This window comes from Oryza glaberrima, chromosome 3 (genome assembly GCF_000147395.1).
Source record: "Oryza glaberrima chromosome 3, OglaRS2, whole genome shotgun sequence".
In the NCBI taxonomy this organism is placed as follows: domain Eukaryota; kingdom Viridiplantae; phylum Streptophyta; class Magnoliopsida; order Poales; family Poaceae; genus Oryza; species Oryza glaberrima.
The window spans coordinates 21877589-21944340 of record NC_068328.1 but is presented as its reverse complement, the minus strand read 5'-3'; the positions used below and the strand labels follow the sequence as shown (position 1 = coordinate 21944340).

Below are 66752 nucleotides of genomic sequence, written 5' to 3'. Positions count from 1 at the left end.
GAAATACTGAAATAGGGTATGAGAAAGATGGAAATACCTTATACGAAACAGCACCCAATGTGTTGACAACGCAGCAGAAACAATGTAACCAAGAAGATGCCACGCAAGAAAGATACCCACAGAAGACAAAGGCCTTGACCGAGAAATAGAAGAAAGGGTAGAAAGGGACGGTCACCAATAAAGGTGACTAGAGCTACGCAACAGAAAAAGATTGTTAGCAAACATAAACCTGAAACAGAAGGCACGACAAATACAAGGGATATTTCCATATCGTTTAAAGCATATATACAGTAGAAAGAACCTAACCTGCTTGATTGAACCAGCAGCTCGAACATTCCTTGGCAAAATCAATCAAGAACCCTTGAAGCACCGCTTCAGCCCGTGCAAATCCGGCCCTCTACAAATCAAGCCAGAAATCAAAGAATGATTAGAAGGCCTAAAAACAGGAAAAGCGACATCGAATAGCGCTGACAACCAAACTACAATGTCGCCTACATCTTACCGTGCCATATTCAACGATCAAAAGCAACAACAAATAGATGTATCAAGTAGTACACGTGAGGACGCAAGCAGCAAAAGAGCGATGAAAATTATAGAGCGATGAAAACGATGGTGCAACTTTGAAAGGGTAGCGGAGAAAAGAAGATGGCTCCCGGCATCTGCAAAGGAATATATAGTAGAAAAGAAGGCATAGACCTGTGCAGCACATCTAATAGGACCAACCATACCCACCAATAGGGAAGCAGCATACATGGACCCCATGGCATTCAACCCCACCTGAAAGTGGAATAGCCTAATACATCTCGCGTAACGAAGGAAACACCCTGGACTATACACCATGAGAGGCCTAGCTAATACTACATTGGATAAGGCCCCACAATACAGCCAGGAGGAGTATATAGACCAGGTTCACCAATAGGCACCGATGCAACCGAGAAAAATTAAGCCAATCACAGCAGGCAGCTTGCACCATCCCAAGCTGACAACCGCACTCCCCAAGCTGACAACCGCACTCACGCTCTGAGCAAGCATGCACAGTTGTGCCTCATTACATAGGCATATTCCATGGTAGGTATGAAACCAACCCTAACCATATGGCCTACACGCCAGCGGCACCAAAGCCATAGACCAATTGCATCGATAATGCATTGCCCACCGTCAAACACACCGAAAATTCACAAACGCAACTGGACGACACCGCACAAACTATGACGAACAAAGGCCACACGATCTAGGTCAAACGGATAGGGTGGCAAGCAACCACAAAGCCCCAAACTGACCAGGATTCCAGCCGTGGGGCGTGGCCGATGTGCGAGGACTCAGCAGCATCCACGCTGGCGGCAAACATCAACGCTTTGACCTCCTCCATCGCTGCCGAGCTGCTACTGCCGCCACCACCGAGCTCAGCATACCCGATAGCCCTGGATGTGCCACATCGAACTTCCCCATCAGTTTGGATCTGGATTAAACAGAGAGAGGGAAAGTGTGAAGAAAGAAAGGGTGGGTGAGCTGCCCCTTTCCCTGTGGAACTCATCACTGCGGAAGAACGGCCGGCGTCGACACCATTGATGAGCCTCTGCGCTAGCGCTCGCCCTCCACTCTGAGTGACCGGATCCGCCGGAAAGGAAATCGTGGCTGCCGCATCCAGCACCCACGGCCTCCCCTTCGAGTGGGCGACGGCGGCGGCGTAGCAACGAGACCGCCAGCAGCGAGGGCGCAGCGACGACACCGTGCATCCACAACATCCCCTTGGAGCAGCGAATGGCAGGGCGCATAGGGAGGAGTGCGAGCGGCGGCCACCGCGCTGGCAGATCCAGGCGGCGGGCAGGAGAGAGCGAGAGAGATGAGAGCGGCGTGACGGCGGTGGTTTTTTCTTTTTTTTTTTCCTTTTCACGCGGCTGGTGACTGGGGGTTTCGGGAAGGGGAGGCAGAACGCAAGAAAGAAGGAAATTTTTCACAAAGGCCCCTGAGATTCCAGGATTCAGGGCGTGGTCATTTTTCTCATTTTTTGTCTCCTTCGTATCGGATTTGGTAGGATTCGAAGGGCCTAAACGAAATATTTTAAAGCCGAAAAATGTACAGCAAGTACGTATGACAGAATAGGCATAAAAGAGAGGGCTTTTTTGCAAAATCTACAGAGACAACGCGGCCGCACGAGAGGCCGCGAAATCCAGCCGCCCTCCAGCGCGTGTCCACGCGTCGCGACGCCGCAATGGCCACGGCAGCTCAAAACGCTAAGGGCGCTGCATTTCCCAGTTGGTTTGAAGACTTTAGATTTGTTATTTTGGGGAGGTGGAATGGTTAATATTTTGTTCAAGGGGACACTTCTATAGATGTATACATTACTTTTGTCATTTTCAGCATAACAAAGAGATTTGGTAGATTCAGAATTCAGATGGCAACTACACGTCGAATGATGTATGCGAAGACATGGGGAATTCTGATGCTGATTCCACTGAAGAAAGCTAAACATAATTTTAATTTATTTACCAACTCATTTTTCTGTCAACACATTTGCTAGATAGTTGCTACCCGATAAACGACATCTTGAAATCTGAGTTATACTTCAGTCTATTTTTTTTTCCATACTCTGCCTTAGTTATTCAAACAAAAAAAAATCTCTGTTTTGGTGTTAGTTCTGTCTTGCGAGAGACTGCTGCAGGTGGAAGTCGTCTTGATTTTAGAAGTCAGGGACTAATAATGAACCCTTACATGCAAATTGCACTCCCCAATCATCGAAGTTACCATTTTCAATCATGTGCAACTTCAACTACAAATTTGTGCAATTTTGGATATAAATTTGTGCAACTATTGATTTTATTCTATAATTTTTTTAGTTATAGTCTGGCTTTACATCACTTGGACAATTATATCATGTTCATGTTTTCTGTGGATTTTTTTTTAAAAAAAAGATGTATAGTTCTGTTAGTAATTACTTGGTTACTCCGGCACTTTAGTGCCATTTTTTTTTACTGAGCACATAAATTGATTAGTTAGAACTATGTGCGGCTTAGCTAAAGCTATTAGGATGCTTAGCCCTACTTAGAAAGATCGGTGCATTAATGGGATAACTTATGTTGCACTATCACTTATTGCTGTTCATTTAATGGTAGCTCACGATTGTCAATCGTGATTGTTCAAATAATGAATTTGCCAACTAAAATCTGGTAATAGTGGGTTGTGAGCACATGGTTTTAATGGTCGTGCTCATAGCAATTAAGGATTAGTTCACGAACTACTGTTGTGAAGTATTAATCGTACTAACCACAAGCCAACGTTGGCAATGGCTAAATGCGTTGTATAGCATAGTTCATGGTGGAGTGTCAGACTAAGAAGTGCAGAGATAAGCCCATTGGGGTCGCCGGGGAGTCCATACCCTGGTCTAAAGGGGGTGACTATGACCCGGGAATGGTGCACTACTTTGCATTGTGTTATGCAAGATGTCTTGTCACAGCTCCTTTCCGAGATACCATGGTGGTATTAAGACATATGGCAACGTGTTGTGGGGCTGTGTCTTGTGGGTAAATTTGTACACTTCTTCCCAGAGTAAAACTATTCGAATAGCCATGCCCGTGGTTATGGGCGAGCTTAGCAATGTCTTTCGTGTTTAGTCTTAATTACTCAACAAATAATAATAAGTGATAATTATTTTAAATCCTTGTTTGGAATGGTTAATTCCTGGTTTGGAGATAGGGTCTGTTCAACCGGGCATGGTTGTTCAGATATGGTTGGGCCTATGCAACGGGTATGTTGTATAGCGGTGGATTAAAATTGTTTAATTAAGTACTTTATTATTTTATAAATTTTAAAAAAGTTTATTAAATGTCGTTTATGCAAATGAGCATGTATTATGCCATCCTTTGTACTCTTGTGCACTTCCATATTTGTTGTGTGGCTTGCTGATTATTTCATGTACTCACCTTGCAATAATCATCATCAGAGAAGGAGTACTTCAGCGAAGGTGATGCTCTGGAGGATTAGGCCTTGTCGTAGTCAAGCTTCTTGTGGAGTGGAGTATGCTTCGCTAGTTTTATTTTGTTTTTCGCTGCCTAGAATTTTAATGTCTAAGAAGAACTATCTACCTTTATAATGACTTTATATTTGTTTAATAATTAGTTAAAAGCTTGTACTTTTTTCACCAATTTATTATTGTGTGCCTTGACTGATTCCTGGATGAGGGTTTTACACCCATGAGCGTACGGAATTTTCGATAGAATATCTGAGCGTGACAAATGATAATGTTGTTACCACCTGCCGCCTACCTCACTTTCCGTGGAGCACACAACAAACGAAGGTAATCAGTATCCTAGACACCACGCCTAAGCAATTGGTTACAACTTTAGCCTTATGCAGGAACTTTCTTCTTTATCTAGAGTCATAGTACCAGAGCACTTAATTATAAACTAAGCGACGAACCTGCATTGATGAAAATATATCTCACTTAAGTAAACTAATTAAATAACATAAAAGAATCTCAATCACCTACTTTATAAAAGGAAGCATATGTTGATGTACAAGCAAAAAGAACACTTACAATCCTGGTGCTTCTCCGGAACTCCGTTGGAAGAATGTCGACAAACCCGATACTCCTCCAGAAATTCTCAGAGAAAATTCTGATACTTTGGAACACTCCTTCTGGAGCTTTCCCTCACTCTCTCACTAAACCGACATACTAAAGTAATGCTAACAAGTGAGTTGTACTCTACTTGAGATCAAGTTGTGTTTTCCAAGTGTGAAGGCCTCCTCCTTTTATAGTATGCCAATGACAGTTGGAATGGCGGTTAGGAAGATAGGTGCATCCATAACCGCCATTGACATCCAATGAGATGTTGCCACGTGCAAGGGGGAGCTGGGGGTGGCAAGTTTGCTTCGGCCGAACCAGGTCAGTCTCCCCTGCCCACCAACCTTCTACAGTCTTTGACAGGTGGGTCTTTATGGTGGTTAAGGATGGTTTAGCCCCACTTTATGTCAGTTTTGACTATTTAAGTGGGCCCTCTTATCCTTGTACTCACTTGTGATTGGTCGGAGATTCATTTTGTCGCATGGCGGGTGTGTTTTCATCCATAAATGACCTGCGTACATATATTTACCAAAGCTAGTGGAAATGGTTAGTAATAAATCCCCACCACTAAGTTTTGATATAATATTTTAGTTCTTTTATATAGGAGTTGACGGTTAAAGTTTGTACTTAACGACCATCAACAACCCACTTAGAGATAACAAGTCCCCAAGAAGTCCTTGTTTTTCCAATCAACGAGCATTACATCATCTTCCTCGTCAGACGATGCATTGCCCTCTGGTTGCTTGTTATACGAATATTCCCTCTCCATTTCATCAATGATTATTCCAACTCTCTCCCCCTCATCTGCCACGCCCATGGCTTGTACCACCTCTGTTTGATTTCCCTTATTTTCCATCAATGCTGCAACAGAATCCCCCACATGGCTTGGACCCTCAACATCTTATGTTTCCATTGCAATAGTGTTATCCTTTTCATGCACAAACACAAAAATAATAAGGGGCAATGACTATTCAAAAGTCGTCTCCACATATCATCTCTAGGCGATAGTGCTATTTATCAGCATTAGTTCTTAGAAATAACCTTCTGTTGCACGACTAACTACAATAGATACGTACATTGTGTTGATTTCTGGGTCAACTCTAATCTTCACAACAACCAACTATAAATTGACTAATAAGTTCTCTTAGTCGGTCTATAGATGCCCTTTGATGTCATTGCTAAAATCCGACAGTCAACACCATCTGGACCAAATCTAAGATTGCCTTCACTGTGAACTAACTGAAATATGACCATACTTAACATTTTGCCTGATAAAAAATGTAGGTTAACTAAGTTCAAATCATACTAACTAGATCTAATGCCGCATTCATCAATTTCTACTATGCCCTAACTTTCAAATTATATAAACATGTTGCATGCCTAGGTCTCAAATTCTACAAATATGTTGTATGATCTATATCTTCGATCTAACTAAAATATATGCTACTAATACTAAAATGCCACATAAATTGAAAATGACAGGAAGATAAATATATTAACCAGCGGTGGAGGCAGCAAACTGGCAGGTCTTCGTCGCTGCCTTTATCCCCTCTCACCCCTCCCTCCTTCGTCCTTTCTTTTTTTTCCTGAATTTTGAGTGATTATATTGAAAATTCGGGGGAGAGTGAAGGGGTTTTATATCCAAGGGTAAAAAAAAACATCCTCCTTGAGGGTGGCAAGGGGGTCGCTAGCAAAATGTCAGCCCCCTTGGCTGGGGTTTGCAGGAGGCCGCCTTACTGCCAAGGGTGCCATCTGCAAAATAGCCAGACAACTCTCGCCGCCCTTTTGTAGGTGGCCCCCTCTCGCATAAAAAACGTCCTCTGGTCGGGCGGCAAGGGGACCGCTACAAAATGTACCCCTATCGGCGGGGGCCAACGACCGTATGACACATCACAAAAAAAAAGGCTCTTTCCTAGGGTGTGAGGCTACTAGTACAGTAGAACTTTCAAACGGAGAATTATTTTTGTAAATAATTTAATAAATAAATTTTTTTAAAAAAAATTTCAACATGGTAGTATCTCATTGCATTTGTCGTTGGGCCTGAAGGGTTTAGGGTTCCCATGATATACCCGCAGGAAGGAATAAGTTCACTTGAAGTCTCTTAACTTGTCGACGAACCTCATTTTCGTCCTTCAACCCAAAAACCAGATACAACGGGTCCCTCAACTATCAAAACCGGTGCAAGCAAGGTCCCTTAGCGGTTTAGATGGTGGTTTTGGCTGACGTGGAACATACGTGGCTGGTTTGACTTAGTCATCATCCTACATAGCGATGAGGTGGCACTAGAAGCAAAATATAAAAATTTAAAACTAAAACAAAAATATAGGGCCCACATTTCAGTTAGAAAAAAGAAAAAAATAGTAGGACCCACGTGCCCTCTTCTCTATCCACAGACGACGGCGCGTCGGCGGCTCGGCACCTCCTTCTCTCTCCCTGCTATCCTTCCTTCCTTCCTCGTCGAGCTCCCTCGCCAGCTGGCAAGCGTGCGCGGAGAGGGAGTAGGGTGGCGGCCAGCGAGGGGGGCGGAGACGGATGCGAAGAGAGTGAAGGCTGGCGGCCGGCGATGGGGATGAAGACAGGCGCAAAGAGGGAAAAGGGCGGCGGTCGGCGAGGGGCAGCGCCTGCCTCCTCCTTCCCCGCACGCTCGCGGCTTCCCCCATGTCCTTCCTCTCCACTGCCGCGCCTCCTCCTCAAAGCGGCGGATATGGAGAGGTCGCACCCACGCAGCTCGGGCATGCGCAGGAGCACGAACGGCAGGAGCGAGAGCGGCCCCGGGTCCTGCCCCGGCCCAGCGGCCACGACCTTGAGTGACGTGAGCAGGCGCAAGATCCGCCGGAGTTGCTTGAGCGCGTGGTGGTCGCCGAGGTCGACGACGTAGGCATGGAGGTAGTCGATGGGCGCGCCGGCGTCGACCAACCTCCAGCTCCCTCAGTCGCCATGGCCATCGTCGGGATCGAGCTAGGGTTTGGGGAGCTGCCTCATTGGCGAATAGGGGCGGAGCGGACGCCGGGGAGGGGAGAGGTGGTGGTGATGGTGATGGGGAGAGCGACACACCCGCCTCCTCCTCCCTCGGCCGCCGCGCTGCCTCCTCTCCCGCCGTTCCCGTCGCTACCGCTGCTTCCTTAAGCCCCATCACCATGGACTTCCCACCACCACCGCCGCTTCCTACGGACGCGACGGTGACCGCCGCCACCAACCACCTGCTCCAAATCGCGTGAGCACCGTGGCCGAAGAGCTCTGCGTGGCAGCGGTAGCTCGTCGGTGAGGGAGCTCAAGGAGGTAGGAGGGATTGCCGGGATGGAGAGTTATGAAGCGTCACCATCCGTGGAGATAGAGAGGAGGGTGTGACCCACTAGCATGTGGGCCTCACCATTTTTTATGTTTTGTTTGACTGACATGTGGGATCCACTAATTTTATGTTTTGTATGACTGACATGTGAGACCCATATTTTTTAAAAATTTACATTTTTACTTCTAGTCCACGTCACTGCCACGTAGGACAAAGACAAAGTCGAACTAGCCACATGGGTGCCACATTAGCGAAAACCGTCATCTAAACCACCTTAGGACCTTATGTGCACTGGTTTGTAAGTTGAGGAATGCGTTGTATCTGGTTTTGCGGTTCAGGGACGAAAATCGGACTGGCGACACATTGAGAGACCTAAAGTGAACTTATTCCCCGCAGGAATCGAGCGGCAAGGCCCAAGGCCCACCTGCATCGCGTGAACGTGTGAAACCACCCAACCAGCTAAATCATCCCCGACCACGAATCCCCCTGCGCGCAGGCGCAAGGCGCAGGCCGGACTCGTCCGTCCGTGTCGACTCGCGTGACCTCTGGAAACCCTAGCAGCCTATCTCCTCCGTCCCGTCCGAGTCCGACCGACCGACTAGCAGCAGCAACAAACCGCGGCTGTGAGTCGAGTAGTCGACTCACCCACGCGACCGACCGCGACCACCGAACCGAACCACCCTCCCGGGTTAAAAACTTCCACCCAAAAAAAAAAAAACAAAAACAAGTAAAAATAAATATCCCGAAATAATTCTCCCTCTCTCTCTCTCTCTCTCTCTCTCGCAGTCACCGCAGGTGGAGAGGGTAGAGGAGACGGGTAGGGGGGGAGGAAGCCGAGGAGGCGACGCGACTAGCTGCTGCTGCTGCTGCTGCTGCTCCTGCTCCACTCCGCCCTAGGTCAGGTGAGGAAGCCAGCCAGCCACCACCCGAGTCTCATCTCGCGCTCCGGGGCGGCTCGGGATTCGCTTCGCTCCTGCGCGGAAGCTGCGTCCGGGGCTTTCTAGGGTTTGGCCGCTGCGAGGGTTTTGGGTGTTGCGCTTTGCTTTGCTCCTGGGTTCCGGGTGGAGCTCCAAGGGGGGGGGGGGTGCTTCTTGAGTTGCAGGAGGCGTCAAGGCTGCCGTCTTTTGGTACCCTAGCTGCTCAATTGCGCTCCCGCTGGGTTCGATTTGGGGGTACGTGGCCTCGCGCCGGCCTCCGCTCAAGGTTATGCTTGTTCCGGGGGATGGGGTTGGAATTTTGTGGTTATGACCGCAAGCGCAGGTTTTAGGGTTCTGTGTGAGTGTGTCAGTATAGTGGTGTATGAAAGCTCGTGGAGCGGAAATGGCCTAGGGGCCATAATTTGGTCTCCTCTTCTGCTGTCCTTGTTTGCCATGGCTATCTTTTACTAGCATCTCTCTAGTTACCTCGAGACCACTTTGGTACTTGTTCATTTACTACTTGTTCTGGATGATGGTAGTACACATTTTAAGTATGACATGCTGTGTGTGTGCCCTTGTTCTGCCATTTATGTTATTTCGGTTCCCAAAATTAAGTATGTGTCTTTACTTCGGTAACTGGTTGTCTGCAGGTAGTGCAATAAGGGTCTCTCGGGATGCCTGAGGAAGACCCAGCATCGGCAATGGAGGAGACCGCTGTAGCGAATGGAGGAGCAGCTGATGATGTTGCTGCTCCTGATAAGGACAATGACATTAAAGAAAAAGCTGGCAAGGGCAACGAGGTAGCAGTAGAGAATAAGAATGCTGAAGAGCAGAATAAAGGAGGCTCAGAGAATGGTACCAAGAGTCCATCTGATGGAGATGTTGAGATGGCGGAGGCTGAGACTGCAAAGGAGAGTGATGTGAAGCAGTTGGACACTGAGGATGCGAAAAAGGATGGTGCGCAGGATGCAGATGCAAATGAAGAAAAGAATACCAAGGACACAGAAGGTGAAGATGTCAAGATGGCTGAGGCTGAGGCCGAGGCAGGAAATGCCGATGTCAAGGATACAGCAGAGAAGGAAGATAAAGATGAGAACACCAATACGGAGAAGCAGGAATTGGAAGATGCAAAAGAAAGTGGTTCTGAGAAGCAGGAGGAATTGAAGGAGCAAGATAAAAGTGGTTCTGAAAAGCAGGAGGAATTGAAGGAGCAAGATAAAAGTGGTTTAGCTGAGCATGAGGAAAAGAAAGCAGAAGAAGAGAGTGGTGCTGAGAAGCAAGGGGAAGAGGAAGCAGAGGAAAAGGGCTCTGCTGATAATGACAACGAGGAAGGAGACAAACATGCAAATATCAGTGATGAACATCTGAAAAAAGATGGTGGAAAGGAGGGAAACAAAGATGAAGCAGAAGAAGAGGAGGTCAGTGAAGCAGACAAGAAGGTAGAAGAGAATAAGGAGGAAACACCGAAGAACAAGAAGGCAAGAAGTGCAAGGGATAGAAGCCAAGGTAAGGATAAGAAACAGGATGGGTCCAAATCCAGGGAAGCGAAGAGCTTACTGAACACCGCCAGCCCTTATGGTACTGATCGCCCTCAGCGTGAGAGGAAAACAGTGGAGAGGTTGGTTGAAGTGATTGAAAAGGAGCCCAACAGGAACTTCGTAGTTGAGAAGGTCTGTTGTTTGCATTCATTTTGTAACACTATTTTAGTTTGACAGGTCAATAAACATTGTCAAATGTTTTCATTGCAGGGTCGTGGTACTCCGTTGAAGGATATACCAAGTGGTATAACCCTCTCTTATCGTTTGGTTTACCATTTTAAATTTCCTTTTTCGTTTGTTCTTCATCATCTGGATTGGTAATTTGTTATGAAGAATGATTGAGAATCTTTAAGACCTGTTTTAGGAACCTCCTGTTCCCGCTAAAATGCTGCCCCTTACACACGCTGGACTTATGTGGCCTCTCGAAACTTGCTTAAGTCTAACTGGACAAATGAAATTTCTTGATCAACTTAGTCTCAATCTATAAGTTGAACTAATAAGTGCTTATTTCCTGCATGATGAAATAGCCATGTTTTTATATTGGTGGAATTTGATTGATTGATTTATTTTATCGATACAATACATGCTATGTATCAGATATTGAGAGCTGAACTGAACACTTGCTCAGATTTCCCAGTTTCGGTAGTTGCTAGTTCAAAGAACTATTTATCTACATTTTAAGTAACTCAGTGGATGTTTTTCTTTCTAGGAATAAGTTTTGTGAACAAAATCAGCATTGACATCTATGTTAAAACTTTAGATTAGGATGGTAAAAATATTGCAGCTTTTTTGTACTGAATGTGATCCAAAAAGGAGTTGTTCCTAAGGCAATAAAATCGCAAGAATGCACAAAGCCATTAATGAAGCTCAATTATAAGGGAACTAAATTGGATTCCAGTGTTCTAAAAAAGGTTGACAAGTCTGCATACAAAGAATGGTTGCCTCAATCTTGTACTGCTTAGGCCACATAAGCAATTGGTTATGCCTTATAAGTGCTACAAGGTGGGTGACTACGAATACCACATACCTTTTTCTTTTTTTAATCTTGTTAGATGCACAACTCACCGGTAAGAGGAGGCCAAAAGACTCTGGTGATCCTTTCAAGTTTCAAAACTCTAATCTGATCTCTTTGGCAGAATTTTGATGAACCCAAACATTTTGATCATTGATGGGGCAGATTTGATTTATATTTTGATGAATTACTGCGTTAATTAATTATATTCCATTTGCATTGCATCTAACAAAGACAACATGTCTGGTGCGACTTAAATCTTTTGAGTATATGAAAGTGATATTTGACAGGCAATGTTGTTTTCTTGTTTCCCTTCTTGTTGGTGCCCTCATCTTCATTTTATGAGTGCAAATTTATCTTCATCTTTGTGGATGAGTGTTAATGCCCTTTGTAAACTTTTTCGGCAGCCATCAGTCACTACAAATGAGTTCTGTAATGGTGTTCCTTTCTTTGCTCGCTGAGGTCAAATTGCATTATCATCTAACTGCTCAAGAATGGTCTGCTTTGATCACAATCTGGTTGACAAAACTGACTGCATTTAATATTCATAGCTTGTTGATATAAACAAATATTTGTGCTTATATCTATTTTTATGGTTTGGATTCATCCTGCAGTCTATTAAACATCTTTCTTTTTCTGTGGCATTTTGAATGCTTTTTTTTGGACTGATTTTTTTTTGCAACTTGCTTGCAGTGGCGCACAGAATATCAAGGAAAAAACCTGCTGATCTTAAGTTTCTTCACAATGTTCTTTTTGGCAGGAAAGGCAAGGTAAAATATGGCATATGAGAATGTTTCTTTTGACATAGCTGATGCAGGATGTCTATACTAGCTTTTAGCACCTAAACAGTGTCCATTCCAGTTGAATTAAAAGTGTTCAAGCAAACTTATGTACTCAACTTCATTAGAAGTATGTGATTCCCTTAATAGGTTTTAATATAACTTAACCAGCACTGAAGAATGAATTTAAAATGGCATGGTGTATATGCAATACTGGTACACCACTATGTTTTGACTCCAGTGCATATGCTGTTTTGTATCAAAAGAAGTGAACCAGAAGCCCTAAAATAACACAACCCTAACTTTTTAGCATGCTGTTTCAACTTTCAAGTTACAAATGGTAGTAAAAGGAAAAAAAAATAAGAAGAGGAATTTCTCAGTGTGTAAAGCCTTGCAGCCAATATTGGGTTATCAAAATACCATAGAAGCTGCGTAGGCAGGATACTATTCAACTATAAATTCATTTTCCATTTGTGATGGACATCTTAAGTTTTTGACCTTTTAGGTGACCATAAGATTGCCAGTTATTGGTTTGGATTGCTTAAGCAAAACTGTTGTGTATGATACTGACAAATACTGTTTGTGTAATGTACCAGACTGTTGATTTTAAAGGTCATATACTCCAGTTCTCTGGTTTCGTGTGGCATGAAAGTGATGTAAGCTTCTTCAATACATCCAAATTTTTAATGAATTTAACTCAATTATATTTAGCTGACAGTAATTGTTTAATACTTAAAGAGCCCTATTATTATCTATTTGTAGGAAAAGCAGAGGGCGAAGGCTAAGGAGAAGCTTGACAAATGTGTGAAAGACATGTTGTTGGACCTCTGTTGGATCCTTGCTATTCCGACTCCAAAAGCAAACATCAGAAAGGTATATAATGTCTTGTTCCCCCTTCCCAAAGGTGTTTTTTTTGTTAGAACAGAGATGGAATTCAAGACCTTATTGAATAGTGATTTGCTAGTCGCTAATATAGTTCATAACTCATGTAGGAAGATATTGTGGCAAAGCTGTTGGATTTCATTGCTGAACCTCATGCTATGGCTGATTCCGGGCATTCGGATGATCAGGCAAGATCAAAATGTGATAACTTGTTTTGTTAATATTCCTGTCTGGGTGTTTATATTCACCGCCACTTACAGTTGCTATTAGTTCTTGAATGATTGGGAATTTACCATACTTTTCTCTGTGCTCTACTTTCTTCTGCTTTCTAGGGGTCGAATTCTCGGAAACGCAAGAGAGGAAGCACACCCAAGAGTTCTAGCAAGGTATGGTGCCAAGTTTGTCAGATCCAACCTGTTGACAGTATTTTTTAATTGGAATTTTTTAATGTGACTTATTAATATATGCAATCTTTATCAGCATGTGTCTTTTTGCTGATTATATAACTGAACTACTGAAGTTTTGCTAGTCTCTTCCAAGATGTACATGTGATGATCTATTGTGTTGACACATTAATGATTGTGGTTATTTATTCTTGTAACCTTGTTTGCATTGTCGGTGTTTCAGAAATTTGATGATGATGACGACATAACTCCAAGTAAAAAGCGGAATAAAGCTCTGGAATATGATACTGATGAAGATGAGGATGATGCGGATCCCATGAAGTCAGATAGTGAGGAAGATGACTATGATTCTGAGAAAGACAAGGCAAAGAAGAAGTCCTCAGATGCAAAAGATACCGCTAGTAAAAAGAAGGCTGCAACAGTGAGCAGCCACAAGACAGGTACTCCAAGGACAGTGAGCAAGAGTTCAAGCAAAACACCATCTTCAAAAGTTTCCAAGGAAAAGGAGAGCCCTGAGGACAGTGCAAAAGTCTTCTCTAGGAAGAAGAAATCTGTCACACCAAAGCGTCCTTCAAGCTCTGAAAAGGAGATAAAAGACAAGAAGTCATCAGGTAATTTTTGTCCTTAAACTGTAGTAGCATCATACTATATTAGTTTACATGCAGCACTGTATAATACTCGAAATCTTCCCATTTCTTTGATGTTTGGTAATTATTATCAACATATTTCTATTTCCCCCATGGAGATTAGACTATTTTCCTAGTTGTAACATGCTAGTAGAATTCCATTTTCTCTGTTGTTTTGTTTTGTTCTCAGGTGTCTCAAATCTAGCTGAATGAAACTTGCGCTGCAGCTTATATTTGGGGTTCATATTTATAATTTGCAGTTTATTTTGCTTTTCTGCTTGTGCTAAATTCTCACAGCATTTGTTGATTTGGAATTTACATTATTATGATAAATTTCTGTCTACTAAAGCATATACTTGATGGACAAGTGCAGTGATGAATCATTTGCTGTGTCATTACTTGTTCTTTCTGTGGATATTAAGTTATTCCTATCGCATAGTTACATGATACCTTCCATTTTTATTATTTAAATGTCATTGGGAGTGTGGTCTCAACTCAGTCAACTAATCATATCATTCTGATTCCTGAAGGTAAAAAGGTGACAAAGGGTAAAGGAGAATCAGCAGAAGTAGGTCTACCCAGTAAGGACGAGCTGAGGAAAACCATAACTGAAATCCTTAAAAAAGTTGATTTCAACACGGTGAGTTACGTGTGTTTTATTTAGTGTACTGAAAATACCACTACATTGTTTAACATCACCATTCTGTTTGCTATCAATTTATTTGAATTTTGACCTTTACAGTACTGAAAAGTATCTTGAATGGCTTGCGTTAAAAAAAAGCATCGAATTTGTAGTCAGTATCTTTTTTTTTTTCAAGGGAAAACAGGAGAGGAGGTCCATTTTAATTTATAAAGGAATTGTGTGCAAATGTTGTAGAGAGAATATTTAAGTCCATTAGGGACACAGATTAAGCATTTATTGAGGCAGCAAGTTGAAATAATCATATACTGCTGGCTTTGCTTGATGGATAACCAGCGCAATATTGTTTTCTAAATTGATCTATTCCTTCCTAGAAGATGCCAAAGATAGCTGTCTCTATCAAAGATGCTCCTATGGTGACGATTCTAGATAATGCAGCATGCGAGGATCATGACCGCTTGTCCTCGAAACACTTCTGTTTGTGACTGATATCTTGGATAGAGCCACCACCTCAGAATGGATATTCCATATTGTACAAAATTACAGATGTCCAATGTCATTGGCTAAAACATTCGAGGCTGCTCTGAGTAAGCCTGGGAAACTATAGTAGCGCACTTGCCCTTGGCTTGCTGATGCTTATTGAAGAAGAGAGAGACTCAAAACCTTTGTTTAACAACCTGTCCAAGCTGCAGATGCCCTTTTGAAATAGGACTAGTACCAAGGATGGTAACTAACTATGAAAGGTGCATCTAATCAAAGTACAATATGTGTACAACTGCCATATTTTGAGATATGCAAACACATGAAATGCTGCTGCTGAAATGTAACCAACGCTCAGCACTACCCAAATCCTCATGAGCAGTTAATGCTGCTCGAAGCCTCTGCAGTTGCCATGGGCGTACTGCTTATCCACATCGTATGGTTCCATGCCATAACATTCTGGATGACTGTAAACATATTTGCGTTCAAGATCTAGTAAAATACAAAAGCTAAAGCTTAGCTATGACGGGTAATCTGAAAGAGTGGGAGCTAGTACTAGTTATCTTGACTCAATGTGACAGGCATTTCTACATTTGTTCCGTGTTGTAGCTTGAGCTTACAGTTTACAGTTTATACCCCCTTTTGTTTTGACTGCTTTGGTGTCTAGTTGCTCGCTTCTCTTGTTTTTTTTTTTACATTGTACACTTTACAGAAGAGCTGACATGTTTGGCAATCTGATTTTGCAGGCTACTTTCAGTGACATTCTTAAAAAGCTTGGTAAGCCTTTCAAGCATGCCTCTCAATGTCAACCATGCTTGTCTTTTTTTTTCTTTTTCTGGTGAAGTGAAGCATTTTTGTCATAACTTCCATCAACAATCTTCATCTTGTAGAGGATCGCTACAAGATTGACCTGACACCACGAAAGTCAGCTATCAAAATCATGATCCAAGAGGAGCTAACCAGGCTGTCGAAAGAAGAAGACGATGAGGATGAGGACGAGGATGGAAATGAAGACGCTGAGAAGAAAAAACCACAACATCAAGCCAAGGAGGTGGTGGCCTGAGCTGAGCATTGGTCAAACCTCGTAGGTTTAGCACCCGCTGTTAATTATTATCCGCTGTTAATTATTATTTTGTACCTGCATGTATGCCGAACCTTGTGCCTGCATCATGGGCAGCCCCCATGTTAATTATTGTTAATCCGTGTCCACAGATCGCCAAAAACCATATCCCTGTTTGGTAATGTCAAAAACAAGGTTCGCTTAGGCAGCCCTACACCTGTAGCTGACTTGGGAGGCAATTTCTTAGGTAACTGTTGATGTCCAAAAACTCTGCAATGGGATGTGTCAGAGCATCATGTAATGAATCATGTTCGTCATAGGTTTGAATAACAAGTGGACGTATTAGGCTGTAATTTTGTCTCTGCGTGTTGCTTCATTGCTTGCCCTTCTGTGTATTCTGGCATCTCGCTTCCGTGCAACATGCCGTTTGTGCCTGATGTAATGCGTCTACAGCTGTATACTTCCTCCGTTTTATATTATAAGACTTTCTAGTATTGTTCATATATATATATATATATATATATATATACATATACATACATACACATATATACATACATACACATATACATATACACATACATACCACATACATATATATATATATACATATATATATATATATATATACATATACATATATATATATATGTATGTATGTATGTATGTGTGTGTTAATGAATCTAGATATATATGTGTTTAGATTCATTAATATCTATATAAATGTGAGCAATGCTAGAAAGTCTTATAACCTGAAATAGAGATAGTAATTCCTCTTTTTCACAATGCAAGTCATTTTAGTATTTTCTATCTTCATATTGATGTTAATAAATCTAGACAGATATAACATCAATATGAATATTGGAAATACTAGAATGACTTACAAACAGAGGGAGTATTTTTTTTTTCTTGGATGCAGTTATGTTGATTGTGCCGCCCAAATATAGTCTTGAACTCATTGTGAGCTACAGTCTACAGGTGCCGGGTCGTTTTAGGCTTTTAGCCTATATGGGAATTAGCAGCACGTTCCTTGTGGTGTGGGGCACCCCTGTTTATATAACACTTTACACTAGACTTTGCAATTATCCTTAGCGAAGTTATAAAAATGAACCATGGTAAGGTCTTGCTGGGATGTACCGAAATCCTGGCCCATCTACGTTCGTCCCCCTGGCGGGTTAATTGGATATATATGTCATTGTAAGTTTGTAACTCTACCAGTTTGAAAAATACTATTATTATTCAGCTAATAACAAGAATAACATTGTAATTTTACAGGTATTAAACATATTTCACCTACGTATCTCTTCGCTGCACTTTCTATTTTTTATACCAAAATGCCCTTATCCCTCGTATCTCTCTTTAGCCGGCTGCTGCTGCTGCTCTCTCCCTTGCGTGCTCTCTTGGTGGAGGCAGGCGAAGTTCACAGCGTTAGCCAAGCTCGAGTGACAAAATCCTAGCCCATCTACGCTCGTGGGCTGGCGTTTAGTTATACTGCTTGGCCTACCACTATGACCCAGAAAGTTACATTGAAAGTCACCGCACACATTCATTCCATAAAGGAAAAAAGTACACCGAAGGTCCCTTAACTATACAAAATCGGTCACCCGAGGTCTTTTGGTGGTTTTCACCCTGATTTCGGTCTACGTGGCGGCTGAGTCAGCGTGGGACCTATGTGAGACCCACGTGTCAGTGTGCCACGTCAACACCCGTTATTTCCCATCTTCTCTCCCTCTCTCCTCTCTCTCTCTCAATCTTGTCTCTGCAGGGCGCCGGCGGGTGGGGAGGAGGCCGGCGGGGAGCTCCTCCTGCGTGGCCGCGAGCTCCGCGTCAAAGGGTGGTGGGTGCTGCCGGTCAAGGCGTACCACGCCGCGGGGCGGCTGACGGGCGCCGCGTCCGCCATGCTTGCCGTCGCAACAGTAAGACATCCCTCCTCGGCGAGACTTCCCCTGTGTCCATGTTCGCTGCTGCTTCTTGATTCGTCAGGTCCCGCGAGAAACTTGCTCTTCCTGATTTAATTTGTCCGGTGCAGTGCGGGAAGCCTCTGCAGCATGGTGCCGTTGCGCGGGGCCAAGCGCCGGAGGAGAAGGCTGCAATGGCGGCGGCCGCTGTGGCGGGTGGCGCGCCCGGAGCAGATCGCGAGGCGGACCGACGCCGATGCCGCGCCGGGGGAGAGCACAGCGCTGCGGGCGCGCTCCTACGGCTGCATCCGGGTGTTCCTCGTCCTATCCCTGCTGCTGCTCGCCGTCGAGATCGCCGCCTACCTCTAGGGGCCTTGCTCCCCCCGCCGCCGCCTACCTCGGCCAGGAGGACAGGGGAGCGCCGTTTTCGTACCCAGCCACCAATACCCCATCTTGAATATTGATATATACTCTGAATTTTGAGAGCTTTTGGTGTGTGTTCTTGTTTCATGGTTGCCCTCTCGATCTTCATGGTCATGGGGCGACTTTGTCCTCCAGCGGAATCGATCGATCCACCCGTCCGTGGCCATAGCCGCCGTCGCCGGTCAATACATCATCCACGCAATTGTCCTGCTCCTCTCCCAAGAAAACCACGCAAGCGAGCTCCGCGGAAACCGATCTCCGCTGCCGACGACAAAATAGGCGATTTAGATGCAAGATTGGGGAACGGCGGGGAGGATTCCTGCTCCATGTTGATCTTCCGCAGCAGCCGTGACCGCGTCCATGTCCCCGTCAGCCGCCATCTCGCCATCCGGCGGGGACGAGGGTCGCCCTCCTCCTCCCACCACCGCGCTCGCCTCCCGCCCTGTGCCGCGTCGCGTCGTTCCTCATCGTCGACAGCCTCTCCCGCAACCACGACGGCGCGCCGCGGCGGCGTCGGGGCAGACGGGCAGTTGGGCCTCCCCATGCTCCCCCTTCGCCTCTCCCCGTGCTCCCACCGCCGCCGCCATCGGCTGCCGCACCTCCTCTCCTGCCTCGCCCCGCCGGCCTCCTCCCCACCTGCCGCTGCCCTGCCCGAATGAGGTGAAGAGTGAGAGAGAGGAGGAGGTGAGAAAACAGTGAAAAGAGATTGGTGATGACGTGGACAGTCTGACAGATGGGCCCCACGTGGGTCCCACGCTGACTCAGCCGCCACGTCAGACAAAACCAGGGACAAAATCACCGAAGGACCTAAAATGAACGGTTTTGTAAGTTGAGGGATGTCCTATATCTGATTTTGCGGTTGGAGGATGATTTTGAAATTTGATGACAAGTTGAGGGACCTTTGGTGTACTTTTTCCTTCCATAAATAGATTTCCACTATTAGTGCCACTGCCATATGCATCTTAGATTCTTAGTATGTTTCTAGTTTTAGTTTCATAAACAAAACAAGCTACTCCCTCCGTTTCATATTATAAGTCGTTTAATTTTTTTCTAATCTAAATTTATAGAAAAATACAGTATTATTTTCAATACAAAACAGAGATATTATCAAAATATATTTAATGGTAGATTTTATGAAACTAATTTAATATTTAGATGATGTTAATTTTTTTATAAACTTGATCAAACTTGCTGAAGTTTGACTAGGAAAAATGTTAAACAACTTATAATATAAAATGGAGGGAGTAGTAATTAGTCACCTATGTTCAATGTACACGGCTAATAGTTTCGTTAGACTGGATTATTTAGCAACTGCAAATGCACCGGCTGCTTTTGTTGAATATCTGGGTGTAAAATGTCCAGTGTCGTAGTTGAAGGGATAATTTGGACAAAAGCAATAATTGAGGGGGTAATTCGAACTTTACCCTTTTAACAACATGTTGATACCCTGTGCTTTGTTGCGGGATATGTGGATGAATACATGTTATACATTATAGAAATGGTATATGTATATGTTTAAATAATACTACCTCCGTCCCAAAATAAGTGCAGCTGTGGATATCTGTGTCCAACGTTTGACCGTCCGTCTTATTTGAAAAATTTGTGAAAAATTTAAAAATATTTAGCCACACATAAAATACTATTTATGTTTTATCATCTAATAGCAGTAAAAATACTAATCATAAAAAATTTTCAAATAAGACGAACGGTCAAACGTTGAACGTGAATAGTGCAAAACTGCACTTATTTTGAGGCAGAGGGAGTACAAAAATAATAATTTGATATTGCTTACAATTGAGTTCTAAAAATAAAACAAATTATAATGATATGTCATGTTTGCATGATATTGACAATTCTCTGCATAATAATTTTTAGTGGCTGATGATATGTCATACTTGCATACGATTTAAAATACTTATGATAATAATTGCTAGCGGGTGATGATGTGGCACTTGCATGTTGGGCAAGTGGTAGATGTATATGTTTAAATAATGTGAAAATGATGTGGAGAAAATGATTTGATATTGCTTGCAATTGAGTTCTAGAAATATAACAAAATTGTAAATGATATGTCATATTTGCATGATATTAAAAATAAATAATAATTTCTAGTGGATGATGATGTGGCACACTTGCATGTGATTTGAAATACTCTAAATAAAAATTGCTAGTAAGTGCTAATATGGTACACTTGAAGTTAGTGAGCACTTCATAGTAAGATCTTAACTTCCTGGCATGGCTTTTTGACGATCAAAGTATAACTTCCGACCTCAGCATACTGACTAACAGGTAATATTCTGTTTTTACTTGCCTGTTTCGGTTGTGCTTCACATAGGCATAATGTTACACCTGTGATCATCTATAGTTAGAGAAATTTTGTATGGTTTCATACAGACTGTTTGCAGTTCTTTTCACGAGTTCTTTTTTTTTTTGGGTCAATTTTTTTAATATAATTGTGGAGGAAGTGCAAGCCAGTATGCTGACCTCATATCCAGTGGTGCCTGGCTGACTAACGGCACTGCTTATATCAAGGTGCTTCTATAAACTCCATAAAATGCAAATTTGAAGCTTGCGAGGATGTACAGGTCATGATTATGTTGTGAAATGAGCTTATCATTCTTCACTGGATACAAAAACATGACACGATCACACCACAAACAACCTCTAGTAGTAGCGTTGCTGGGCCAATGCTAAAATACTTACAAGAAAAAAAAAAGGGAAAAAAAAGCGAAACAAAAACTCAACTCAATCAGTAGTGTTTCCATTTGTTGCCAGTTTGCCACTAACTCAATGAAGCCTCCTCCTTCTCCCATTTAGTTCTTCTGCTCTTGATGAATTCTTCAAACTTTTTGTTCAGCTCATCGATCCCTAACTTGTCAAGCTCCTGACCTGTTGTTCCACACGATGGTTCCTTGACGACAGCACTCTCCAAGATGACGTCATCTTCATCGAGCCTGAAGAACTCCGGTTGCGACGGCATTGCTATATCTCCATGAGCCTTCTGTTCCCCTGATGGCATTTCATCATCAGGTGTTCTCACAATATTTCTCCTGCTTCCTTCACCATCCATTCTTTCACCGTGAGAGCAATCCTCCGATGCGTCATCGTTGTCGCGGTAAGGAGCTTCTGAATGATCAGGGGCACAAGATTCAGTGGCAGAAGATGGCTCTACCCCAACCTGATGATGATGCTGTTCTTGTTTGTCTCCTACACCAGTGTGTCCACAGGCTGTGAAATCACTTGTGGATGGGGATAAGCTGAAGAAGCAGCGGTAGTAATCGGCGGCGAGGAAGAGGAAGATGGCGTTGGAGAGTACGAACAGCGCCTTCTTGCTCATGACAAAGCTGCCCAGTGCACGAAGGGGAGCAGGCAGAGTGGAGGAGAACACGGTGTACTCCACGGAGGAAGGCGAAACCAAGGAGATCAGAGCAATGGCGGCGAGGACGAACGCGACCTGCGAGACGCCGCTGCTCCTTGTGATCCTTGCATCACTGCCTGGGTTGCAGTGCTTCAGGTCATGGAATTGTATCTGCATCGTGTGGTGATGATCCATCATCCTCTTTGGTTTCTTGCAGGAGATACAAACCAGAGAGAAGAAAGATGGGAGAGAAGGGGTTTTTGGTCTCTGAAGACAGGTTAGCTATGAGCTACTACTATTTATACTGACTTGAAAACTTGAAAACCCTGCAATTCTACACGCAATCATGGATGGCTGGTTCCTAGGGCACAAAAAAGGAGCAGTTACATATGCTTGTAGTTGTACTTTCCTTGCTATATACTACCTCCGTTTTTTAATAGATGACGCCGTTGACTTTTTCTTACATGTTTGACCATTCGTCTTATTTAAAAAATTTACGTAATTATAATTTATTTTGTTATGAGTTGTTTTATCACTCATAGTACTTTAAGCGTGATTTATATCTTATACATTTGCATAAAATTTTTGAATAAGACGAATGGTCAAACATGTGAGAAAAAGTCAACGGCGTCATCTATTAAAAAACGGAGGTAGTATTTTTTTTTCAACAGGAAGTGTCATGGAACCTGCTGATGCCTTAGCCTGGAATTAAACATTGCAGACAATGAAGGACATGAGATGCTACACTTTGCACACAAAATCTTCAGCCTTGACAGCGACTGTTATGAAACTTAATTACTCTGTAAGGTAAAAATGACGCCGTCACGGAGACAGGTTATATTTTCTTTTCTTAGCAATTGGCAGCACATTCAGAATTTCAGTGACATTGACAATGTTCTTGTGTTCACATAATCATGTCTGAACAATTCACTCGGGGAAAAAAAACAAGGTTCAGCCGTCTGAAGTCTGAACAACAGAAGGACCATGAAACTGCAGAGAACATTCAGATCAACAACCAGCAGCACAAAACAAACGACTGTCCGATTAAATCCGAGTGCCAGACAGGCTCTGCAGACAAACCCACATGTGATGTTTGCAGTGTGCTAAATGATGCAGCTAAGTGTCAGTTTAGGGAAACCGCATCATGATCTCGAAGGAGCATAATCCAGATGCAGATCATTATCTTAATAGCTGGGAGCACTGAGGCTGTCACCCAACTGCTCGCAACTCGGAATCAGACTTTTGGAAAGTTTCAGGTTTTGCCAGATCCTTTGCACCGGGGCATGTGCCACGTGGACGAATAACGATCGGCCGATCGGCCGTGCGTGCGAACCGAGACAGACTGTGTTAGTATCCAAGAACAAAACTCTCAAGATTCTTTTGGGGAGCATCGTGATCACGATTGTTTGGATGCAGGGTTTGTGAGGCAGTGGGAGGGCAAACTGGACAGCTGATGATCCTCGTGTTGTGATCCTGTCCCGGTTTAGGTCAGATAAGTCACATTAAGCCTCCTGCTTGGAATCATGATCTTTGTTGAACACTTTTTGCATCTTTGATTTGTGACTAAAAAAGAAACCAAGTGTGTGTGTGTGTGTGAGAGAGAGAGAGACAGAAGTTTGTCGTCTGTTACAACAGATACTGGTGTGTTTGTGAGGACATCTGTCAAATATGGCATCCAGGAGAGAGTGGAGAGTCCACTACTGCAATGAGTTTTCTTCCTTTCAGAAGTAGGCCGTGTAATGGAGATGCAGAATCTTGTTGCAATGCTGCCATTTCATTCACTAATTTAGATTAGTTTTAACCTTCCTTAAATTTGTTTATATAAAAAGATCATTTTGGTTGAGAAGTGGATTGAGTAGTAGGTCTTAGGATCAAGATTAACAGCCTCATTGTTTCGTTTACGCTCATGATTATAAGCTAAAATTTGAATTTTGAAACCAAATTTTGAAGCCAATTTTGTTTTCTTTTTCGTCGAACTTTATTTTACAGCATTTACTTTTAGAACGTTAAGGATATGTACATAAAATTTTTACTTATAATTTTTTTTTCTAATAAACCATATGAATAAGTATAAGCATAAGCATAAGCAAAATGATATGGATCTTAATTGCAGAGGAAACATATCAGATATCTTTGGTGGCTGTGGTTGATAAGAAAACGACCGAAATAATAGAATAGATGCACTTGTTAGGATGATCTGTAGATTACCCTTTGTTTTTTTTTTGAACCGAAAAGCGGCAAAAGACTTGCCGAATATATTAGATGGAGTAAAAGTCACAGTACAGACAAAAGAAAAAGAGAGCAACTACGTTGAAGAGTCTGGCCAAGATAAGAATGTGGCGCAAAAGACTCTTAACAACTGAAGAAGGCCTTTAGTCCGACCTTTTAGAAAGTGCCAAATGGTCTATATTTTCCTTAACTAAAAAGGCCACCTGGTGTTCGTTCATAGGAGATTGATGAAAAATTCTTCGGTTTCGTTCGAGCCAGACGTTCCACCAAGTTATAAGAAGGTCCCCAAGTATGTTTCTCTTTGCTGCTCCAGGCGAAATGTGACATAGTAAATCCCACCAATCTGAAAGGTTTAGTGCGAGCTGCTGAGAAGGGACCAAAATGTGCCCCTGCCATTGGCACACCTTGTTCCAAACCGAAAGAGTGAAAGGGCATTCCTTTGCGAGATGATTTACATCTTCAAAAGCATCTGTACAGAGGCTACAGATCCAATCACAAGGCCAATGCCTTTTTAATAGATTGTCAGCCGTAAGTACCCTTTGATGGAGTAGAAGCCAACCAAAAATTCTTTGCTTAGGCTCAGCTCGCGAGTTCCAGATTGGTTTGAACAAAGCATGCGTAGTCTCACCTTGGAACTGTGCTTGATAAGCACTCTTTGTCGTATATTGTCCGTTTTCAGTCCATTTCCAGCGAATGTCATCTGGGAGTCTTGTGCAAGGGTGACATTTTGCAGCATACTTCCAAGGTGCACAAGTTCATCAATCTCAGCAACCGAGGTAATTGGTTTTAGTATAGCCATCCGGTGGTTGTTTTCCAAATCAAATTTTAAATATTTGGATTTTCTGTTCGATAAGTTGAAGATGGAAGGTGCTATCTCTTTAGGTGGGCTTCCCTCTAACCAATTGTCAGACCAGAATTTTATTTTTTCTCCATTTCCAATGGTGATGATGGTTCCTGCTCTAAAGAGAGCTTTGTCGATATCATCGCATGGGGTTTCCATATTTGCCCAGGGTTTCAGGTCATCCTTCCAGACTAGCCAGAGCCATCGCAGCCTGAGGGCTCGCGCAAACTTTTCCAAGTTCAAAAATTCCTAGGCCACCTAAATCCTTTGGCTTGCACACATAGTTCCAATTCAAGAGACAGCTTCCAGCACTGACATTGTCAAGATCATCTTCCTTCCAAAGGAAAGCTCGTCTAAGACGATCAATACGTTTGTAAAGCCATTTATTTAGGGGCCAATTGCTTATTTGACCCCGTTTTGAACTGTAATTGCCGATTTGACCATATTTTTTGAACTTTGCTTATTTGACCTTCCTTTTCGAGTACAAAGCTCCGGTCTAACCCTATTCTGTTTGGATGAGGTGATGGTGTTAATTTTAGGGTAAATAGTCCATTTTGACCTTGCTTATTTGACCCTGTTATATCTTGTTTGTTTGCTTGCTTGACCCTATTTTGTTATACCGTGTACATATTCAAGAATGTTGAAATATTTGTAATAATTTTTGCTCAAGTGACAGATTTGTCATTAATTTGAAAATTTTGAATCATTTTGTCAAATTTGACTTAAATTTGATATAATTTTGTAAAAATAAATTAAATAAAATGTGTCACAATTATGACAGATTTGCCATAAATTTGAGAAATTTGATTCATTTTGGCAGATTGACTTAAAATTGTCAGAATTTTGACAAAATGAATTAAACAAAATTTGAGACAATTATGAAAGATTTTGTAAAATTTTGACAAAATTTGCTTGACGCCGTTGCCGCGTGTAGCACCCGCTGCCGCCCCGCGCCCCACAACTTACCGTCGCCGTGCCCCATAGCTCGCTGTTGTAGCCGCCGCCCCCACAGCTCGCCGCCGCCGCTCGCTCAGATCAGCGCCGCCCCGCACACCATCAGACCGCCGCTGCCGCCGACCCAGACCCCCTCAGAGCGCCGCCGCCGCCCTCCACCACAACGAGCGGGCGCTGGCGGGGCTGTGCTTGACGCCGCCGCCGCCCCCTCAGCTCGCCGCCGCCGCCGCCCCCTTAGCTAGCCGCCGCCGCACGCACGAGTGAGAGAGAGGTCAGACCGCGAGAGTCACGCACGAGTGAGAGAGCGAGAGTCATAATATGGTTTGGAGGGTATTTTCGCCATTAGGAACTCTTGAAACATTTTCTTTTTTTTTAAATCGAACCCTAACGGAGTCATCGAAAGGGGGTCAGACGGAGGCTTCGTACTCGAAAAGGAGGGTCAAATAAGCAAAGTTTAAAAAGTATGGTCAAATCGGCAATTACAATTCAAAACGGGGTCAAATAAGCAATTGTCCCTTTATTTTGTGGCAAAACTGCAAGGTGGTAGATTGGTGTAGAGGTCAGTGTTGATTTAACAAGAACCTCCCTTCCTGCTGATGTGAAGAACATGCCTTTCCATCCTGGAATTCTCGATCCTATTTTGTCCACCAGTGGTTGCAAATCAATCTTCCTTAGCTTTCTGGTATGAAGTGGTAGGCCAAGGTATTTACAGGGGAAAGACTTTCTATTTCCAGGGAAAGAAGTCAGGATTCCATCGAGGTCCAGCCCTGAGCAGGATATTGGGTAAATTTCAGTTTTGTTCATGTTGTGTCCAGCCCACTTATCTGAGCAAAGAACTGTAGAATTCTTTTAAGCACTGTGAGTTCATCCTCTGAAGGTTTTGCAAATAGAGCCACATCATCGGCATATAAAGAGCAACGGAAATGCCTCTGCCAGCCAAAAAGATTAGCAAGGATGTTTACATTTTTACCTTCTTTAAAAATATGTTGTAGCGGCTCCATCGCAATGATGAAAAGCATTGGTGATAGAGGATCCCCTTGCCTTAACGTACGTGCATGATAGATGTGTTCACCTGGGTTGCCATTAAGCAGAATCCTCGAAGATGAGGTCCCAAGGAGATTTGAAATCCAATTTCGCCATTTCTGTCCAAAGCCAAAGTTTTGAAGCGTTTCTAGGAGGTATGCCCAGCTAACTGAATCAAACGCTTTTGAAATATCAACCTTGATAAAGAGGGAAGGTTTTTTTCTGTCGGGAGTGCAGTCTAATCATATTCTGAATGTATAAGAAATTGTCATGAATCGCCCTCTTTCGGATAAAAGCACTTTGATTCTGAGAGATTAGTTCATTTAGCTTGGGGGCCAATCTGTTTGCTAGAATTTTGGATAGAATCTTGGCAAAACAATGCATAAGACTGATCGGTCTGAAGTCATATACTCTAAATGCCTCTTCTTTTTTGGGAATCAAACAGATGTTTGCCAAGTTTAGATCCTGAAGTCTGTCTGAATTGAGATCACCCAAGTGTGAGACTGCAAGTATAATATCTGATTTTATTACCTCCCAAGCTTTCTTAAAAAAGGATCCAATGAATCCATCAGGCCCTGGTGCCTTTTCTGCTGCCAGATTAGAGACGGCTTCTTTGATATCTTCTTCATCAAAATCTGCCTCTAGGTCTGAGAGATCAACCGAAGGCAAATTTATTCTATCCCAGTTTAGTCGGCTTGTTCTATTGGAAGGAATCCCCAATATGAGGTTAAAGAATCTAATCAATTATGCCTTCTTGTGATCTGTTGTTACCGCAGTTCCTGTTGGTGTTTCTAGAGAATGAATGAAATTCTTTCTTTTTCTTGAATTTGCCTTTAGATGGAAATATTTAGAGTTAACATCCCCAGCTTTTAACCAAGTCAATCTCGAGCGCTGCCTAATTCTAATCTTCTGTAGGGCAGCCAGACCAAGAACTTCCAGTTTTAAATCTTTGTGTAAACACTGTTCCTCGTCAGATAAAGTTCTATCCTCCTGGGCGACATCGAGCTGGAAAATCACTTCGTTTGCAATGGCTAGTCTCAGTCTCAAGTCACCTATATGTGATTTACTCCACCTCCTGAGGTCCCTTGCCAACCGACATAACTTCAGGTGAAGTTTTGCAAAAGGATTGATGGATCTGATTGGCCTGTTCCAAGATTCAGCCACAGTTTCCATGAAGTCAGGCAATTTCAGCCAGAAAGCCTCAAAACGAAAATTCATGTTTATCTCTCTTTGTTCACAGCCCACGATGAACAAGGGCGCATGGTCTGAGCATGAAGAGGAAAGACCAGACATGTGGGCCATGCCAAATAGGGTATCCCAGTCAGGTGTACAGAAGGCTCTGTCAATTTTAGTTTGTGTAGGGTTTGTCCCATCCCTTGCCCAAGTAAAACGTCTTCCGGTTTAGTTATTTTATACACAATCTGTCAATTGCACCCTTAAAACGCTGCATCATTCTTCGATCCAAACGATCATTGTTCTTGTAAGCAGCTTTGTAGATTAGGTTGAAATCACCAATTAACAACCAAGCCGGTCTCATGTTTGCTTCTAGTTCTTGAAGTTCCTCCAGGAATTCAATTTTTTGCTCTTCTAATTGAGGCCCATATACCACTGTGATTGACCAAGATATCGATTCCATTTTCATTGTGATTGTTGCTGAAAGGCTATACTGCTAAAGAACTACATCTGAGAGGCTAAAAAAATTGTCATCACAGGCCAGCAGCATACTGCCTCTGGTTCCAATTGCTGGGAGGAAAGCAAACTCAGAGACAAAACGACTACCTAGAGTTCTGAGCACCACAGAATCTAGTTTTGTTTCCTGCAGGCACACGATTGAACCTTTCATATCATCAATTAGCAACTTAACACTGTCTTTCTTTGCTGGATTGTTGAGCCCTCTTACGTTCCAATACAGGATGAAACATGATTGTTGAGACATAAGCAAAAGACACATCTACTGGAGATACATGCAGTTTTTAGGAGAAAAATTGGTGGAGGAAGGCATAGACGACTGTCTCCGAAACATAGCCAAAACATTTGGTAGAAACACAAAGAGACAGCGTGCTGAGAGCTTCCATTGGGATGGAATATCTTCTCCACTGCATGGTCAGCGAAGCACAACTGTTTCACTGTGGGAGGTTCTTCACGCCGGCGAGACAGCCGCCAGCTTCCTTCCTCCACGCAGGCGGACTGATTTGCAGCCACCTTTCTCGACCAGGGCTGCGATGGTCTTCACAGCTGCAGGAGAAAGAGGCTTCTTCTACTGCTGCAAGTAAAGATTTTTAATTTGGGTGTCAAGACGTTTGTTATCATCAAGAACACCAAACTTATTTGCAAGAATCTCCTGTGCAATTGTTTCTAGTTTTGTGTTTCATCTAGCTTTGGTAGCTAGGCGTGCGCTGTGACGATGTGCAGAGATTGTCACCTTGTTGCGACAAGGGCGGCGCTGTTTGTGTCCAGGCACCGGCAACAGAGGCTGCAGCACGGGCGTCGAGAGTTCAGCAAAGAAAGCATCAGCAGTCTGCTCCCCTTTTCCTCTAGTTGTCGCCTGAGAGCCTTGCCCTGCAGCTGAAAGGATAAAGACAGGGGAAACAGGGCGTGGGATAGTAGTGTCAGGGGAGTACATGGAGTGAGCCATCTCAGCTTCATGAACCATTGGGTCCAGGTGTTTCTCCAGCAGATCGAGAACAGCACCCGAGACCTGCATGAATGGAACCCAATCAGGTGAGGAAGAAACAACTGGAGTGACGGAGAGGTCAGGCGTGTAGCCTGCGTCAGGACTCTCGCTTCTATTGCATCTATGTGGCTTGCAAGGAGAGGTGACCTTTGTTGGAGCTTGAATAGCAGGCGCTGAGGGAGAGCCTCGCTGATCAGCTGTCACGCAGATTGTCTTCTAATCCTCGTCTCTCCAGGCTCCACTGAACGAGAGAGGTTCCGGCTGTGACTTATGTTGATATCCTCTTCACGCATCCTCTGTCTTCCTCTGTTTTCCTCATTGTACCTTCTGCTCCCTTGGCACTCCGGCTCCCTGCTCCTACTGGAGGAGCGACCACCAAGCTGGTCCCAGAGAGATCTGCTTCTATGCCTCCTTCTTGAGCAGCCATCGCCGTGGTCATCTTCATCATCCGAACGTCTCTCAGGCGCTGTAAGAGCCCTGCAGGGCTCAAGCGGCCTGGAGACCATCCGTGCCCTTGCTGCATTGTCGACCTCCCCGTATCGCCATTGGTAGCCCCTGTAATGCCGCGCAGCCAGGTCTTGGACCTAGTCGACGTGGATGATGACCGGATAAGTAAGACCCTTCTTCGGCTCCCTTGGTGCTGGCTGCTCCGGTTCAAGATCAGGAAAAGGAGTGTTCATCGGGTGACCTTCTTCATCTGGTCTAGTGACAGTGAGACGCGAAGCCTTCGGGATGGAGCTTGGGTCCGACGTCCACACCCAGACATCAAAGGTGCGATTGTAGTTGCGGCGACACGTGTCTTCTTCAATGTAGTGCACCGAGCACCGAGGACCAATGAGCTTGGCCACTGAATCATCTGTTCGTGCGTGCATTGGGACACCTTCAATGCATAAACACACCCTAAAATGGATATCCGCTGCTTCTGCATTCTTCTTCTCATCCCACGGCCGGAAGAAGTACTCCCGTCCACTTCTGGTCACCAACCTTGGCTCCTGCAGGACTGCCTCCCTATCACCATGGTTGGTGAACCTGAGGAAGAAATCTTCCAGATGGTACTTGGTGACTTGGATGTCGTTGCGATGAATGCGGTAAGCCGAGTGGACATCATCTGCAATGGTGTTGAGATCAACACGTTGCCCTTCACCTGTCCAGGCCACCACCGAGCGCACCGTGTAAAGCACATGGAGCCTCTCGACTTCGACAGTACCAGCCACCATGCAGTAGCTCAATTCTGGCCTTGAGACCAGGTCACTAGGGACGCCAGCCATGTCGGGCGGGGTAGAGATGTTGGGAACCAAGGGAGCTTTAGGGGGTTTATTTCTGCTGGCTGGGGGGGTGGGAAGTCAAGCGAGTTGGGTGCAGCAGCTTGCTGTTTCTGGGATTTATAGAGCCTCGACTTGCAGGTTGTGGATAGGTGGCCAAAACCAAAACAAAACCAGCAACGGAGAGGCTCTCTGCAATCCTGCACCTTGTGCTTTGAACTCAGACAACGGAAGCATTTACCTCTTATGTGATTAAGGTAACGCAACTTCCTTGAATGCTATTCCTGCAAGTTGTTGGCGGGCTTGAAGACGGTAGGATTTGTTACATCACATTTCCTCCACTAGTGCTTTGGTTTGACAACCTGCCATGCCTTAACTTCTAGCTGCTCTGTATGATCTGGGAAGTGTAGGCGATGCTGCAAAGCTTGATTGCTCCCTTTCCCCCGGATCTGCCTCTGCTGTCTTGGAACTTAGCCAAGGAGCGGCGGATTAAGGCGCCCCTGCAGCTTACGTTGACTAGCAGGAAGTAGTTGACTGTCACATTTTGGTCCATCGAAACAAGGGGCAATAGATTGCAAAATCTTACTCGGAGATGGCGGATGCGACTGGACGAGTTGAGCCGCGGGTGGTTGTGCGTCGTTCTTCAGTACGGCGGAGTAAAGAGGACAATCTTTACTCGAGAGGACTAGCAAAGCAGGGCTGCTGGGAGGATCTCGATTCAGAGCTGTAGATCTGGCCTCTTTTGGCGCCATCTGCTCAGGGAAATTTGAAAAAACCAAGCGTGATTGGGCAGCAGATTTTCCTCGCTCAGCCATAGAAGGGCTAGGAGGAACCCTATCCGAGGAGACGGCAGCAATGTCACGCAGGGTGACGGCTCTCTTTGGGGACAGAGCAGCAAGATCTAAACTCTCTGGAACAAAGATCTCACCATCTTCCAACGAGGGAAAAGGAACGCTCAACTGGGGCAGGGATTGGGGAGGTGGGGAAGAGCTAGAGGAGAAGCGCTCAAGGACGGGGGAGGAGAGTGGTAGACGAGCAACAGGGGATCTGGTGGCCGCCATCGCACGCCGGTGAATGGGTGGGTGTCGGGGCTGAGAGACCCCATTTTCAAACTTCACAACCTAAGTTTAGCGTTAGTTTGCTTCTCTTTCTTTTATTCTGACTATAGCCACCCAGGATTATAATATTGTATTTTGTCATACTAAAAACATCACATATACGTAGGCTGTGTTCGACAGCGAATCTTCTCAATGAGATCCCATAGCCTGAGCTGAGCTGAGCTGCGATGGCCGAGTGAAGGCTCTAGCGCGAGTGGTAGGGTCTGGCGAGCAGCGCGCTCCATGTCCTGAGCTCACAAGCCCTCACGGAGTCGTCGTGGGCCTTGCGGATTACCTCATAATCGCTGGGCCCTATTAGCCAGCATATTTAACCACTGATCTATACTTTCTATATATAAGTGACCACAAACAGGCACCATATTTAGCCACGTCATCAAAATAGTTTCAACCGTTGGATCGACAAGTCTTTCCAGTATTAACCGTTAGATAAAAGTCCCCTTAAACAACACCATTAATCACCACCCCATATAAATGCTATATATTTAATCAGGTAGTCAATTGGACAATAATACAATCAAGATATCAGATCATATTTACTATTCCAACCATCATTCAATCAATTTTATATACATATGCTAATAGAAATATATGTATATACAAGAAAGTAGATATGTTCTATTTTCTTGAAAATTGCTTAGTAATTTTCGCAGCAAAGCACGGTGAATCACCTAGTTATTAGGAATTTGTGGGCCACTAAAGCAAGCAGAGAAAACAAACATGGCTCGAGCGCAGAGCCGACATGCAAGACGCGCAAGCAAACGAGCGTGAGCTATTGAGTTGTGATTTTATTGAGCAACACATAAACGCATAAAACCAAACTGTCCATGCCTTCTAATTAGTTTTAGTTAGTGCTTCACTAAGTTTTTGTTCTATATAATTTATGACAAAGAGCCCTGAGCCGTTATATGCGCGCTGACCTGTACTTGTGGCGGTGTAGCAAGTGTTGGCTGGTGGAGTAGCCGCTGGATCTGGGGGCCCGAGCTTGGATTTGGCCGCACAACACCACTATCGCAGGCAGCGATGACGGCGGGTCGCCCTCTGTCTCCGATGCATCCTCATCTCCTTGCAGCTCCTCCCCTTCTTGGGCGATTTACCTAGTTGTGGGGAGCTCTATGGCGAGACGGTGAAGGCAGCAGGAGAGGAAGAACGAGGCCACCGACGCATAGTGGTGAGCAGTGGTGGTGTCACGCCCTGAAGTTTCCCCCTTTTTCTTGCTTTAAAAATTTGTTAAATAAATCGTCCGAAGAAATTATCTTAATTAACCTAGAGCTAAATCCCTAATTAATAAAGGCATTTAATAATTGGAATTGCCAATGTGGGATTTTCCTTGAGTTCCACATGTCACAATACATTAACAGGATTTTTAGTGGAATTTTCAGAGCCTTGGAAATAATTTTAACCAATTAAAAATCACCAAAGTGCAATTTTTAATCCCAGGAAAATCCTTTTTCTCTTTTTCTTTTCTTTTCCCTCCTTTTTCTTTGTTGGGCCGTCGGCCCGTCCCTCTCCCGCGGCCCCTCCTCCTTGTGGGCCGGCCCAAGCCGCCTCTCCCTCCTCTCTCGGGACGCCGACTGGTGGGCCCCACCTGTCGGTCGTCTCCTACCTCCGGCCGTTGGAGCCGGAGCTCCAACCGCCCACGCCGCCGTTTCCCGCCGTTCTCCGTGCCCCACTCCACCCGTGCCGCGCGCCCACGTCGCCGCCCCACTCCTCCGCCTTTCCCGCCCGCGCGCACGCACGAAGTGGGCGGGATTCAAAATCATTTTGAATCCCACCCCACTCTCTCTCTCTCTCCTCCCCACGTCGCCGGCGGTTTCGGCCATCTCCCCGGCCACGTCCGCCCCTCCCTCGCCCATAAAAACCCTCCCCCGAGTCCCCTCCCTCGTTTCCCCCATTTGCCGTCCTCTCCCACTCCCCCTACCGCGCCCGCGCCGTCACACCCGAGCTCCGCCGCTTGCCGCCGCCTTCGGCCGCGCGCCGCCGCCGCTAGAGTCGCCGCCGCGCCAAACCGCCGCCGCCATTAGCTTCGCCGCCGCAAGAGCTTTCCCGGCCGCTGTCTCGCGTCGCCGGAATCCCACCGGAGCGCCTCTCCCCTCGCGAACCGGTGAGTTTTTCCCTCCCCTCCATCTCCGGCCGGCAATTCAAGCCGCCGTGGTCGTTGTCTCCTCTCCTAACGCCTCTCCATCTTCTCCTAGGGTGTCGCCGCCGCCCGTCCGTGCCTCCGCATCGCCGGTCATCGCCGCCGTCTTCATCCTTCGCGCCGGCCGCCGTGCTCACGGTGAGGAGCTCCTCTCCTCCCTCCTTCCCTCTGTCACGCACGCGCTGCCGCTCCCCGCGCTCGCCGTCGCCTTCGGTCGACGCCGCCGTCCTGTACCCCGTCCGCCGTCGCTTCCCGCGCCGCCGATTGCCGTCGTCGGCGACCGTGCGCGTCGCCGCCGGTTGCCATGGCCAGCTGGCCGGTTTTGAAGCCGAGCCGAGCCGTGCCTAGCCGCCGCCGTGCCGTCCGATCGGCCTCCCGGCCGATCTGGACCGTCGGTCCCGTGGACCGGCGGTGGACCACCCGCGTGGTCCCGGTCCACAGTGGACCAGCAGCCTTGGGCCGCTGACCCGGGGGCCCCACTTGCCGGCGCCCCTCTCTCCCCTTGAGCCGCTGACATGCGGGCCCCGCATGTCGGCGCCGACCGCCCCCTTGATGACGTCAGCCCTGGGAATTAATTGCGCAATAAATTATTTAAGGACTTTTTGTTATAGTAATAAACACAGTAAATCTTCTAAAATTCATAACTAATTCATCCGAGCTCCGTTTAAGTCCATTCAAGTCTTAGTAAATTCATAAAAATGTAAAGAATCCATTAAAAATGGTTTTCTTTCCTGTTTCAGTAGTCTTATAGCATGTTTTGCTTGTGTGCTTTGTTTGTCGTGTAGGTTTCGGTCGTTTCGTCGATCCGCGGTTTCTCGAAGACGTTGCTGAGGTCTCATCAGTTCGAGAGCAAGGCAAGTCATGCAATACGTTTGATCATATTGTACCCAATTTACCGATATCCTGCATTTCTATTAAATGTTGCATTCTTTTATAATATCATGTGGGATGGGTCCTACTACTCAGCCATATATTGATTTCCTTATGCCATTGACAACCTGGGTATTAAAATGACTAGATGTTGGTTTAGGAAATGCTTAGCCACGCTTAGTTCTACTAGTACACAAAAAGGGAATCACATTAAAGCATAGACTTTGATTATTGGCAATAGCTTTGGATTGGTGCCACCGCAATGGTGTTAGTTAATTAAAATACATTGAATGGTGGGTTGTGGGTGCATGGTTTTGCTGGTCGCACCCATGGCAATTAAGGACCGGTTCACGGGAAACCCTGGGAGACTTACCGTGCTTACCACAAGCGGAAGTGGGTAACTGCTTGATCTGAAGTATAGCTCGACCCTTTCCTAGGCACCGGTGGCGAGGGTGGGCGTGATGGAGTTGGGTCGGCCGGGGTGTCCGGTTGTCCAGCTGCCGGATTCACCGCGGTGCAAGAGGGGACCGCTCACTGCCTTTTGAGGGGTGGGGGTGAAACCTTAGCGTGGTGTGGATGGTTAGGGGAGGGTTATGTGGAGGGTCTTGTCACGATTTCCCCCTTTGCAGTATCATGGTGATACTTCGGGGCATGGCGACATGTGTGGAATCGTGTCTTGTGGGTACAGTTGTACACCTCTGGCTAGAGTAAAACTATTCGAATAGCCGTGCCCGCGGTTATGGGCGATCAACCAGATTCACCGTGATTAGTCTCACCCTAGTTTAGCTTAATGAACTGGTGTAGTTCAGGTGGTTGGTTGGGCCTGTTGCAACGTGGTGTAGCGTTGGACAGTGTTTGGTTAATATTGATTAGTTACTACAATTGTTTTACTGCTTTCAACTACTGCTTTTAAATGCTAGCTTTGTGCAAAAGAACCCCTAGCCTCCTTTGGTTATATTCTGCATCATACCTCCTCTTCCGGTATGACTTGCTGAGTACAGTGGGTAGTACTCAGTCTTGCTCTCTTTTCCCCCACACCAGAGCTGAAGATCTTTCTAGTTGGAGCTGTCTTGCTGAAGTTGGTTTTGTCGCTGCCGTCAAGGATTGCCTGTGGAGTGGAGTCGCCCGCTGCTGAAGTCAAGCTTCCGAGTTTAGTTCGTTCTATCTTTTCCGCTGCATTTGTAATCTTTTATATTTTTGTAAGACGTGGATCTGTATGTCAACAATTTTCGTTTGTGTACCCTGGCTGGTCCTGGACAGGGGTTTAATGCACATTCAGCTTAGAAATTCTGGTTCGTGAATTTCTGGGCGTGACAGGTGGTCACCTCTCCCTCGTTGGAGGTGGTGGCATGTGAGAAAGGCTAATTAGTCGTTGTAGTACAGCCGTGGTTGGTCACAAGTTTGGTCATGGCTATGGTCACACCAGCATGTGGCATTGAGTGGTCGTGGTCGTGCTGGTAGCGGGACGATCGTATGGAGACCAGCCAATGGGAGGGAGTCACTACAATGGCGGTCGCGTGTTGACAAAGCTGGTGGTTGGTGAGGTAGCGGCAAAAGGGGCGCAGGCTGGTTTTAGGCAAAACTCAGCACAATTCTTGGGTCACACCGGAGATGTCTTTAGATGTCGCAACCCTCTTGATGGTGTTGTCGAAGTGCCTCCCTCCCCCCTCTTTTATTGGTTCCCCTAGGTGAAAACATTATTCTTTTGGGATAGACGATGGTGGCGTTTTTAATATCGCAATATTTTTGAGACGTCGTTTTGGAGATTCTTGGTCGTGGCCTTGCGTTTCTCAAGGTGTTGTGGTGGTGTGGGCACATGGCGTAGTGTTTTTTTTTATAAGTATAGTCTCTCAGGGCTATAATTTTGTAATACTTTACTTATTTTCAAAGTTTTAATGCAAAGATGCACAATTGTTTGACGTATTTTTCTCACAATGCCTGACACTCATTTCACAATCGGGTCTATAAAAATCCAGTCTAAATTTCAAAAATGCTTTGAATAAATTCTAATCTACAACATAATTTTCTTTACAGTGCCTTGTAGATTCTAGAATTTAAAATTTTAGGTTGGATCCGCTACCACCACTGCCTTGCTTTCTTCCTCATTTACGATTTCCATCCGTCTACATGAAAATGGTTTGTTAGTGGAGTACCTCTTTCTCACCTAACATAAAAAAAAAATAAATATAGAAGTATTTACTACGGAGTAGTAACTCTCACGACGCCGGTCTCACACTCCATCCTTTCTTCTTCCTCAGCTGTTGCTGCTATGTGTTCTTTTCCCCTCTTTCCTAACTCACTTATCTTGTTTTCCACGCGCACGTTTTTTAAATTGCTAAACAGTGTATTTTTTGAAAAAAATTCTATACGAAAGTTACTTTAAAAAATCATATTAATTTATTTTCAAATTTTGTAGACGTAATTAATCTCACTGTAATAACGTGCTTTGTTTTTAATGTCGGGAGGTTGCCTCCCGAACATAGCCGTACGAGTACTCTGCTGGTCTCGTGGGTTGGATAAGCATCACGGGGTTCGCCGAATCCCAGCCGTCGGCTGTCCAACCGACGGTCCAGATCTCAACTTTCCTTTGGAAGACAAAACGCCAACACCCCCCAACGCCGCGCGGGCCCGCGTCGCGTTTCCATTCTTGGCGATCCTCCTCCTCCTCACCTTCTCGATCGCATCCGAATTCATTTTCGATTTTCACCCACTCTACCTGCGCAGTAATAATAAGAGAGAGTGAGGGAGAGGGGGGATCCATCGATCGGAGGCTCGGAGGAGCGGAGCAGCGATCCAGGACAGCGCGAGAAGCTCCGCGGAGGTTCGCATTGCATTCTTTTCCCTTTTTTTTTTTTGCTTGGCCTGGGAGTTGTTGGGGTTTTGCGAGGGGAAAAGCCCTAACCTGATGCCTATTTTTTATATATACTTTTGATCTTTAGGCATGGATTGAGATTGTTTTCATCTGCTTGGTCGAGTGTCGATCTCCGCGAGAATTGTTGTGGTAAGTTGTTACTTCTCACCTCAACTCGTTGCAGAGCCAGTTGTTTGTCAAGAAAAAAAGAAAAAAGTAAACTGGGAAAAAGAGCAGAACCAGTTGGGGAGTTGGGATTCTTCTTCTTCGTTGTCTTTTTATGTTCTTGGTTGGCTTATCTTGTCGATTGATGACATGTTCTATTATCGTGCTTGTGTACCCAACCAATTCGATTTGTACGGAGTTCTCCTTTCGAGCAGTAATATGAGAAAAGAGTTTCACCATTTTTTTTTATGTACCGTAGTTTATTTTTGAAATTTATGTACCGTAGTATATGCATGATTCTTTTTTGCTTTATGCTGCGCTGATCATGGTAGAAATATGTAGCATTTTTCCTTTACTAATGAACATTTTGAATGGCTTCTTGGACTATCTGACTGTTCAATGTCACTAATTTTACATACCAAACAAAATCGATGCTTCTTCCAAATAGGCAAGCACATAAATGAACTCAGCTCAGCTATCAATTTTTTGGAGCTACCTTAGCATTGATGGGCGAAAATGATTGAAATTAAATTAATAGCTATCTTTCCATTCTGTAGTACTATGTAACTAGTTACATTATTTTTCATATTACCAATTTTCGCCCCTTCAACCGAGTTGATAACACGCTGACTTCCTCCTGCTCTCCTTTTTGTTCTGCATGTGTATATTCATCCTCAGGGCATTCTTCCTCTGCCTCCAATGGACCATAGCTCTTCAGAAGAATCTGATGTTAGTGATTCAGATATTGGTGTGCACGAGGAAAAGACTTATAATCAACTGAGCCGGAAAAGTGAAAGTGAAGCATGGCAACAACACATTTCGTTGCCCATTCTGCCCAGGGAAGAAGAAGCAGGATTACAGCTCCAAGGATCTTCTGCAGCATGCCTCAGGAGTAGGGGCTGCTTCGAAGCGCAAGGCGAAGGTTAAGGCTAGCACTTGCTCGCTATCTGAAGGTTGATCTAGCTGGCTCACTGGAATCATCACCACAACTTGCTACCGTTGAGCATCAGCCTCCTGGGAGTGAAGAGAAGTATGTATGGCCATGGATGGGTATACTGGTTAATCTGCCAACTGAGTTGAAAGGGAAAGGATTTGTTGGGGAAAGCGAGGAGAGGCTAAGAGCACAATTCTCACGATTCAAACCACTCCAAGTAACTATCCTTTGGAATTCAACAGACGATGCAGATTATGCTATCGTGAAGTTTGCTGAAAACTGGAATGGAATGAAGGATGCATTGGCTTTTGAAAAGCATTTCAATGTGGAGAGGTATGGTAAAACTGATTGGAACAAAAGAAACTGTAGAAGAGATGATCTTTATGGGTGGGTTGCAAGAAGTGATGACTATAACTCTCTTGAGCCAACGGGAAAGTACTTGAGGAAAAATGGAGAGCTTAAAGGTGTATGTGATCTGGAACATGAAGGCCAGCGAAAAATGGGCAGGCATGTGGGTTATTATGCTCGCCAAATCGAAGAGAAGAACAAATACTTAGAAGAGTTGAAGCTTATGAACAACCAAAATGGCCTAAAACTTGAAAGGATGATGGAAGAGAAAGATCAATTATTTGAAGAACATAATAGAAGTACGTACATATATATCTTGGTCATGTTTAATGTTTTTATAGCATAGGGCAAAGTAAAAAATATCCTACTTGTTTTCTTAAATGTGTAAGGTACGATCTGTATAAGTCACTGTCCTTTTGCCGTATAGTGTTAGCATGTACTCACTGTATTTTCTGGGTTTGCCTTTTTCCTCTTTGTGACCAGATATAATAGAACTGCAGCAGCATGCTTGCAAAGATTCAAAGAGAATAATTGATGTAAACCTAAAACTGTATGAAGAACTGCAGGCTAAGAAACATGAAATTGACCGGAGATGTAAGGAACTTAATTATTTGGCTACAAATACTAATATTGACAGAGGAAAACTCGTAGCAGAGAAAGAAAAGGTATTTCTAGATCTTTTCGAGGAATATGAATTATTTATGTTGTTGTCACTATTGCTTGATCTTGATGTATATTTATGTTGTTCAAAACTCTCATAGAATGCAAAGGAGAATGAGCTTCTTAATTTAGCAAACCTAAAGCAGAAGGAGGCAGATGAAGAGCTTTTGCGGCTTGTTGAGAAACACAAGGTATTTATTTCCACATTTTTCTCTCTCTTCCTGGAGAAAATACATTATCACGGACTGAATTTTGCAGCAAGAGAAAGAAGAGGCTTTGAGGAAGCAAGTCGAGTTAGAACTCGAGTTGGATTCGAGACAAAAACTTGAGCTGGAAAAAGAACAGTTGAGAGGAAAGATAGAGGTAATGAAAATGATGGGATCTAAGGAAGATGGAACATTGAAGGAACTTGATGAGTTGCGTACAAAGCTGGAAGAAAAAGATGATGACATGGAGTCCATGGATTCTCTTAACCAGGCCCTGATTATTAAGAATCAAAGGACCATTGATGAGCTGAAAGAGGCCAAGAAAGAACTGATAAATGTATACGTTCTATCGCTATTACTTTGCTATGAACCTATGATTGTCATAATTCATGTATCCGGCTATCCGCTCATCCTTTTCCGGGGACCATTCACTTGCTGTGCAGGGATTAGAAAAAATGGCAGGAGTTCGATCCATTATAGGTGTGAAGAGAATGGGTGAGCTTGATCAGAAGGCCTTTTATAATGCATGCAAAAATAAAATGCCAAATGATAAGCTGAAATTGGCACTTGTTTGTTCAAAATGGGAAGATGAGCTAACAAAACCAGAATGGCATCCTTTCAAAGTTATCGAGACTGCTGGACAGACAAAGGTATGTATTCCCATAATCGTACCCTATAATTATGCATTTGTGTATGTATTCTAAAATTATTACCATAATTTTCTGACAACAATAAGCATTAGATTGCTTACTTGGCCTCTTATTCCAATAGTGAGGTTACTTCTGTAGCATTTGATAAACTATATTCTGTAAATTATTTTCTCGTAGTTAATTATTACTGAACTCTTCTGATTAAAATGGTACGTATGGTGGCTACTTTGTATGCTGCTACTTTTCTACTTCCCCTGAAAAAAAGAAGAATGTTAGTTGCTACTGAATATTGAATAGCTGAATTCTGCCTTTGAGGAACAGGGGAGGGCAGTACACTCTCCTTTAGACCTTAAAATATAGCTTTTGTGTATGGTATCATTTTCAGGAAAATCATTCAAGCAGGATTTTTGAGGAACAAAAGAGAAGGTTAAAATACCGGTTCATACTTCACATAACTATTCCCTTGGAGTTTACTGTTAATATTTTAGCTTGAGCTTTCTTCACTCTGGATCTGTGTTGCTGCTATATAATGAATGGGGATGAACTTCCAATTTTAGCAACATTATTTGTAATTCGTCAATTATCACTGTGGATGCATGAGATTAAGTTACAATGTTAACTTTGCATACATAATTCATACTCCTGTATTATATAGTAACAATATTTCTGAATGTTACATGTCTGAACTGAAACAATTTTTGCTCTGTATAATCATTTACCGTTGGCAAAAACTAGGTGCCAGATGAGATCTATTAGTCCAATATCAAATATGTACATAGTAATAATTATTTATTACAAAAAGGTAGCCATTGTTCTACAGCTAATCTGTGCTGAAATTTTTTTATCCAATGATTCAGGAAATAATCAAGGAAGATGATGGGAAGCTGCAGGCTTTGAGGGCGCAATATAGGGATGAGGCTTGCAACGTTGTCGTTAAGGCCCTTGTTGAAATAAATGAATACAATCCCAGTGGCAGGTATCCTGTCCCTGAGCTGTGGAACTTCAAGGAGAACCGGAGTGCCCCTATGCCAGAGGCAGCAAGTTACTTGCTGAAGGAGTGGAAGACGCACAAGAAGAGAAACACCTGAGTGAGATCTGGACCCTGCTCGTGGTATCGTTATCTGTAGAATTCGTCCTCTGACATGTAGTTGGATGAGGCTGCCTATTAGTGAAGCAAGTATTCATATCTCCCAGACATTGTCTGTCTCTACTGGCGACATTGTAGTGCACATTTGAGAGTTGAGGCTATATGAATATTCGCAAAATACAGTAATGTTAATGATTTAGATGCTACTCTGTGATGTTATGAAAGTTCATTTCTTTTTTTTTTGAAACTTAAGACGGCAGGAGATTTGCCGGATATATTAGAAGGAATAAAAGTTTAGTTAAAGTACAAACAAGAATCCTGTGAACACAGGGTTGGGGAGGGAAGGAGCATCAGCTAGAACATAAAGTATTGAGAAACATCTTTAAAAAGGGGATCATGACGGGGTCAGATCCTAGATTGCTCAATTAGGTCGATATTTTCCTTCACCAGAATGGCGACTTGGAATTCATTCTTTGAAATCTGTTGAAAAATTCTTCTGTTTCGCTCTAGCCAAATGTTCCACCATGTTGTGATGAGAGCTCCTAGAACCTTGTTCCTGTTTTGTCTTGGCGAAATAGTGCAGAAATTGCTCCACCAGTCCGATAGATTTCCTTGCAAATGATGTTGAGGCAGCTGAAAATTCATCCAAATACAAATCTGCGTCCACACGGTCACTGTGAAAGGGCATTCTTTTGCAAGGTGGGTTGCATCTTCAAAGGCACTATTGCAAAAACTACATATCCAATCACATGGCCAGTGACGTCGAACCAAATTTTCAGCAGTGAGAGTTCGTTGATGAAGGATAAGCCATCCAAAGAAATGATGTTTTGGTTCCGCAAACGCGCTCCACAAAGATGTAAATTCAGTTAAAGCATTGGATCCTTGGAACTGTGCAAGGTATGCACTTTTTGCTGAATATTGTCCATTCGCTGTCCATCTCCAGGAAATGTCATCAGTTTGTCCAGCAACTAGATTAACGTTTTGTAACAAACCTCCCAGTTGAATTAATTCTTCAATTTCCACTAAAGAAGTGATCGGGTGGAGCATTGCAGGCCAGTGATTGTCCTCTAATTCCTTCTTTAAACTGTTTGACTTTCTTTTTGCTAATCGATAGATTGCTGGTGCTATATCCTTTGGCGATTGTCCATCCATCCAGTTATCATTCCAGAAAGATATTTTGATACCATTTCCAACAATTATCTTCGTTCCAGCTTTGAAAAGGCACCTATCCATCTCATCGCATGGAAGATCCATATTTGCCCATGGCTTTTGGTCCTCCTTCCAATTGTACCAGAGCCAACGTAACCTCAGGGCCCTAGCAAACTTTTCCAAATTTAGAATGCCAAGACCGCCCAAGTCTTTGGGTTTGCAAACTTGTTGCCAGTTGACAAGGCTGCTGCCTGCACCAACCTTCTCCGGGTCGTCACCTTTCCAAAGAAAAGCTCTCCTGTAACGATCAATTCTTTTAAACACCCATTTCATCTATGGCAGCACGGTAAAATGATAAATTGGTGTTGCTGAAAGAGTTGATTTTACTAAGACCTCTCTCCCTGCTGATGTGAAAAAGCGTCCCTTCCATCCCGGTATCCTTGCTCCAACCTTGTCTAAGAGAGGTTGCAAATCAATTTTTCTCAGTTTCTTTGTATGCAGAGGAAGGCCAAGATAGTTGCAAGGGAAAGTCTTCAGGTTTCCCATGAAAGAAGAAAGGAGATTGCCGAGGTCTAAGTTGTTGCAAGCAATAGGGTAAATCTCAATTTTGCCCTGGTTTGTATGTAACCCACTGATCTGTGCAAAAGTCTCAAGAATGTGTTTAACCGCTATCAGATCATTCTCAGATGGAGTGATGAATAAAGCCACATCATCCGCGTAGAGAGAACATCGAAATCTACTACACCTTGGGTCTATCTTTGCCAAGAGAGAAGCTTCTTTAGCTGCTTTGAAAATCTGATGTAGCGGTTCCATTGCGAGTATGAAAAGCATCGGTGAGAGTGGATCCCCTTGTCTTAGACCTCGCATGTGCCATATTGCTTTACCAGGGATTCCATTGAGGAGAATTCTCGAGCTTGAACTTCCTAAAATATTTGAAATCCAATTTCTCCATCTTTGTCCAAACCCAAAATTTTGCAATACCTCCAGCAAATACGGCCAGTTTACGGTGTCAAAGGCTTTGGAAATATCGACCTTTATGAAAAGCATCGGTTTTTTCTTTCTGCTGAAGTTTTTGATCATGTTCTGCACATACAGGAAGTTGTCATGTATTGCTCTTTTTCGAATGAACGCGCTTTGGTTTGGTGAGACGAGTTCATGAAGCTTAGGCGCCAATCTATTGGCCAACATTTTTGCTAATATCTTGGCGAAGCTGTGCATTAAGCTTATGGGTCTGAAGTCCTCCACCCTTGTTGCTTCACCCTTTTTCGGAATTAGACAAATGTTTGCTGAATTTAGGTCTTCCAGTCTATCTGAGTTCAGAGAGCTGAAATGGTTAATGGCCTGTAGCAAATCTGATTTAATCACCTCCCAAGCTTTCTTAAAAAAAGCCCCTATATAGCCATCAGGGCCAGGTGCTTTTTGCGGGGGAAGGTTTGATATTGCTTCTTTTAATTCTTCTTCTGTGAAATCTTCCTCCAGTTCCGACAGATCAAGGGAAGGGAGACTTAATTCTGACCAATTAAGAGTGAAGGAGCGTGGGACATACTGCCCTAATCTCTGGGAGAAATATCTCTCAAGTTCAGCCTCCTTTTGTTCTGTGGTTACAGCTATGCCCGAGGGAGTGATTAGAGCCGGAATGAAGTTTTTCCTTTTTCTTGAGTTTGCTTTCAAATCGAAGAATTTTGAATTAACATCACCACATTTTAACCAAGTTAGTCTGGCTCTTTGTCTTATTCTTATCTTCACCAGTGTTGCAAGGCCTAAAACTCTAGATTTTAGAGTAGATTTCAGCAGAAGCTCTTCGTCTGTAAGAGCTCTCTCTTCTTGGGCCACATCAAGTTGGAAAATAACCTCATTTGCGATTGCATGCTGCAATCTGATATCTCCAATCCGAAATTTACTTCATCTCTTCAGATCTCTTGCTAGTCTTTTTAGTTTCAAGTTGAGCTTTGCAAAGGGATTTGACCCTCTAATTGGTCTATTCCAAGATTCAGAGGCTACTTCCAAAAACTCAGGGAATTTAAGCCAGTAAGCTTCAAAACGAAAAGAGGTATTTAGTTCCCTCTGTTCACAGCCCACCAAGAAAAGAGGCGCATGATCCGAACTTGATGAGGATAAAGCAGCCATGTAAGCAGATCCAAATAATATGTCCCAGTCCGGCGTGCAGAAAGCTCGGTCAATTTTTGTTTGTGTCGGGTTTGCTCCATCTTTAGCCCAAGTAAAACGCCTACCATTCAGAGCTAGCTCCTTTATCCCTAACCTGTCAATTGCTCCTTTGAACCTCTGCATCATTCTTCTGTTAAGACGGTCATTGTTTTTATCAGAGGCCAAATAAATTAGATTGAAATCTCCAAGTAAAAGCCAGGCAGGGTGCACCATGCTTTCTAAACTTCTCAGTTCATCCAGGAAAAGGTTTTTTTTCTGTTTCTGCCTGCGGTCCATATACTACAGTTAAGGACCAGCAAGTGTTATCACTTTTCATAGTAATCGAAGCAGTCAGACTGTGGTCTTTTAGGATAACATATGAGATTGAGAAAAAGTTGTGGTTGCAGGCCAGAAGGATGCCTCCTCTCATTCCAATTGCAGGGAGGAAAGCAGATTCCTGCACAAAGCGCTGCCCCAAGGATTGAGTTATCACAAAATCAGACACCATTTCCATCTTTGTTTCTTGCAAACAAACTACTGTTGCTTTCATTTGATCCACTAACAACTTAACATTATCTTGCTTAGCCTGACTATTAAGGCCTCTTACATTCCAATTGAGGATGAAGCAATTTAACTGTGACATAAGCAAAAGGGGCAACAAGCCTGTTTCACAAAAGACCGAGACCCTGCTAACTGAAGAGTGGGGAACTGCATACTACAAACTCTGAAACACAGCCAGAAGAGGTGGCAGAAACACAGAGATTTTGTAGATAACAAGTCGCTGCTTCGGGGGTGGCGATGACAAGGAAAGAAAACTAAGGACCACATCTTCATGTCCATGGATGTTCTTCTGCTTGCTGCTCAGGCTTCATATGGTTCTTCAGGTCTGAGTTGTTGCAGGCGCTGGCGCAACCTTCCCCTTCCCCTTGCCGTTCAACCTAATTGCCTTGCAGCCGCCTTTCTCCACCAAGGCCGAAATGGTCTTCATAGCAGCTAGGGACAGCGGTTTCTTATACTGCTGCAGATAAAGTTTTTTTATGCGGTCATCAAAAGGTTTGCCAACATCAAGCAGACCAAAACTATTTGAGAGAATTTCCTGAGCAATTGTTTCAAGTTTTGAGTTGTGCCTAGCCTTAGATGCTAAACGTACGCTGTGCCTTTGCGGTGAGAAAGTCACCTTATTAAGGCAAGGTCGACGCTTCTTTGTCTCCGGCATCTTGAGTAGAGGCTGCTGCATCGGGGTGGAGAGGTTGTCAAGGAAATCAGCAGCCACACTCCGATTCGCCACCATCTCCGGGGCCTAGTTGCCTGCAACAGACGAAAGCACGAAAACAGGGGAAGCAGGTGCCGGCGAGGAAGTGTCTGGAGAGTAGACGATGTTGCGGATGGAAGCTTCATGGAGCATGGGATCCAGGTGTTTCTCCAGCAAGTTGAGGATCGCACCCGAATCCTACGAAGAAAAAGTCAGATCAGCAGGTGTCACGGAGGAAGAAATTCTGTTGCAGGCCGAACCCCTATCAGGGCTATCATTTCGGTGAGGAGGAGGGGTTTTGCAGGGGGACTGGACCTGCACAATCTCCTTCTCCTTAGCCGCGGGGGTAGACTCTCTTGATTGCCTATGCAGTCTTGTTTCTCCCAGCTCTATAGAGCGCGAGAGATGGCGGCTTCGGCTTCGGCTCTCGTCTATAGCTCTGCTTCTCTGCCGCCCTCTGTTGTCTTGATTGTACTGCGGGCGATCGCCCCTGTTCGGCTCCCTGCTTCTGCAAGCAGAACGGCCACCAAGACGGTCCCAAAGTGACCTGCTTCTGTGTCTCCTCCTTGATCTTCTCTCATGTTCATCTTCTTCGTCTGACCGATGATCTGGCTCCGGCAAGGTTCTTGATGTCACCATGGCTACTACGGATACATCCGTTGCTCACATTATGGATGAACAACAAGATATCAAGTTTAAGTCCTCCAAGTGCTGGAATCCGATTCGGCCACCTACTACACTGCTGACTTCAAACGGCCGCCGAATCTCCATACGACATCCGTTTTCGGACCGTGAGTACTTGATGGAAAGCTCTCGGAGTCCTCTTTCCAATGCATCAAGCCTCATTGCCAAATTCCATCTCAGTCGGCAGCAACTGAAGAAACAAGGTGTTGTGATACCTGTAATGGGCCTATGGGCTTGTAACTTCGTCTGGGACCCCGGCCCAAGTGGGGCCCATGTGGGGTGCGCCCCAATCAGGTGGAGGACGACCTAGGGTCCTCCTATCTCTACAAATAGCTTGGTACCCCTTCAGGGTATCGCGGGTTTTGATAGATTAAAGTTTAGCCATTGCTACTTGCTTGCAGCGCGCGTGTCGGCTAGACCGTCCGTCTGCTTGTTCTTCGGAACCCCAACTTATCATTTGTATTAAATTCCTATTTGCAATATCAGATTGCTTTTATTTTGTTCTTATTTGTTTCTTCGATTTGCTTGCAGGAATAGGGTTGATCTGCACCGGCACGATCAACAACCCACGGAGAGGTGTATCGGTCGCTAAGGCGCAATACAACGTCTCGTACGGTTGTAGTCGGATCATCAACGTTTCTCCCAAATCGTAGTTATCACAACTCACCGAAAGATCGGGCCAACAACAGCATTGAGTGTCGAGAGGAACTCAGGGTTCATCAGGTGGTATCAGAGCTTTCGTTGCTCGGTGAGTTTTTATCTACCCATAACCAGAAAATAGCCATACAAAAAAATTTGTATCATTTACCTAGCCATATTGTGCCATTGCATTGTTCTTTTCAGTTTTTGCTTTGTTGAATTTTGTGTTGCATCGTCACGTCGTCTTTGCTGGTCTTAGCATCTAGTTCGTTTAGAGTTTCGAGTTCTAGTCACGTTTTATACCACAGTCGTCTTCGCCTCCGTGTCTCTGTTGTCGTCGGGACCTACGAAAACGGAATCGGCTCGCTGCCACGGTTCTATTTTTGTAGTTTTCAGAAGTTTCTGTCGGTTAGTTTCGGAGTTGTTGAGTTGAATCTAGAGTTTGCTGATCCTGCTGTGTGTTAGTTTTTGCCGTGTATGTGTGCGCTAGCAAGAAGGTAGGGGAGTGAATTTCGTGGATTGGATTCAGTTTCCATAAGTGAGGAAGGAGGAAGGGGAAAGTTTTTTTTTTTTGATTGGATTCGGTTTCCACTTGTGGGGGGGCAGACCGAACCTTTCCAATCTGCCGACTCCCACCGTACCTCCACCTCTCCACCTCCCCACCAGTTGTGCCGAGTTACTAGACACCTTGGTGAAAATTTTCGGAGTGTCGGATTCTATATCTGTTTGGAAAAACGGAACCGACATAAATTCAGCATTCCATTTTTGTATAATTTTTAATTTTGGTGTGGACTTTTACATTTGAGTCCCTGTAAATTTTATATTTATATTTGAGTCCCTATGACCTTACATTGAGGTCCTTGAGTCGGTTTTTGTTAAAAAAAAGGCAGAAAGGTGCTTAAAAAAAGAAGAAAAAAAAAGCTGCACCAAAAAAAAGAAAAGAAAAAGAAAAGAAAAGCAGGAAAGACAAAAAAAAGAGAAAGAAAGAAAGAAGAAAAGGAGAAAATCATTTTGTTATCATTCAGCTGAACTTCATATATCAGAATTGTGCATGAGTTGTTCCTAGTGCTATCTTGTGGTATCGTTTGTGTCTAGGCTCGCGTCTCTAGTACATTCTAGTTTAGGACCAGCATGGTACTTGACTTTGAACAATTATTCAACTTTGCATTATCTAATTTTGAGCATTTGCTATTCCTTTGCTACATATTTAAGCCTACCCAGAGCTCCACAGATTTGATTACAGTCATCGTACCGCAAGTGTTTGCCAAGGCATCGATACATCCAACCTCCATTGGGGTGCTTGGTTGAGTCGGTGTATGTCACCATTCCACTTGCATTGGTAAGATCTTGTAAGAGCTTGGTTAAAAGCTTGAGTGTGTGCGATTTTTGAGCTGCCACTACCTAGTAGTTAATAGGAACGCGCATATTTTTGTGTATGTTTCTTGTTTTCTACTAACAATGGCAGGGATACGCAAGATAATTGGGGATAGCTGTGCTCAACATCGACATCTTCGTCGAGACATGAGGAGGGATCAACATGACCATTATGAGGTAAGTGATGATGTTCTAGGTAAGATCAAATCTGCACTGCCTTATTTCGAGGGAAACTATGATCCTCGTGCTTACATTAATTGGGAGCTAGCGGTTGATAGTGAATTTCAAAAGCATGTCTTGTCTGAGAAACAAAAGGTTATGTGTGCCTCTAGTGTTTTAATTAAATATGCTTCTAATGATTGGAAACATCTTTGTAGGCATAACAAAATACCACAATCTTGGAAAGACCTAAAACGATATTTCAGAGATGTTTATGTTCCCATGTATTATGCTGACATTTTGTTCAACAAACTGCAATGTTTAAAACAAGATACCAGAACTGTTACTTCATACTATCATGATATGCAAGCTTGTTTATTACGTTGTGGTTTAGATGAATGTGAAGAAGCTAAAGAATTGAGGTTTTTACGTGGGCTTAACAAAGAAATTCAGGATATGCTTGATTGTCAAAGATATACATCTCTTTCTCATTTGTTACAACTTGCTTGTAATGCGGAAAGTAAAATAGAGGAGGACATGAAGAAGCAACATGCTATGTTTTTGTCTTCTATTACTAACCATTTGCAGGAAGTGCATAATCATGAAAAGGAGGAGAGAGACATGAAAGAGCCGCCAGTCCCATTGATCACACTCAAAGTCGAGGCACCTCCATCATCTGAAGAGGGCATCAAAGGTAAACTTAATGGTGCTGAAATTAATAAAGGTGAGTGGTGTTGTTAATGAATTGAATTTGTCCACTTTTCATGCTATAGCAGAGCAACCATTAGTGGAACCAACTGCTGAGATTCCTTTGTCACAAGTTGATTTGTTTGCTGTTCCTTGAGATAAAGAAGAGTTATGTGATAATGCTTCACTTATATCCATGCCACAACTAGTGAATGAACATGCTATTTCTACTGTTAATTCATATTGCGCTGATTTTAAGCATGTTGTTCACATTGCTAATGTAGTAGAGGAGCGTGAATTGAGATCTTCTTTAAATACTTTGGGCTATGTTCAGTTTGATGATTTTTGTGAGCTCGATAATTTGAAGGAGAAATTATTTGCTAAGTCTGATTTGCCATATCCAACCAATGTTATATTTCACATCTTTGGCGAATATAATGATCTTGGAATATATTTTGTACATAGAGTTTACATCTGCTCGGATTTAGAACCTCCTATACATGTGGATAAAACTTGCAAGCTAGAGAGGCATGTAATTTCTAATCATATTATTTCCAGTTTGTCTTGTTTTGATTGGATGAAACAGGTTGTTTTAAATCGACCACGCGCCGAGCACCATATGGAAAAACCGAGGACGATTTTCCGTGAAGAAAGGGAGGATGATGTGACCATGGCTACTACGGATACATCCGTTACTCACATCATGGATGAACAACAAGATATCAAGTTCAAGTCCTCCAAGTGCTGGAATCCGATTCTGCCACCTACTACACTGCTGACTTCAAACGGCCGCCGAATCTCCATACGACCTCCGTTTTCAGCCCGTGAGTACTTGATGGAAAGCTCTTGGAGTCCTCTTTCCAATGCATCAAGCCTCATTGCCAAATACCATCTCAGTCGGTAGCAACTGAAGAAACAAGGTGCTGCGACAGCTGTAATGGGCCTATGGGCTTGTAACTTCGTCTGGGACCCCGGCCCAAGTGGGGCCCATGTGGGGTGCGCCCCAATCAGGTGGAGGACGACCTAGGGTACTCCTATCTCTATAAATAGCTTGGTACCCCTTCAGGGTATCGCGGGTTTTGATAGATTAAAGTTTAGCCATTGCTACTTGCTTGCAGCGCGCGTGTCGGCTAGACCGTCCGTCTGCTTGTTCTTCGGAACCCCAACTTATCATTTGTATTAAATTCCTATTTGCAATATCAGATTGCTTTTATCTTGTTCTTGCTTGTTTCTTCGATTTGCTTGTAGGAATAGGGTTGATCTGCACCGGCAAGATCAACAACCCACGGAGAGGTGTATCGATCGCTAAGGCGCAACACAACGTCTCGTACGGTTGTAGTCGGATCGTCAACGTTTCTCCCAAATCGTAGTTATCACAACTCACCGAAAGATCGGGCCAACAACAGCCTTGAGTGTCAAGAGGAACTCAGGGTTCATCAGTTCTGCAGGCTTGGAGGGGTAAAGCAATTACCCTGGTTCTTGCAACATCATCTGCTACTCCATAACGCCACTGGAAGCAGCGGCCCTGTCGGGACACCAGGTCTTGCAAATTGTCAATATGAATAAGAACAGGATAGGTGAGACCTTTATTGTGTCAGAAGGGGTAGGATGCACAGCTTCCAGCTCCGGGAAGGGAGTGTCAACTGGGAGCCCCTCCTTGTCTGCTGACGTGATTGTCAACCTTGTTGCTCGTGGGATAGAGCTCGGGTCTGAGCTCCATACCCAATAGTCAAAAGTGCGGTTGTAGTTTCGACGCCTTGAGTATTCTTCAATGTAGTGGATGGAGCTCTTCTTGCCGATGATCTTTGCCGCAATTGCATCTGTTCTTGCATGCATGGGGATTCCTTCCACACATACTCTGACCCTGAAGCGAACGTCGACGCATTCAGCACCGCGCCTCTCGTCCCATGGACGGAAGCGATACACACGGCCATTTCTCAGCATCAGTCTTGGTTCTTGCAGGATGGCCTCCCGATCACTATGATTAGTGAGCGTGAGAAAGAAATCTTCAGGATGGAACTTCGTGACTTGGATATCAGAGCGGCGGATGCGGAATGCAGTGTGCACATCATCAGCAAATGTGCTCGCCTCCACCCTTTCCCCTTCTTCAACCCAGGCGACAACCGAGCGAGCAGTGAAAAGCTCACGCAATCGCTCAGTCTCTCCAGTGGAGGCCACCATGCAAAAATCAAGGGCAGGACAAGCCGCTAGATCGCCCGGCACCCCAGCCATTGTTGTCGTGGGGGAGTGGTGGAGCGAGGGGGTAGGGATTGGAAACACTTAGAGAAGGAAAAGCGGTGGTGGAGGAGAGTGGTGGGGGATTGAGTGGGGGGTGCTGGGATTTATAGTTCTTGGATTTGCAAGAGGAAGAGATATGACCGAAACCTCGACACATCCAACAGCGAAGAGGCTCTCTGTAGGTGGCGACTTTATGATCTGAGCTAAGGCAGCGAAAACATTTTCCAACCACATGCTTGAGTGTCACGTCCTGATAAATTCATCCCGAAATAAAAATCATTCCCTAAAAGGAATAATAAAATTAATTAAAATTCGAAAAGAAATTGGCAAACACTAAAATACGTACAAGAAAAATTCGAATGTGGCCCGGAGAATTTTTGTCAAATTCTCCTTGGTCTAAAAGGAGCCCTTAAATTTTACTTGAATTTTCAGAGCACCGAAAATAATTATTAAGTAACAAAAACAATTGTCAGAGTTTATTAAAAAGAAAAACTAAAAATTAATCCCCCTCCTCCCTTTGGGCCAAGTCTGTCCTCCCATTCTCTCCCTCGGCCCGCGGCCAAAGTCCTCTCTTCCTTCCTCTCTTTCTCTCCCTCTCCTTCTCTCCCTCCTTCTCTTGGGCCTCCCCTTCCCCTCCCGGCCCACTCCCTCCTCTCCTCCTCCTTCTGGGCCGCCCCTCCCCTCCCTCCTTCCCGCCCGGCCCAAGCCGCGCCACCCAGCCACCCGGCCCACGCCGAGCTGCTCCCCGCACGCGCGCAGCACGTGCGGTCGTCTTCCTCCTCCCGCACGGCCTGCTCTCTCTCTCCCCGGAAACCTAGCGCCAAACCTCCCCAAAATCCACGCGATTCAAACCAGGGTTTCCAAAATTGATTAGGGGGTTTTAATCCCCACTGATTCCTCATCAGTTCCCCCTAATTTCCCCCTTGATTCGTGCCCCCAATCGCCGGGAACAGACGCGCCAACCCCGGCCACCTTCCATGGCCGCCAGCCACAAATTCCGCCGCCGTCCCCACCTCTCCCGTGGCCGGCTCCCTCTCTTCCCCTATAAAACGGAACCCCCTCGCTCCATTCTATCGTTTTAGCCCCTTCTCGAGCTCCCCCGCGGCCACACCACCTCTCCCCGCCTTCTCCTTCTCTCTCTCCGGCGCCGGCCGGCCTCCAGCCGCCTCTCCCTCCTCGCCCGAGCGCCGTCTGGTCACGCCGTCGCCACCAGCGACCTCGCAGCCGCCTCCTCTCCCCCGGTCAGCCCTCCGTTTCGCGGGGAAACCACCGGAGGCGCGTCCCCGCCGGCAACCGGCAGCATTGCCGCCACCCACTGCCTCCAGCCGCCCCTGCCGCGCCGCTCAGGTGCGGGCCGGCCGCGCCGTCTCCTCCCTCGGCATCGCCGCGTCGACCTCCACCCCGGCCTGCCCTCTGATTCGTCCGGAGACCGCCGTCGCCCGCGCCGGCCTCTCCATCCTCGTCGTCGCCGACGTCCCTTCGGCCACCCCTTCGTCCTCCCCGGCTCGTCGGCTCGCTGCGCCACCACCACCTCCGGCATCACAGCGGCAAGGTCGCCCTCGGCCTCGCCTCCCCTCCACCCGAACACCGCCAGTGTCCGTCGTCGTCTTCACCGTTCATCCTCGCCGGCTCGTCGTCTCGCGGCGCCGCCTCCATTGTCGGATTCGCAGCAGCGTGTTCCACGCCGTCCTCGTCTCCGTGCAGCTGCCGCCGGCTGCCCTCGTTGCCTCCTCGCCGGTCCCGGTCGTCGTCCTCATCGTCGTGGCGTTCGTCCCTCCGTCAAGCCGTTCGCGTTCATCGTCCGTGTTCCGTCAAGTGAGCCGCTGCAGCCCCGTCATCGTCTTCGTCCTCGGCTCCGCGTCGGCAAGCCTCGTGCCGGCCGCGTTTCGACTTCGTCCAAGGATCGCCGCCGAAGTCGTCCCCTCGCCGTTCGTCTCCGTCGTTCCCGGCCGTCTCCGCCGCGCCCGTTCGTCGTTGTCGTTCCCACGCCTCGTCGCGTGGTGGTAAGGATCTCTCCTCTCACTGCCCCGTCCTCGTCCTTTCGGTGTCGCTCGTGCCCGTTGTGCGGTTGTCGACCCCGGTACCTGTGTACCGGTGTCGGTAGTCGTTCGCTTGTACGTGTGGTGACTGTGTTAGTGTGCCCACTCGGTAGCCGCGTGGTTTCCACGTGTGCAGCCCGTGTGGTGTCTAGTGGAGTCCGTTTGTCGGCCACTCGCCTCGGTTGACACACGGGATCTGCTTCTGTCGACCCGTGGACCGTCTCTGTGTACTCGGTCCACCGTGGTCCCTTAGGTTGACATGTGGGGTCCGCATGTCAACAGCGCAGCCTTCCTGTCTTTTCCAGGCTAGCGCTTGCACATGTTTTATAGTTGTAAAACCTAATTATAATAATCCGCAAATCTCCATATAACAGCATTAAACTTCGGATGATCATATCTTGGTCATACGAACTCCGAATCGACCCGTTCAAGTCTCCTAATGTTTGTTATAACCTAAAGAACCCTGTGCTTTCTTTTTATGTACTGTTATTGCTTCTTTATAGGCTTGTAGCTTTGCTTGTGTGCTTCGCGTAGCTTCTGTCGTTCCGGAGGTTCTCGAAGCTTGGTTCGCAGTCGTCGCCGAAGGTTCGGAAGGCCGTTGTCTCTGAGCAAGGCAAGTCACATTATCCTTGAGCATATCGAATCCTAGTTTATAAAATTATTTTGATTTAAATTAATGCATTATCGCTTTATTTAAATTCCCGCGTTATCACTGTTTTATTTAGCCATGCCTATTTACCTTTGTTATGACATTATTATTGCTATTGTTATTATTACCTTGTTCACCCTAGAATAAATAAAACCCCAACTAGTTGGTACTCTATTCATGGTTCCACTAGTATGAATTTAGGTAGATGCTTCGCTGATTAATTATGCAACATTAGGTGGTTTTATAACTTTAGACTTTGGGAATTCTCATATCATTTGGACAGTATGGAATGGCTGGCTTATGTTGGAATTGGACACACACCTCCCCCTCTTTTCAAAACCCCCAAAACGGTTTTAGGCTGGGCTCGAGGTGCGTGGTTGGGTTTTGTTAGTCGTACCTCGGGTACTATAAGGATTAAGCTCGGGCCTCTGTTGCAAAGCACTACTGTACTTCCACATGTCTAGTGGGTAAGGCTTAGTTTGTGGCTCAGTCTGGTTATAAACAAAGGTACACTGATGGAGATGGACGAAGTCGGGGCTCGATGGACATCTCTAGGACAAATGAAGGCTACACGAGCTGCGGCCCGGTAGTCGAGATGTCATGGCACAGGGCTGGTGTCCTGCTGCTAGGGGCTCAATCTTGCCTGCCTGTCCCGGAGATTCCGGCCATAGGTGGGGTTGGGTCGGTACTCTTGTTTATGGCTAGGATGGGTTGGGAACTATGTCACGTCTTTCGTCCGTATGTCGTGGTGGTATGTGGCACGTGGTTACACGTGAGGAAGATGTGTCTTGTGGGTAAAGATGTACACCTCTGATCAGAGTATAATCTATTCGAATAGCCGCGCCCTCGGTTATGGGCAAGCCTAGCAATGTACCCAAGTTAGTGGTTTACTTCTTAAAACCTGCTTAACAACTAAAATGTGGAATGGTTGGCCTGGGTTGGCTTGGGACGAGCTGGGACCCAGGGTCGGGTTGCCAGTTCGGTCTGAATCATCGTAGGCCTTGGGTTAAGGCAGGTTCGTGAGGGTTCACCGCCTTGATTAATAATATTGTGTAGCTCTAGGATCGTATTTACAAAATAGCTTTTAGTAACTAAGTGTCTTTAAAATGTTGTTTACTACAAAACTTAACCCCTATATTATTACCCCTTGTACCCCCTTGCATTAATCATGCATCTGCCGGTGTGGCTTGCTGAGTACTGTGGTTGTACTCATTCTTGCTCAATCTTTCCCCCCTTCAGTAAGAGAAGCTTTGGAGAAGAAGTCTTAAGGTGGAGTTCTGGCTTATACCCCAGTTGAGCGCCTGTGAAGATGGAGCCGTAGGCCCGCTAGTCCGCTGCTGTTTATTTTTGATTGTCAGGCTTTAAGTGCCTTTGTAATAATGTAAATATTATCTATATAATAAAGATGTGTCTTTTGTATCATGTTTGTGTGGTGTACCCTGGCTTTTCCTAGGACGGGGATTAATACACTAGCGTTTGGGAAAATGCAAAATTTTCTCGATCGCGACATTGAGGAAGAGCTGCTTCCTTGAATGCATCGGCTTCTAGTTGTTGGGAGGGTTAAAAGACTGCTGCTTTCTCCACCAAAATCTCGGCTTGACTTCACTCCACTGATCTTCCTTCACCTGGGTAGTAGAGCTTCGCAAGTTAAGGCCTTGTGTAGTCACATCTGCATCACGTTTGGGAACCAGGGATCTAGACGGAGGCTGCGTAGCCCGGCGACCCCATACTGGAGGGTTAAGGCGTTCAGCAACCGACAGACGGCGCGCGGCGTGGGGTTGAACGTCGCTCTTCAGTACGGTGGAGTAATGCCTTCGAATCTGCACAATCTTGCTCTGAGGGTGGAGGATCTTCATAGACAGATTTCGATTTGCCCCCAAATTTGCAGCTGACACATCTTCCTGCAAGGGCGCGACGCAATCTTTACTTGGATCTTCGACAGAGCACAATTTCCGAGCCCGAGAGGAGGGGGGTAGCTCCGGATCCGGTCTTGAATACACCTGGGGATTTTTGATTTTGAAAATCTGGGATGGATCTGGGACAAGAGGTGGCAAGAACTCACCATCCTCCAACGGGCAAGGGATTCTCTGCGGGAGAGAGAGGCTGGAGCTGGGGAAGGTGGCTGCATTGGACGGAAAGGACTCGAGAACCGGGGACGAAAGGTGAGGGGAGAGCCCATGGTGGGTGGCCGGCGACGAGGAGGAATGTCGCCGGTGTCGGGGGTGGGTATCGGGGCTTGGAGAGTGTTGGGCTGTTCTCTTGTTCGTTGTAGCTTTCGGACAGAGACAGACATTAGGTTTGCATAGCTTTTTTTGAAAGATTCAGGTTGTGCTGTGATGCTGGAAGGGAGTTGATTACAGGGAGTTACAGGGTTCCAAGCTTTGCATAACCGTTGGCATTGATGATAGAAATGTCTGGTGTGCAAGACTGAAAGGTGCTATTAAAAAAAGTCTGAAAATTTTCAGTTGCTCTTAGGCGAGAAATTTTCCTTTCATAAGGAAAAAGTACAGCGAAGGTCCCTCAAATTGTCATCGAGTTACAAAATCCCCCAACCGCAAAACCAGATATATGACATCCCTCTCAACTTACAAAACCGTTCGCTTTACATCCTTTGATGGTGTTGATTCCGATTTTATCCTACGTGACGGCTGAGTCAGCGTAGGACCACGTGAGCCCCATATATCAACGTGGCCACATCAGCCTCCTCTCTCCCTTCCTCATCTCTCTTTCCCCTCTTCTCTCCCTTCCTCATCGACAACGACATGGCCGACGGCAACAAGGGTAGCCTCCTCGCCGGCTTCGCCACCTTCCTCCAGCGCATCCGTGGTGGCGGCGGCGGTGAGGACTATCAACTGCCGATCAATCACAAACATCCAGACCACAAAGCCGACATCCTCATGTACGGGGACATGGTGGAGGCCGCCTACAACTACAAGGCCTTCGCCGCCGACGAGAAGGAGGTTTACTACGGCGGCGGCGGCGGCGGCTACTTGTACTTGGCCACTACCAACCTCTACGCCACCATCGACGCCGTCCCGGCACCGTACCGCTCGAGGCGGCTCTGGCCGACGTCCCCGTCCGCGCCGTGACCTTCGGCGCGCCGCGCGTCGGCGACGCCCTGATCAAGGATCGCCACGTCGATGTGGTGTCCCTCGTCGTCAAGCAGGACCACCGGTACGTGCAAGTCACCGAGAAAGTCGTCGAGCTCGTCGTCGACGACGACGTCGTCGGCATGTCGCCGCTGAAGCTGCTGTCGGCGTCACACAGCAGTACCTGCACCTGTTCAGGCGCCTGTGCGACGACGGGCAAGCCTTCACGGCCCGCATGGCGCCCATGCCGGTGGCGAGGTGGCGCCGGAGAGGAAGAACAAGTGGCCGGAGATGGAGGAGGAGGCTGACGGCTACAAGCGGCTGCCGCTGTCCGAGCTGGACAAGCACGTCAGTCAGTCATCACCAAGGCTTTGAAGCTCCATTTTCTCCCCGAAAATTAATTAACAGAACTATTTCTACGTACGCGGCTCACACAAGATGCCATCTTGCATGTGCTTCCTCCGGGCATCATGTTCATCGAGGCCGAGTACGACGACGACTCAGGCGGCGCCGTGGACATGCGTCGCCTCGCCGGCAACAACGACGAGCACCACACGGAGGCCTTCAAGCGGCTCGTCCCGCCCGCGCGTAGCGTAGCTAGCTCCTCCCCCCGCCGCCCGCGCGCAGCTAGCTCCTCCCATCGATGCCACCGCCCCCGCCCCCAAACGCGGCGATCTCCGTCCCTCGACGCCACTCTGACCTCCGGCTCCCGATGACGCCCTGACAACATCCACGCCGCATCGCCGCCAAGCTCCATGACGAGGGGCTCTCAGCTCCAGACGGCCGCCCACACCACCACAGTCCTCGCCGCCAAAAGCAGCGATCTCCGTCGCTCGCGTTGCCCCGACCTCCCACTCCCGATGACGCCCCGCCACCACCCGCCGCCACCCTCGCTGCCAAACGCGGCGACCTCCGGCTCCCGACTATGCCTTGAGCTCCTCAACGTCGCACCGCTGCCAAGGCCGCCGACCAAGGCCCTCGCCGCCAAACGCCTCCGATCTCCCTCAGCAGTTGCCTATCTTTGCCCCCGACTCCAACCCCCGCGCGGCGGCCAGCTGCTGCATCGCAGCCACCGCCACCGCCGCCTCGTCGCCCGCCGCCGGACCTCCTCCTTTCCCGCCTTGCCCCGGCGACCTCCTCCCCCACCCGGCGGCCGGCTTGCCCAGAGAGGAGAAAAGTGAGAGAGAGAGAGAGAGGAGGAAGGGAGAGGAGGGGAAAGAGATAGGGTGATGACGTGGCATCCTGACAGGTGGGGCTCATGTGAATACGCGCTGACTCAACTGCCATATCAGACAAAACCAGGGTCAACACCATCGAAGGACTAAAGTGAATTGTTTTGTAAGTTAAAGGATGTCATATATTTGGTTTTGTAGTTGGGAGACGATTTTGTAACTCGATGAAGTTGAGGGACGGTGTACTTTTTCCTTTCCATAATAACTAGCATGTCTGCATGCTTCACCTTCGTGAAAATGTCTATTCTTTTCTCCCTTTGTTCCTTTTCTTTGGCAAATATACAGATATCTTCATTTTGCGACGAAAATATACTGTGCCATGGGAAATGGTACTGCCGTAGCACTTGGATTTGGAATTGGCCGTGATCATTTCCCAGGAGATCTATTCTCAATTTCTCATGCTTTCTTAAAAAAAAAACATAATAAAACCATTACTGTTCTTGTTTCCTCCAAGTTCAGCATGATGCCTTCGCTTTTGGGCCTACAGGTTGGGCGGCCCATGTAAGCCTCCTCGTTTGCATCTGGGCCGCATCAGCTGACGCGGTGCGAACAGTTAGAGAGTAGAGTGCTCTCTGCTCGTTTAGTCCCACCTCGCCTACCCAAGTCGGAGGGCACAGGGAGCTCTGCTATATATAGGGGCCTGGTGCGACCGCTTGAACCCACGCAGCTGCGCGGTGAGCACAAAGCGAACTATTTTTTCGCCTTTTACTAAAGAATACCGTGTGCGCGCCGCAATTAGCAGCATACGCTAATTTTTGGAGGGAACCGACTCTTCTAGGAGGTCCCCACAAATGAATTCAAACTTTTTTCTCTTTATTATATAATTAAATTAAAGACTCACTTTTTTTTCTCTTTATTATATAATTAAATTAAAGACTCTTCTGAGGAGGTGCCCACAAATGAATTCAAACTTTTTTTCTCTTTATTATATAATTAAATTAAATTTTGCATCTTTATAACTAAATTAAATTTTGCAGTACAAGTTTTTTATAGTGTACGGATATAGGCTTCAAAGCAGTTTTTTAATTTCTTTCAATTCAAAAGTCGCAAGATTCTCATCATGAATCTATATCAAGATTTAATTAACACTAGCTACTACTAGCTTATTAAGTCTGTTTGCATGAATCTATATCAAGATTTAATTAACACTAGCTACTACTAGCTTATTAAGTCTATTTGCGCGACTATAACCTCACTCTATTATGTGTGTCGTTTAATTAGCTTAAATAAGTATTCGTGAAACATGTATTTTTTAAAGTAACTTTAGCTATATATCATAATATTTTTATTTTAATTTGTGATTAATTAGTATTATAACAATAAATAATTTACTAAGCATTTCTAAAGGTGTCATTTATAGTATTTTGAATACGCTTGTAATGTGAGATGTCATTTTCTATTCATCTTGACCACGGTTTGGCTTTCCCTATCTGCGCAACATATTCTCTTTTGTTGAAGGATTACTCTCTCCGTTCTAAAATATAAGTATTTTTAGCTATAAATCTGGACAACTGTCTGTCCAAATTCGTAGCCAAAAGTTATTATATTTTAGAATGGAGGTAGTAGTTTGTAAGTTACAATTTACTTTAGGACTAAAATAAAAAATGACAATTACACCTAAACTTGTAGAGCATATGCCTCGTTATTTGTTAAAAGATAAATTAATCGTATAGACAATACAAAATTTGAGTACTTGTAGGATTAGTTTGTAAATTTAGGACTAAAATAAAAAAGATAATCACATCCAAACTCTGTTTGTGAGCGATAATATAGCAGTTCATAGTTTTGTTTTGTTTTTGTTTTCAGGGAAGTTCCTCGTTTTGTTTTTGTCTGCTCTCCCCCTGACCGAAGGGAAGGATATGGAATCATCTGATGCTGGGCATTTTTTTTTTCTTTTTATATCGCTTCCTCTGTTTTTTCATTGGATGGGACGGTTAGGGTTTGTTGTACTTCTCAATCCAATGGTGATGAATTAATGTATGACGTGGCTCATCTTAAGGTGACATCTCAAGATTAACTCTTCAGATGAGGCCGAGAAGGCGAAAAGAAGTTGTTGGGCTCCGAGGATTAGGCCCACATAAGACGTAAGCCCACTTCCAATCTTCCATTCCTTCCACCTCTTCCGTCACCACGCCGCCGCAGCCGCACGCGCAGCGCAGGGGAAGAAGAAGAAGAAGAAGAAGAAGAAGAAGCGGAAGGCCTCGTGCAGGATGCAGGCGGTGAGAACCCTGGTGCTGCGGCACCTGCGTCTTGCCTGCCGCCGCGCGCCGCCCTCGGCTGCTGCCTGTGGTGGCGCGAGGCCGGCGGTGTACGGCGTCGTCGGCGTCGCCCCCGGCCACCGGGGGATGGCCGCGTCGGCGGGCCAGGAGGGTGGGCCGCCGCGGGATTTCTCCGAGGGCGCTGTCAGGGCGCGCGTCGTCGAGCTCGTCAAGAAGTTCGACAGGATCGACGCCGACAAGGTCGCCTCTTGGCTCCTCTCTCTCTCTCTCTCTCTCTCTCTCTCTCTCTCTCTCTCTCTCTCTCTCTCTCTCTCTCTCTCTCTCTATCTCTGCTCCTTTCGTTTATCTCGTTGTCCTTCTCGTTGCCTCTGCAATTTCGCCACATTGTGATATGGCGTCTGAAATGCTTGCTATTTCAGTTGCTACTGGTATGGTTTATTAGTTATTGCTTATGGAAGTTGATTCTTGTGCTTTGTTAGCTCGCCATTGGTGACACGTTTTACTGCCATGAGCCAAATAGCCAATGCTTGTGGTTTGTATTCCTGCAGTAAAATGTCAGTCAAGAATTGGATGTCATAGAGGTGAAGCTGTTACCATGGCCAGCCTAATCACTTAGTCTGCGATAATACATATAAACAGAGGCGTGCTAGGATGGTTAACTGAAATGTGCTTACAAGAATCATGGCTGAAATGGCCCGAACTGACTACTATCTAATAGTGGGAAAAGATTGTGGACAAAGTCACAAACTGATATTTCCAGCTCTTCACTCAGTGATGATACATCGATGTAGCATTTAGCATTGTTGGTATGGTTTATCTGATAAAATGGCCCTTTTTTGGGTTTATCTTGGACTCGGAGGAACTTTCTCGTTGTAAACTAATCCTTAACAATGGGACATTCAGGGTGATGTTCATTGTTCAATAAGTACTTCTGTTGTTTTCAGTGAATTTATTACTGGAAATAAAGTCTCTTGTTTGCATAGGAACATTTAGTGCACCTTTTGTGTTAGGATTAAATAATTCATTGGTGTAATACGTTCATGTTGATCAACATCTAAAGGGCCCTTTCTCAGGTTAGGATCCAGTAACACTTGTGATATAGCTAGCTCTAGCATTTACGCATCAGTAGCCCTGCTCAGCATAACCCTGACGCAAGAAAAATAACTAAAACTAATGACCATCATGAAGCACAAGCACCCAGTGGTGGCACTTAAAATGCAACCTAATCACTAATGCAAACTTATTAATCTAGTGAAATTTAGATTCCTGTGTCCCCTTTTGGTATGGCCTTCTGCAAGATCTCAAGTTGCACAATCCATTGAATGGTCCAGATGATGAATTGACAGTCATAGACCATTGGTGCTCTGGTTATTACACTTTTTTTTTTGTATGCTGTCAAAACACAGCCGATATTACCAATTATCAGTAATATAAAAATTATATTTAATATCAATTTAATAAGATGGAGTTGTGGTGAGTAAGTACATATAGTTTTATAAGAAAGAGCTTACCAAAATTTTCAGCATGCTGCCTGATGCTTTTCTCCAGAAAACAAGATGCCAAGATGTTCTCTTTCTGTAGAAGGATTGTTTTGTCTGGCAAGTATTGCCCCACAACATGCATGATTTCTCCTCTTTAAACTTAGTTTCTGCCTAGGCTGTTGGTCTGTTTTGCAAGTATTTGCTTCAGGATCTGTTTCATAAATACGATATTTACAATACTCTCTTTAGCTTTGGTAGCATGTAAAATAATAAAATGTGGTATATGTTGCCAGATGACAGGTGTTTCATTCGTACCATAATCCTGTTGCAACAAACCCGAAAAACTGTAGCAACATGTGGCTTTCATGTACAGTGGAGCAAAACTGCTATCCACCATAGTTATGAATTCATGAAAAATACACTGTTACCACCTATGAGCTCATCCACTTTGTTATCTTTGGATTGGTACATATTTATGTTGTCAAAGTAGAGTGCTATGTTTAACTGAGTAATTGAAAGACATATTAGAGAACTGCCTTAGCTAGTGATGGTGTAGAGGAAGAAGCGTCATTCCAGTTGATTTGACAGCTAAACTATTTCAGACTGTTGAAAGTCAACGCCTCCCAAGAATGGGGAAAATGGAGCTCTACGTTGCATATTTGAGAACTGATAGCTCCTTGAAGTAAAATTTGTACAATTTACCAGATATCATCATAATGTTAACTAGGAAGTATCAATATGCATTCATACACAGAGAAGTACTTTTCTGCTGTTCTTGATGATTGCATTGAAAACAGCACCTATTTGATTAGTATTCTTTCTTCTTTTTACCTGCATGATTTACAGCTTTAAGTAAAAGTACGTTGGACATTTTATTGTGCACATCATGGCTGCTTTATGCAAATTCACTGTTTGCAGCCTGAGATTAGCAGAAGGAAATTGAAATAATTTGTTACAAGACAATCATTTTAGGTACGGTGATACTTAGATCTGTGATAAATACAAAATTTGAAGACAATTTTGAGTAGGTACTAGAATATAACATGGAAACAAAAGTTTAGCAGAATAATATTGTTTAAGCTTCTATGATCATATAATTCATCATTTTATATGGAAAATTGGAAGACACTCTATCAAATCTACAACACTGATTCACTGGCCCAAAATGTGTAGTGTGTTCTCATTGATCTAAAACGGTGTAAAATGAAATGGGAAGAGGAAGGCAGAGGAGTTCATCCAGATGAAGGCAATTAGGTGAACACTGAACAGTTGTATTCCCAAAATTGATTGATGCATAACATGTCCAATTTAACAATACAATACTTGTAGGTTACTGAATTTTCTGTTTAGTTGCTTAGAAATCTTGTACAGCTATGGAGTTACATTAAAAAGTAACTCCCAAGTCACAGTTGAACTGTCAAGCCTAGTTTCCTCTTTAGATGAGGGCGAACTAGATCTTATGTTGATGCCAGTCCAAAATTACTCACCTTGAGAAGTGAAAATGTCTATTTACGATGTTTGCTTATCAAGTATTTTTAAGAATAGAATGGGAACATATCCTATGCACACAAATTTTCCATGCACACCAACTAGCAAATATCATAGAAAATTTTATAAAAACAATTGACACATACTTCCAATAGTATTACACCTATCTGTGAAATCTTATCTTCAAATTCATTATATTTTAGCCGTAACAAAAAAAGATAAAATTCTGACAGATTTTTACTCTTAAAACAGTCAGATTTTTTCACTTTTTTGTTATGGCTAAACAATAATGAATTTGAATATGAGATTTTGCAGATATGTGTAATAATATCATCAGTACATGTCCAATTTTTTCTAGAATTTTCCGTGACATTTGCTATTTGATATACGCGGAGTGTGCACAGAAACTTATGTGCATATGATATGTTCTCCTTTAGAATTTGTACCTATTTGCATCTGCATGTGTCAGCACAAGGAATGTGACACACATTTACCATTCAAATGGCTGCAGGTAACTGAGACAGCAGATTTCCAAAGGGACCTGAGTTTGGACAGCTTAGATCGGGTGGAACTCGTCATGGCCTTTGAGCAAGAATTCTCCGTTGAAATTCCTGATGACAAAGCCGACAAGCTTTCCTGCTGCGCTGATGTTGCAAAATACATCATATCTGAATCCCAATCCAACAAAAGTAACGCTGGGAGCTCCTGATGGGAGCATTTAAATTGCAAGCCATCACAAAGCAGATTTTTTGCGCCCCTTGAATCTCAGCCACAAACGGCATTTCTATTTTAGATAATGCCACAAAGGGAACTTTTGTTGCCATTTTTGATTATGTTGTAGCTCCAACTATCAAGTCAAAATGCATCAGAGCTTTATGTAGTGAGAATATTTGTCGATGACTGAATTACTGATACTTGTTATATGCAAGGTTTCAACCGTTAATCATGGTTGATGTTTATTATAACTATAACTTAAGTAGCAAATTTGAGTTTAGCGGGCAACTTCACTGAATTTGAGCCTTTTAAGATAGTGTTATCTCTTTATCAGAGAACAGGAAACTAGTCTGGTGTGTTCTGAATGATGAGGAGTGCCCTTGCCTGCGCCGGTGGACGATGTACAGTAATTATGTTATTCCACGTATGCCTGCCCTGCGAGGCGAGGCGAGCGCATGTGCTCCTCTCTTTCCACCACACATGCTTCAAGTGGCTAGGAGATCATTCTCCCTTTTAAGAATGTCCCCTTATTCTAGAATAAGCAAGGTGGTACTAAACTCTCCATACATGCCATGCCTTTGTGATTTTCCAAATAATTAATCTTCGAGTGGGCCTTAGTCCATCCATAAACTCTCCATGCATGCCATGCTTTTGTGATTTTCCAAATAATTAATCTTCGAGTGGGCCTTAGCCTATCCATTAATTCTAACAGCTTTTGCAAGCCCGAATACAGTTTAATTCATTCTCATTAAGGGCCTCGTACAACAATAAATGAACTATTAACCTCAGCTTAGCTTGTGACTAATGGACTTTCTTCCATGTCGATCAATGTGCTGTGGAGAATTTTGAAATTAATAATATCAGGTTTTCTCCACATGTAAACTGGTGTTTGTCGTAACACATTCCGGGCGAGAAGTATCTGTTTGATCTTTTACTAGACAGTAGACACTGTACAAGTATTTTTTATGTGCCGGCTGGCTGTATGCATGGCCAATGCAAGACTGAAGTTTGGCGGATTGGCCATCGCTGAAACCTGTGTGCGGTTACCAGTATTATCGATCGCTGAAACCTGAATCATGGTGATGGTGAAATGCAATTATTATACTCCCTCATTCTCTTAATAGACTGTTATTTTAGCTAGTCAAAGGTAAATTGCTATACGGCCGGTAGAGGAGAGGCGTACGTCAACCACGAGACAAATGATTCAAACATACAGTACGTCAGAAATAATTATCATGATATTCCTGGAATGGAAATTATGATCATTATTTGGGTTATACCTCGTGTATGCATTAATTAATTTTGATTTGCATACACGAGTACTCCATCCGTTTCTAAATATTTGACACCGTTGACTTTTTAGCGCATACCGTTCGTCTCATTCGAAAACTTTTGTGAAATATATCAAACTATATGAATCCATATAAGTATATTTAACAATAAATCAAATAAGACGAACGGTCAAACATATTTAAAAAAGTCAACGCGTCAAATATTTAGGAACGGAGAGAATATTTTGCTTTTGTCCTCACCACAGATAAGGATAAGCCCATTTACATTGCATGTGGTCATACTTTTCTTTCCTTTCCAGCTTGCTCATCAAGAAATTTTGACTTGGGATAGCATTACTCATAAACA

General features: G+C 44.8%; 3 protein-coding genes, 1 long non-coding RNA gene, 1 other non-coding gene and 4 pseudogenes across 8 annotated transcripts; 6 read left to right on the top strand and 3 right to left on the bottom strand.

Moving 5' to 3' along the window:
• Positions 1-8589: 8589 nt before the first annotated feature.
• On the top strand, positions 8590-16541 carry LOC127766125 (DEK domain-containing chromatin-associated protein 4-like). 2 transcript variants are annotated; one of them, XM_052291188.1, is made up of 12 exons: positions 8590-8752; positions 9418-10437; positions 10516-10549; positions 12011-12087; positions 12693-12752; positions 12859-12969; positions 13089-13166; positions 13311-13364; positions 13606-13993; positions 14539-14648; positions 15875-15905; positions 16019-16541. In XM_052291188.1, exons 2-12 carry the CDS (start codon positions 9442-9444, stop codon positions 16189-16191), a joined length of 2112 nt encoding a protein of 703 aa, XP_052147148.1. In that variant the 5' UTR covers positions 8590-8752; positions 9418-9441; the 3' UTR covers positions 16192-16541. The 2 variants fall into 2 exon arrangements, with proteins under 2 accessions (XP_052147148.1, XP_052147149.1); XM_052291189.1 differs by having other exon boundaries at positions 8608-8747.
• A 1256-nt stretch (positions 16542-17797) lies between these two features.
• Positions 17798-18571, top strand: LOC127765975 (uncharacterized). The gene is made up of 2 exons (XR_008016188.1): positions 17798-18104; positions 18218-18571. It is a non-coding gene; the product is annotated as an uncharacterized LOC127765975 (long non-coding RNA).
• Positions 18572-28397: 9826 nt separating this feature from the next.
• Positions 28398-32239, bottom strand: LOC127768750 (uncharacterized). 3 transcript variants are annotated; one of them, XM_052294388.1, is made up of 4 exons: positions 31437-32239; positions 29736-31366; positions 29337-29612; positions 28399-29177 (listed from the first exon to the last, which is right to left on the bottom strand). In XM_052294388.1, exon 2 carries the CDS (start codon positions 30854-30856, stop codon positions 30173-30175), a length of 684 nt encoding a protein of 227 aa, XP_052150348.1. In that variant the 5' UTR covers positions 30857-31366; positions 31437-32239; the 3' UTR covers positions 28399-29177; positions 29337-29612; positions 29736-30172. The 3 variants fall into 3 exon arrangements, with proteins under 3 accessions (XP_052150347.1, XP_052150348.1, XP_052150346.1); XM_052294387.1 differs by having other exon boundaries at positions 28398-29174; positions 29736-32239; XM_052294386.1 differs by having other exon boundaries at positions 29736-32239.
• A 5388-nt stretch (positions 32240-37627) lies between these two features.
• LOC127765525 (factor of DNA methylation 4-like) lies at positions 37628-42365 on the top strand (annotated as a pseudogene).
• A 3685-nt stretch (positions 42366-46050) lies between these two features.
• On the bottom strand, positions 46051-47061 carry LOC127766083 (uncharacterized; annotated as a pseudogene).
• A 4330-nt stretch (positions 47062-51391) lies between these two features.
• On the bottom strand, positions 51392-52197 carry LOC127766328 (uncharacterized; annotated as a pseudogene).
• A 5318-nt stretch (positions 52198-57515) lies between these two features.
• Positions 57516-58484, top strand: LOC127768517 (uncharacterized; annotated as a pseudogene).
• A 1393-nt stretch (positions 58485-59877) lies between these two features.
• On the top strand, positions 59878-59996 carry LOC127769137 (U5 spliceosomal RNA). The gene has a single exon (XR_008016705.1). It is a non-coding gene; the product is annotated as a U5 spliceosomal RNA (small nuclear RNA).
• A 1180-nt stretch (positions 59997-61176) lies between these two features.
• On the top strand, positions 61177-65435 carry LOC127765577 (acyl carrier protein 3, mitochondrial). The gene is made up of 2 exons (XM_052290503.1): positions 61177-61671; positions 64912-65435. The coding sequence occupies exons 1-2, from the start codon at positions 61423-61425 to the stop codon at positions 65107-65109; spliced, it is 447 nt and encodes a 148-aa protein (XP_052146463.1). The 5' UTR covers positions 61177-61422; the 3' UTR covers positions 65110-65435.
• The last annotated feature ends 1317 nt before the right edge of the window (positions 65436-66752 follow it).

Bases quoted from the DNA above. Each gene is read 5' to 3' on its own strand.
- LOC127766125 (XM_052291188.1), top strand. From the start codon at position 9,442: ATGCCTGAGGAAGACCCAGCATCGGCAATGGAGGAGACCGCTGTAGCG. The intron at 13,365-13,605 runs GTATGGTGCCAA...TCGGTGTTTCAG, and splicing joins CACCCAAGAGTTCTAGCAAG to AAATTTGATGATGATGACGA. The intron at 15,906-16,018 runs GTAAGCCTTTCA...TTCATCTTGTAG, and splicing joins TGACATTCTTAAAAAGCTTG to AGGATCGCTACAAGATTGAC.
- LOC127768750 (XM_052294387.1), bottom strand. From the start codon at position 30,856: ATGGCTGGCGTCCCTAGTGACCTGGTCTCAAGGCCAGAATTGAGCTAC.
- LOC127765577 (XM_052290503.1), top strand. From the start codon at position 61,423: ATGCAGGCGGTGAGAACCCTGGTGCTGCGGCACCTGCGTCTTGCCTGC. The intron at 61,672-64,911 runs GTCGCCTCTTGG...AAATGGCTGCAG, and splicing joins ACAGGATCGACGCCGACAAG to GTAACTGAGACAGCAGATTT.